Raw genomic sequence first — 72,089 nt, 5'->3', positions numbered from 1 at the left:
CCCCATCTACACAAGCAGTACAAAGAAATATGACACACCCCAATGGGGAATGAGACTAAGAGAACAGGTTGCAAGAATTTAGGTTTCGTTTATATCAAATTGGCATCCAGAGAACTCTGCTGCCTGAGAGCGCTCTGGCAAACAATACAAAGACATTGGCTTAAGAAGGGAAAAAGCATCATCACTGACATCACACTATATGGGACTACACATGCTTGGGATTGGGTAAATAACATTGTCACATGTGACTATTGGTGCTGTTTCATGCGGATTGGTTACTCCATTAGCAGGAGGGTGAGCGTCACGTGGTCCAGCTGCCAGCGTCCAGGAGGGATGAGGTTCAGGCGAGGCAGGGCAGACACTAACTAAGCTAGCATAACAAATTACCACTAGACATATAGTAAACATGATCATCAATATAGGCTTTAGTAAATCTTCTTTGAACCTATAAATTGAATGCATAAAAATCTGAGCATCATTCATCACATCAAAGCAATCATGGGGTATGCTGACATTTGTTAGTTCTAAGGTGCAATATACTATGACAGAGGTCTGATTTTAGTTGGGGGCACACTAGGGTGGGCTTCACAGCAGGGTCACACGTCTGGTACATTAAGAGAATACCTTACGAGGGCACAGGATTATAGTGGCAGAAATTTTCCAACAGCGGGGGTAAGAGGGCACAGGCAGGTTTGTGGAGATGAATGAGCTACAAGTCATGGTTCGGGCCTGTTCACACACAGGACAGTGATCTCAGATTAAGAGTGAGATGTTACATTCTTATGTCTGTTTCAATTGTCCCCGGCGCATCTGTGAGAAATGGAGCTGTGAGGCTTTCAGACACAGTGAGAAAAGGTGGGGGTCAGGAGCGCTGTGTGCGTGGCACTGCAGAGGGGAGAGAAGATTCTTTGTATTATCGCAGTGAGGCCTAGTCCAAAGATGGAGTCGAGGGTACACAAAATGGAAGCCCAAGTGTCCCGCACAACAACTCCACATCTGCCACTGTTAGCATGCATGCAAGCAATGGAGGCGTCCCCCATTATTGAACGAGCAAGTGGTTTACATTGTGCTGAATGTATGAGGGGGACCTAAACGACCCCTCACTCCCACACAATTCCTAGCTTTGTTCTGGGTGCATTAATCAGGAGGGAACTAGGTCTCATTTCCCTTTATGCAAGATACATCTGGCAAGTCATATCATTATTTAGAAAATGTTTAATAGCCTTTTCTCCAACATTGCTTATAGGTGTTTTCTCAAGTCACATGTTTAAATCTCAGGATTGTTTTGTACGAGTATGGAGATTCACAGTGCCTCAGGCTCTTGCTGATGCAGATATCGCCTTCGAAGTGGTAATTCATGATCCAACAAGAGGGAAAACTAAATTGTTCTAGCACAACTAGATCCTAACAAGAACCAAATGTCTAAATTATAATGATTTAAAAAATGATCCTTTTAATCATAAGAAAGCCAGCATGTTTGAACAGCATCTGCGTCAATCTCCATCCACGCAGCATCGGTCAGATTTCATGCGAGTGAGATAAAATGTATGAATAACCAAAGACAGTCAGGCTAGACGTAGATTGATTCAGCCGCATGAAAATACATGTCGATTCTGTAAGATTACTAATACAGAAGAACAGTTACAACATCTCCTGACAAATTGAGACACACTTTTATCAATGAGAATTCAATACTTAAAACCAGCATTAGTACAATATCACATACTAACTTCGGAAGCACTGTGGCACTTTATATTTAGCGGCCATTTAGTATCTCTCAGAATAGGCACAGAGAATGCTGCATTCGTTGAAACTAAATGAGACAACAATTAGCATTTAACTACGAGTTCCAGACTAACCCTCATGTCACCAGGTTAAGTGATCACAGGCTTGATTTTTGATCTAAAATGACTTTTTAAATTATTCTAAACATCAAATTGAGTGAATTCAAAAATGTATTTAATTGTTTTTGATTAGATGAATTTATGACTGAAAAAAATACTAAAGCTTGATTACAGAGGTAATCATAACATTAGCAATTGAAGTTGGTCTAGATCTACTAAAAAACGTTTGTATCATCTTCAGTATTGATTTTGTTAAATTTCAATTCTCTATATGCTAAAGTTCTGCTACTTGCTTATGTTTTTCCCTTTCTGCTTGTGCTTTGCTTTGTTGTTGTATCCAAATAATATTTTATTTTATCTAATGGTGAATTGTACATGTTGTATGAATTTTATGAATATTGTAATCATTATTTTAAAAATGGTCTAAAATATTATAAAGTTGATTGATTCAGCTAAACCAATACAAATAAAAAAAATACAAAGGCCTATTCAAAAGACTGTGCTGTTCATCACACATGTCGGGGGGAAATTCTGCCGGGGTCGGCCGGGCCGTCCGCAGACCTCCGGGCAGGGAGGCCCCAACTCCTCCCGTATATCCCAGATGAGATAGAGCACGAGACACACACACAAGGAGCAAGGCGACTCTGCTGTTTATTTATACAAAACGGCAGGGATGGGTCAAGGAGCGCACGCGTTCGTCCTGACACACACATAATCGTGGGGCTCGCAGGCCCTTTTTACTACATTATGACGCGCTACTTGCGTCACTTCAGAAAGTTAACAAAAAACCTATCGCCACTCTTAATTGGTTGCTCGAGTGGTAGGGTTAGTATAGTACACATATAGAGAATGATATTAGTGGTCAAGGTGTAGTCAGGTGGTATATCTGGGTTGTCCCTTCAATTAGATACATAAGAATTGTTACATGAAGACCCCTGAGGATTGGCTAATGTTACTGATGTCTGAGATAAGAGCCCCATGTTCTGATTGGTGCATCCGTGAGCTCCCCAGCCTGGGACCACCGTTGTTCCCAGCTCTCGGTGTACCTGTGTTTGCAACAATGTTTCAATATGGGTACGTGCAGACAATGTGAGGATTTATTCATAGGTGGAAGGCTGACCGCTCCTACTGTAGCAGGTGTCCATTGAGCCTTTCAAGTGTCTCGGCCTGTGTCTCGTAGTGAGGGACCCAGACGCCTTTTCTCTCCTGGGTTTTGGCATCTCGTCAGGTTCGGCTTGGTCACGTGAGGCGGGACCGTGTTTGAGGCAGAATTCTGCACAATTAATATTGCTTTTCCACTGTGTGTCTGGTTTAATTTGCAAATATGACTTTAACGTTGGTACGCGGAGTGCGAGGTTGCAACATCGTGCCTTTGATGATTTGTTCTTGGATGTGGGTTTGCAACATTGCGACCTTGGCTGGTTGTTCCACCAGGCTCATTCTGCAGGATCAGCAACCTGACTTTTGCTTTGTTAATGTCCACGGGAACTCTTGCTTGAGGCCTACTTGGGCCTGGTGCATAAGTGATCCATTTCGTGCATGGGTGCTTTAGGTTATAGTGGCATATATTTCCATGACCAGTATCGTGTTTCCATTATACCTCTCATGGTGGTAACGGATTTCAAGAGAAGCGTGAGCAAGTGTTATAGATGAGTTCATGATGCATCTTGCGGTTTTGCATTCTGAAAGCCTATGTAAAAATAATAAAGATGCACGTCCGTGAATATGCCTGTCGCCTACGTCAGAGCACTGAGTATGTTCTTCGTGTAGATTGGTGTGGAAATGTTAAGTGTGTATATTTGTACAGATGTGCTTCCCGTTGTCTAGGTCGTCATGGCATCTCTAACGACGTGTGGTTTTTAGTCTAGCTGATCCGAGCCGCAGGTGTCGGCATGGCCAGTGCGGGCTGCTGGGCAGGCAGGTGGACACATCCGTATGTTCCTGTACCAGGGTACCTGGTCGTCTGGTAACTGGACAAACTCTTCTCGCGGCGGGTGTCTGGGCCGTGACCCTCTAGGCCAAGCGCGAGAGGTGAAGGACGGGAGCCTGGTCTTCCATTCTCCCACTTCAGTCCCCCCTCTGGTCGACTTGTCGACCACAAACATATCCTTCTCGTTATCTCCTCTTACCCTCCATATCTTAGTTATCCCTCCGAGATGTCCATAATGGTTTACATGATCTTCAAATGACCAATACATGTATTCACATGTTCCTCCAGGAGTACAGTATACCCATCTTCCTACGTAGCTCCTGGGGTTCCTTGGGTTCTCGATCTTCACTGATGGTGGGTCTAGATGATTGGTGATGATTTGGGTGCGCAACTTCTCCCTTTCTTGTATTATCACACCTGTATGCTGGCCGTCATCTGCTGGCATTAAGGGGTGCATTCCCACCATTTCCAGCAACTCGTCAGTCGTGCGTGCCTTCCGGGCCTTCCAAAATCTAATTATGATCAGGGCAGCTCCAGCCAAAATAGCACATCCCACTATTATTTTCAGTCCATCTGACAGCCAAGATGGCATCCATGACCATAATAGTGAAAACCAGCTCTTATCATTGTTTACACCGTTACTTTCGTCCATCATTTTGGAGTGCATCTGGGCCAGTTGTGAAACTGCTTCTGTCAGTGTACCATTGTCAGCATCGTTGGCAGGTATGAACGTGCAGCAAGATTGTCCTATCTTTGCACAAACTCCTCCTTCCATTGCTGTGAGAAGGTCCAATACATATCTGTTCTGTAGTGCTACCATCCTTACAGCTCGCAGCTCCTCTTTAATTGCGTTAAACCCATTTACTGTTGAATTGATGGTCATCATTAGTTCCCACCTGGTTATTTGGAGCCATTTTGCGTTTGCGTATGCCTGCAGTCCCGGATGTATTATTGAGGAGAAGAACATTGCTGCTCTGCTGAATAGTCTGTGTTCTGGTGGTATTGATGTTAGTTCCGTTTCCGACCTTCCCCACAGGTAATTTCCGGTCAATGGCTCTCCTTGTCTTTTTCTCCTATTTAGGACAGTATCATTGCTGTTGGTCCTGTTTCCTTGCTCCTTCTGAAGTGGTGCAGATCTCTTTCTTCTCTTATCCCCTTCATCCATTTTAGGAAATTTCGCCACATCGACATGCTTCTTAGGTACCACTAGTGATGGTACATTGACGTGTACCATTGTGCACACACCATTCCACAGGGGAGGCAGTGTATGATATGCCTTTTCTCCACAGGCCCAATAATGGTCCATTATTACTGCTGTTCCCGCTCCCCCCTCAGGTAACTCCATCACGCTTGCACAATTGGTGTTATATCCTACGTCCACCTCTCCTTTATGCTGGTAGCATACTTTGGGCGCAGTCAATGGTAGTATAGTTATCGGGTCTTCATCTTCTTCTACCCACGTGAGCATTGGTACATATTTGATCCACGTCGTCCAACATCGATGATTGTGTGTCTCGATAGTTGAGATAGTTTCTTTTGTTACCATGTTGCTGCCAATCACTCCTATCTCCCAGCTGTTGCCCAGGTACACCTTTCCTGTTATCGTCAGTAGCGGCCTTTCCCAGCATCCTTGTTTACCCGGAACTTCAGTGGCGTACCAATCACATGGTAGATACTGCAGTGTTACCTTCTTTGTTTCTCCTTTTGCAGGGCCACTTGTTATGTACCTGAATGCTTCAGCATGTAAACTGGTCTTGTGATAACTCAGATAGGTCTTGAGGAAGTTGTTTTCATATGGGTATGAGTCTCGTGTTTTCCATGTCATGTGCACTACTGTTCCTTGAAATCTTCCTTTCGTTTGGAACAGGGCCAAATATATTATGCACTGTGCTGTTTTTTCATCTATTTCTGTGGCAACAAATTTTCGTGAAGCGCTCATGGCGTATGGTATTAACGAGCAAACATAACAGCTATCCTCAGTTGTCTGCTTACCAATGCGGGTCATGTGCTGGTACCATATGTTGTTTGTGACGTGTGCTGAATCTTGTACATAATTATCAATACCTTTATTGTCTGAGTACGTGCTGCGTTTAACTCTATTTTGCTTGGGTGCAAAATTACTATTACCACCTGACGTAACACCTGTTGCAGCAGGGGACGGGGGTATATTAAGTTTGGGTGCAGCAATAAAATCGATAGCATAGCTGTACTGCCAGACAGAGGCAGCCAAGAACCCGGTGATCATAAAAATCCCTATTATTTTTATTACATATGCTAATTTCACCGGCATTTTGCTCTTACCTTGCTGCGGTCCTGGCAGCTTATTCTTGCGACGTTACAGTTGCCCGCCTGAAAATTCTCAAAAGTGCTCGTTATTAAATGTTAGTTTTGTTTCCTTTAAGCTCTCCCTATCAAGTAGTCATTCAGTGCCCAGGCGAAGAGCTGCTCCCACGCTACTCTAAGTGATGGGTCTCTTAGGACCGACAAGTATGGGTGGAGGTGGGGCATGTGATATTCTATGGCCAGGAGGAAGGCTGTGTAGTAGACACGTACCCTTCTCCTTTTTAAGTATGTTGGCCTCTTTATTTCGTATACAAATTGGTGTGATAATTCTTCTGGGTAGTTATCGTCTGGCAGCACCATCTACACCTGCACACTGAATTTGTTAATTAGCTTTTCTTAACAATATAATATTACGCAGTTCCTGTATGTGCGAGAGAAAAAAGAGAACATTCACGTGTTTACATGTGTATTAGTGCAAGCATGTCCTTCAGTTTTAGTTACAACTGTACTTGGCAGTCAATGGGGGGGGGTTTGTGCTCAAATGGCGGAAGTATTTTTACTCTTTGAGCGAGTGATCATGGGGTGGGCAGTATGGGGATCACCCCCTTCTTCGTCAGTTATTGTCTCCGAGGGAACAATTGGGTCGTTGTCTGTGGTGGAACTTTCTTCCGCTGTCGGGGATGTTGTTGCTGTTCTTCCAATGGACCTGTCGTTGGCGCTGGGGCGGGTCTGTAGTTTGTAGATCTTTACGTCATGTAGGTGGTTCCAGGCACGCTTATCCTTTAGTTTTACTGCTCTTGTTGATACGTCCTCTACCAGATGGGGGCCAGTGAACCTCTTGTCGTTCCACTTTCTATTGAAATTGCGAAGTAGTACGTGGTCACCTTTGGCAAGTTTGCACGAGTTCTCCTTTCCCAATTCCGTACTTTCGTCTTTTTCTTGATTGCTGGTAGACCCGCCCCGTGTGCGCTCGAGCTGTTGAGACACAAACACGACACTAGTAATCAAAGAAGACACATATTGATACATTTCATCACCTAACACATTCGCTGAACTTTCGTTGTCGGTGAATGCCCTTGACGTTGGTGTTAGGGGAAGGCGCATTTGACGTCCAGTAACCACTTCGTGAGGGGTGAGGTGGTGGTCGGACCCTGGCCTGTTTCTGAGTTCAAACAATGCTAACGGAAGGCAATACAACCAACTTTTCTTTGTTGTTTGTTGTATTTTAGCAATTGCCTCCTTCAATAGGCCATTCAGGCGTTCACATACACCATTAGCCTGTGGGTGGTATGCACATGCAAATTTGTGTTTAATGTTCAGCAGGGATGTGATATGCTGGAACATTTCATTTGCGAAATGGGGGCCGTTGTCTGATCTTAACACCTCGCACACTCCCCACCTGGGGAAGACCTCCCTTACTATGAATTTGGCTGCTCTAAACGCATCAGGGTGTGAACAGGGCCCTGCTTCAATCCACCTAGAAAATGGGCATACTACTACAATCATATACCTATTGCCTTGACAGATGTTGATCATATCAACATAGTCAATGTGAAGGTGCCGAAAAGGTCCTTCTGGCCGGGGTATGGTACCTCTTATCACTTTTAGAGTATGACCTGCCGTAAACTGTTGACATGTTAGGCAATTGCTGATAAAATTTGACACATGGGAGGTTAACTCGGGACAAAACCAATCTTCTCTAATTCGTGCTGCAATTATTTCCTTGCCTGTATGGGCAGGGTGATGTAATTGGCTCAAGGCGGTATTTAACAGTGCCAACGGTATTACAACTTTCCCAGTGCCACCCTGGCGCCATAGTGCGTCGGTTGGTGACATTGTGCATCCTCTTTTCACCCATACTTCTTTTTCGGCCATTGGTGCGGCCGCTTGTAGCTCCATAATCTGTGTGGCTGGGAGATGGGTGTACCCTTCTCTTATTAACATCTCCCTCGCTATTCCCCTCCCTCTCCCTCTCTGTGAGTCTGTGGGGTTCCATATCTCACCAAAATATGCAGCATATTTCGCATGTGCGTCTGCTGCTGCATTTCCTTTTGAGACGTAGTCTTCTCCATTGGTGTGTGCGGTGCATTTTACTAGGGCTAGTTCTTGGGGGTCGTTTATTACTTCAATTAGTTCAGCCAACAAGAGGGCATGTTGTACTGGAGTGCCATCAGCTCTCCTAAACCCTCTTCTTCTCCATTTTGATAGCCCTGAGTGGACAGTGGATGTAACGTATGCACTGTCGGAATATATAGTTACTCTTTTATTAAAACTTTCCTTTAATGCCAATATTAGTGCAACGAGTTCCGCCGCTTGAGCAGAGTAATGCTGTGGTAATTGTACACACTTCATAGCCACACACACCGGCGCCTCCATCATTTTTACTACTGCTGCCCCAGTCCTTCGTATCCCATCTCCTTGATCAATAGTTGATGACCCATCAATAAACAAAAGCTCACCTCCCTCTAGTGCGTTTTCTTCAACTTTCCTAGTACATGAGTATAATTCAGTTACTTGGGTGCAGTCGTGGGCGTAATCTCCCTCTTCAATTACTTCTGCTAGGAACCTTGCAGGGTTAACCGTGCTACATCTAACAATTGCTAATTCAGCTTTAGACAAAATAATCTCATAACCTGATGCCCTCTGTGTCGTTAATGTGGACTTAGGTTTATTCAATATCGCAAATAGTGCATGTTCCACAAATAGTGTAGTTGGACACCCCATAGTTATTGCTGATGCCTTTTCTACTGCAAAAGCAGCTGCAGCGAGACCTTGCTCACAAGAGAAGTGGCCTAACATTATAGGGTCTAAGTGACCGCTGTAAAATGCTACTGGTTTATAGCCCATGCTAGTTTTTTGGGCCAACACTGCTTTCATCACTGCTGAGTCGCAATGTGAAAATATAAAGAAGCGCCGCTCATAGTCTGGGGATGCCAGTACTGGAGCAGTTGATATTGCGTCTTTTAATTCGTCAAATGCCTCCCTCATTTCCATAGTCCATCCCAACTTTTTCTCCCCTTTATTTGCTTCCTTCAAACCCTCAAGCAGGGGTCCTATGTATGAGCTGTAGTCAAATACCCATGCTCTACAGTAGTTGCACAGCCCCAGAAATTGCTGCAGTTCTCTCACAGTCTGTGGCACGGGAGTGCTTGAGATGGCCTGTGCTCTTTGTGGTGCAATCCTTCTTCCATGTTGGGATATCAGTTGGCCAATGTAAAGTACCTGTTCCTGGCAGTATTGTATCTTTTCCATGTCTACCTTGTACCCCTTTTCTGCCAGTATCGTCAACATTTTTAAGGAGTCCTCTCTACATTTACTTTCGTTTGTACTGCAAATTATTATGTCATCCACATACTGTAACACTGTGCTTTCCACCTCAACGTTACCCAAATCCATCTGTATTACTCTATTGAAAATTGAGGGCGATTCACAATACCCCTGTGGTAATCTGGTATGTTTCCACTTTGTATTTCGGTAAGTGAAGCTTGTCAAATCTTGTGAGTCTGGGTGTAATGGTATTGAGAAAAAAGCATTTTTAAGGTCAATCACTGTAAATCGTGATGCTTCTGCTGGAATGCCACACAATATTGTGGCCGGGTTTGCTGTTACTGGATACTCTGCTTCTACTATGTTGTTCAAGGGCCTGAGGTCCTGTATGAAGCGCCAAGACCCCCCTTTAGCCTTGCGCACCGGGTACACAGCTGTGTTACATGGTGATTCTGAGGGGACCAGTATGCCATTGTTTATAAGGGCCGTTATGGTTTCATATATGCCTTCATCTGCCTCTTTTGACAATGGGTACTGTTTAACTCTTGGTAGTATGGCACCTTTTTTCAATTTTATCCTTACACCCCCTATGCTTTTTATGCATCCCACGTCATAAGGGCTAATAGTCCATAATGATTTGGGCACCTTTGACATATCCTCCTTAAAAAATGGGACTGGGGTGCCTGCGGGTGCCTCAAGTGCCATTGCAATTTTCTGTGCTACTTGTTTGTGGGCCACTCTTAGCCATATTTCTACACTCATCATGAACACCATTTCATTTTCTTCCTTTTCTTCTGAGAACAGCTCTTCATCTGACACCTGGGTCAGCCTACATCCTTCTGCTAGTGCTATCACCGCCCTCCATGCTCTCCCTTCTTTATCTTGGGCGTGCACAGCAACATAATCAGCTGTTGCAATAATGCTCTCAATGTCCACTACAAACACCTTCCCTTCTAGTTCATTAACTGGTGTTTCTGGTCGGAATAGATAGGCTGCTGGTCTCCTCCATATTTTCCCTTCTATCCCTGGCATCCATGCAAATGCCATGTCTGTGCCATATTGGAATATCTCGCCATCTACTGGCTCCGCCCTAATCGCTGTCTGTCCACAGTATGCTTGCAAAATCTGTCGTGCTGCGAGCATGTTAATCCCTGGAGTAGAGCAAATTATGCCATCCTCTGTAAAGGAGATCGTCATGTTCAACCTGTTCATTATGTCCCTCCCCAGTATATTTACTGGTGAGGCACTATAATACAAAAGTGGAACTGACAGATCATAATCTCCAATAGATAAGGGAACGTTATCAGTAAATGGAACCAACCCTTTAGCCCCAGAAAATCCTTGGGTGTTCATGGCTTCGCCTGACATCTTAAATTTACCTTCCCTTATGCAAGACCGGGTTGCCCCGGTGTCAACAAGAAATGATAATTTTTTGTCACCTATCGTTACCTCTATGCGTGGTTCCTCCGCACTATTAGGTGTTACTGACAGGATGGGACACACCAAGGCCGTCTGTGGGCTGTCCTATTGAGGGTACAACGATTGACCATTTCCTGTGTAAGGATTGTGTCCCAGGACCGTCACCCCACCCAATTGTGTTCGTTCATTTTGGGGTGGTGGTTGTATTAACGCTACTTGTTGTTGTGGCGGCGGCAGGTACTGTGTTATTTGTTGTTGTGGCAGTGAATAGGTTTGTGGCTGTTGTGGTTGTTGTGGTTGGCCACTCCCTTGTTGTGACATCTGCTGTTGTTGTGTGCCCTGCTGTTCTTGTGAGGTCCTAGGTTGTGCTTGTTCATTCCATGCTGGTGTTCCTGGCCTGACCCTACATGTACGTGACAAGTGTCCTAATAGTCCGCAGCTCCAACACACGGGTGGTTCCCGGTTTTGCCATGGGAAGCTCCCTGTGTTGTCCTGGTATACGGGTTGCCCTGTGGGGTAGTTATTTCTTAGTCCCCCAGCCTGTTGTTGGGTATTATATCCATATCCTCTCCCCCTCATAAACCCTCCTCTCCCTCTGTTATAACTATAATACCCAGTCCCTTGCATTGGGTACCCTCCTCCCATGTTTGGTGCGTGTAATTGCAGAGGGGGGACTTGCTCTATTACCCCTTGTGGAGGCGCTATTTGTGCGGGATCTTGTGCAGCCACTACTTGCGTTGGGCTTTGGGCCATTGGTGTGGGCGTAGTTATTAGTGCCCCTTCCATTGTGTATTTAGTAAGTTTTTTCTGTACTAATTTGGCCTCTTCTGTTTTCCTATCCTCTTCCTTTTGTTTCAGTTTTCCTTGCCATGTTCTGCAGTGATGTACTATAGTCAGTTGTATTTCTGGCCATGGTTTTACTTCCATCCCCACTACTTTCTTTAGTTGTTTTTGAACTCCTTCTGGGAGCCCTTGTACTAGTATATGATAAAATATGGCTGGTGTTTTGTCCCATTGTTCTCTAGTTTCCATGCGCCACTTCTCTTGAATATCCTGGATATAATCAACAGGATCCTCATTTTCACCCATCTTACGGGAAGTAATGGCTCCTATGTCTGATGTGTCTGGGTACTGCACTCTCAGTGCCTGCCATAGCGCATGTCTGCAGTTTGCAAATGGTGCCCCATCATGCGATGTGTTCGTTATTGTTACCCCATGGAATCCCGCTCTTTTCCAAATGTCATCCGCTCTATCCCCTAATATTGATATTAACAGGCCCTTCACATCTCCTACTGCTAGTTTCTGTCCTGCGGTGTGTTTTTCCATTTCATATATCCACTTACCCGCACCTCCACTTAGTGATGGGAGCCTACATTTTATATTTTCCTTATCCGTATGTTTCCAAGGTACATACTGTGGTCTAACCCCTCCTCTCTCCAGCAGTGGCATTAAATTCTGTCTTGTGTCACCCTTTACGCTCCATAATGTTGAGTCTTCACACCCCTCCTCTTCCCCCATTTCTTTTACTACTTCAAATTCTTCCTTACTACCTCTGCTCCTACCTCCCTCTTCTTCCTTTCCCCTTCTTTCATCATTTCCTGTGTTCAATATGGGTATGTTTATTTGTCTGTCTTGCCTGCGACTAGGGAGGTCCCTAAGCCGACATGCATATGGTGTAAGTTCATTCATGAATGGCGCGAGCTTTATTCTGTGCAGAGAGCGCGCGGTAGTTGAACATGTAGGGCGTGACGTGGGAGGGCGCGATGGTGATGTGGGTGGCGTGGTTTCATTGGTTTGTGTTTCCCCTATTCTTTTCACTTCCTCCTTACTTCTCTCCAGCTCCTCCCATCTTCTACTCATCCAGGGCGAATCTATGTTTGTTCTAGTGAGGTATAGTTTATCTAAGCTTTCCCTTTCACTCTTCCTTCCATCCTTCTCCACTCCTTCCTCCTCACTGCAAAAATCATTCATAAATGGCACCCCCCACTCTGCCTTTTTTCCTTTTATTGTTACTGTTTTTAAGTCTATGAGGTCTCTTTCTCCCTTTCCGTTGTTACCAACTGTTCCCCTTAGTGCTGATGTTGTTGCTACCTCTCTACTTTTATATACATCTCCCCATCTTTCACTCTCCCAACCCCTCTCTTCTATACCTCCTTCACTCCTCTCCTCCATTTCCCTACTATTTTCCTCCCTTTTCCTTTTCAATTCCTCCATTACTTCATTGCTCATCTGTTCCAATATCCTTTCATCCTCTTTCTTCCTTTCCCATTTCACCCTTTCTCTTTCTACTATACTCTCTATTACCTTCCCCTCTTCATATTTCTTAGCTGCCTCTGATATTATCCTCCTCCTCCATATTTCCATTTCTTTTTCCTTTTCTTCTTCTTCCTTCTTCTTTTCTCTCAGCACTACTCTTGATACCCTATCTGCTGCTCCTTTTACCCTTTCAGCTTCTCTCTTTTGCTCCTCACTTCGTTCCCTTAATTTTTCCAATTCGTCCTTACCTTCTTTCCTTTTCCTCACTCTCTCTCTTTCCTCCCCCTCAAGTTGTTTGATCAGTTCATTCTGCTCATCCCTTAGTTCTGCTAATCTACCCTCCAGAATCTCTTCCTTCTGCCGTAGTAGCTCCTCTCCCCTCATTTCACTCTCTCTGGCACTATCCTCGTTTGTTCTCTTTACCGCCTCCCTTTCTTCTCCAGTTAGTGAGCCCCGTAATTTCAACAATATCTGTGCAGCTACCCACTCATCGTTTCCTATCTCTACAGTCTGCTCTTCTCTAATCCTCCTGTCCCCCATTGGTATCTTCCCATGAGCCACATATGGTGGAGGGCTGTATGCCGGGTTTGAGTATCCTTCAGCCGCTCTTAACTGTCCTATTTCTCCTAATTCCCTTACAGGGTACAACCCTCCTCCCTCTGTTTTCACTCCCGGTGTTATGGGTATCTCATTGCTCGGTTCCTTTTTTATGTCGTCTGATTTATTAATCTTTTCTCCTCCCTGTCTTTCGTTCCCCGTATTCTTTGTGCTTTCGCACTCCTTTTCCCCACCCGTTCCTTCTTTTTTAATCTCCTTTTCTTCCGGTGTTTCCCCCATAGTGAACATTCCATTTGGTCCTGGTCGAGACCCCTGGAACATCCTCCATAAATTAAACACCTCCACATGGTTTGTCAACTTCTTCCCCTTGTATGTATTGTGCAGATGGTTTAGTAGTGAATGTTGGGCATATGGATCGAAACTACCATTAGGCGGCCATGGTGTTAACATTTTGTTGTCTGTCCCCTGGGTCCACTCTATGCTATACTTAATTAACTTCTCCCTATGTGGTGGCAGTGTGGTGCATATGTGCTGTAGTGGGGTAGTGAGGGTGTTCCCCCACCCTCCCGACCCTCTCCCGTATGACATAATTTCACTCCCCTTTTTACCCTTCCCCTTACTTAGCAGTTTACAATATACAACCTTGTATTGCTTACCTCGCCCCGCAAGTGTGGGGACTTACGACAATCCTTTGACAAATTATGCAATAATAATAAATATGATGTTATGTTATATTCCTTCCCCTACGGCCCCCTGCGGCCGAAGCGCACGCAGCCCCCTGCGGCTGTGTACCCCTTACGAAGATCTTATACAGTCGTCCTGTTTCGCCGTTCTCCTCCCCCTTTTACACTTGCCGTGGCCGGCGTTCTCCGTGCGCAGCCACGCCCCTTTCCCCGTCTTCTTTCGATCCACTGGTTTATAGTTTATCTCCGTACCAGCTCCTTTATCATGCTTCTCTTCCCCACCATTCTCAAACCCAAAATTCCTTGTGCTCGCGATATCCTATTAAATCCCTACTGGTGACGTCACCGATTTCTTCGAGCTACTGATATATTCTTGTTATGTTATTTAAGTTCAAAATACACTTGCAATCTACCCCGCTGTCTTCCTGTCTCTCCTGGAACAAGGTAATCTCATCAATAATATAACCGGACTGCGCACACTGCGTCGCCTCGCGTGTGATACGCCCCTCAACAGGAGGGCTTAACCAGCCAATTATCTTCCGTTTTGGGCAACTATGTAACTAGCTACCGGCCACAGGGAAACGTCATCTACCTATCGAGTTTCTTGCTCGAACAATAGGGAACCTCATCTACTCATTGATCAATAAATGTCAAGTCGTAGGAAACCACACACACCCACCCTCACACTTAGTCGCAATTTAAGCCATCAGTTTCTTACGAGCGGCTGCACGTGATGTTTTCGTGCCCCGCCCCCTCTTTCGCGTAACGTTAGCTGACTGTTACGAGCGGCTGCACGTGATGTTTTCGTGCCCCGCCCCCCTCTTTCGCGTAACGTTAGCCGACTGTTCTCGCACTCGTTTCGCTACCATTCATTCCATTGACAACACTCAGTTAAACCTTCGCCGCACATCTGTACAATACCTCCCCCCTCCCTTATTTACTTCCTCCCCCTCCCACACAATTTCGCATTGCTTGTTGTGCGTGTCATGCTCACCAAGTTCTCTCGATGCAGGGCCGCTCGACTGCGTGCACCCTCCAAGCGGCTCGCCACCTCCCCTCGTCTGGACCACGTCTGGACACTCGCCGACCGCGGGCGGGATACTTCTCAACCGGCTCCCGAGGGCCAATATCCGGATTGCGCTGTCCGGTCTTCTCGCGGCTCCGCGATGGTCCTGTAGTCCTCAGAAGGGGGCAACGGCAGAGGGGGCCGCGCCGCCGGGCCTCCTCGCAACGGGAGTGCCTGGAAAAACTAAAAATAAAAGTTGATCTTAAACAGATCTCAGCAGTGCCTCCAACTTGTCGGGGGGAAATTCTGCCGGGGTCGGCCGGGCCGTCCGCAGACCTCCGGGCAGGGAGGCCCCAACTCCTCCCGTATATCCCAGATGAGATAGAGCACGAGACACACACACAAGGAGCAAGGCGACTCTGCTGTTTATTTATACAAAACGGCAGGGATGGGTCAAGGAGCGCACGCGTTCGTCCTGACACACACATAATCGTGGGGCTCGCAGGCCCTTTTTACTACATTATGACGCGCTACTTGCGTCACTTCAGAAAGTTAACAAAAAACCTATCGCCACTCTTAATTGGTTGCTCGAGTGGTAGGGTTAGTATAGTACACATATAGAGAATGATATTAGTGGTCAAGGTGTAGTCAGGTGGTATATCTGGGTTGTCCCTTCAATTAGATACATAAGAATTGTTACATGAAGACCCCTGAGGATTGGCTAATGTTACTGACGTCTGAGATAAGAGCCCCATGTTCTGATTGGTGCATCCGTGAGCTCCCCAGCCTGGGACCACCGTTGTTCCCAGCTCTCGGTGTACCTGTGTTTGCAACAATGTTTCAATATGGGTACGTGCAGACAATGTGAGGATTTATTCATAGGTGGAAGGCTGACCGCTCCTACTGTAGCAGGTGTCCATTGAGCCTTTCAAGTGTCTCGGCCTGTGTCTCGTAGTGAGGGACCCAGACGCCTTTTCTCTCCTGGGTTTTGGCATCTCGTCAGGTTCGGCTTGGTCACGTGAGGCGGGACCGTGTTTGAGGCAGAATTCTGCACAATTAATATTGCTTTTCCACTGTGTGTCTGGTTTAATTTGCAAATATGACTTTAACGTTGGTACGCGGAGTGCGAGGTTGCAACATCGTGCCTTTGATGATTTGTTCTTGGATGTGGGTTTGCAACATTGCGACCTTGGCTGGTTGTTCCACCAGGCTCATTCTGCAGGATCAGCAACCTGACTTTTGCTTTGTTAATGTCCACGGGAACTCTTGCTTGAGGCCTACTTGGGCCTGGTGCATAAGTGATCCATTTCGTGCATGGGTGCTTTAGGTTATAGTGGCATATATTTCCATGACCAGTATCGTGTTTCCATTATACCTCTCATGGTGGTAACGGATTTCAAGAGAAGCGTGAGCAAGCGTTATAGATGAGTTCATGATGCATCTTGCGGTTTTGCATTCTGAAAGCCTATGTAAAAATAATAAAGATGCACGTCCGTGAATATGCCTGTCGCCTACGTCAGAGCACTGAGTATGTTCTTCGTGTAGATTGGTGTGGAAATGTTAAGTGTGTATATTTGTACAGATGTGCTTCCCGTTGTCTAGGTCGTCATGGCATCTCTAACGACGTGTGGTTTTTAGTCTAGCTGATCCGAGCCGCAGGTGTCGGCATGGCCAGTGCGGGCTGCTGGGCAGGCAGGTGGACACATCCGTATGTTCCTGTACCAGGGTACCTGGTCGTCTGGTAACTGGACAAACTCTTCTCGCGGCGGGTGTCTGGGCCGTGACCCTCTAGGCCAAGCGCGAGAGGTGAAGGACGGGAGCCTGGTCTTCCATTCTCCCACTTCACACACATGGGATATGAAGATGAAATTAGAACATAATATTTACACCTTGTAGCTTTCAGTCACTATTTAACATCTCAATATCATCATAACTTGCTGAATATGTTGCAAGGATGCATGTTGATTTATTCAAATCATATCCAGATCGAAAAGTCATGGGTGGAAGTGGAATACTATACTTGACATGCAAAGACAATGATTGAGGGTGAGCATATTGATACGCATACAAATGAGGCTGAACCCCATTATAATATTGGCCAAGAAGGCAGATGGTCAATTGTTCTTTGTTACTTGGAAGGAGTGCTTGGTACTTTGCACGTCTGCTCCTTTGACTGTTATTTCCTCCTGAACGCAGCACTACGAGCGCTGCTCTTGCTGCCTGGCCGCTTCCTGGAGGGGGCTGGAGCCTAATCCCAACATGTGACGGATCATGTGACTATCTTCCTCCTCATATTGCCGGCGCAACCACCCTTGCGGCGTTAAGCCCTGGAGGCAGTAAGGGCTGGAGCCGCTGTTGTGCTGTTTGGCTGTGACCTGTGAGTAAATTGATCCAGGGGACCCGAGCTGTAAACTATTTATATCTTCTTCTCAAGTCCTCAGGGTTAAGGGTGGAGAGTCGGACTCTGGCAGCTCCATAAGCTGTCGGGCATTCCCTACCCTGAGACTGAGCGCTTCAACTAGCTCCTTGGATGAATGTAGTTATTTAAAAAAAAAGTCAATTCATTTCATTTCGTTGTGACAAAGAACATTGTTAATTCTAGTACATTATATATTTGTATTTACTATTTCTTTTGACTCGCATAGATCCATTTTATCTGTATTTTTAAATTTAAGGGTGCTTTTGGATAAGTCTCAAATTTGGTTGAGGTTGCCCCCCGTTTTAAGTGCAATATTTTAGATATCAGTGTCTACAATCCTATTGACTGTTTTGTATGTTATTTTTGTGTATTTCGATGCAAAAACTACTTACTGTAACTAAGTTATTTAAGTCTTAACTCCTCGCTGTCATTCCTTAAGTCTCCCTATTTCTTTCTGGGTTCTGGTTCTGTCTGAATGACACGTAAGGGACTTCAAAGTCAGACAGCTATGGAGGCTTCTCTTGCTGAGACTCCTGCTACTGGTAATCTCCCCTCTGCTTCACCAGTCACCACTGTCTTAGATGATCCTTCCCCTGCTGTCCTGGGTAATCTACATCACATTCCAGCAGATGTTCCCCATAACCCCTTTCTCCTCAAAACCCTGGCCCAGGTCCAAATTCATGTTAGCGATCGGTCTGAGGTATTCAATGCTATGGGTATCATTCCACATACCACAGCCTTCAATAGTTGTATATTTAATGGGAAACAGGATATCTCAATGGACATACAGGAAGATCGTCTAGCAGCCACGATAGCCTCCAATCTTGAGGAAGGCGTTACTTTATCAAAGGCTAAAGGTCATTTGGATCATTCTAACAACAATTTGGTCAATATTGTGCTTTCAACCCCTGCCCAATTACATCCTAGGATGCCTAAACTATCTGTCATGGCGGATGACTCTGTAGCTAATGCTTCAGAGTCATCAACGGTGATAAAAGAGGCTCTTGATTGCCTTTCCCCCCCTGTGGTTAATGGGAATGTTGCTACTCCTCCCACTAAATTCTCGCCAGAGGTTAATTCCTCAGCTAGGGGTATATATCATACTTCCTCTATCCATGTTAATCTTTCTGACAAATTGGCCAGAACTCCCTATACTCCCATAGTGAAATCCATTTTGTTCAAAACTCCACTGAATAAATCCCATAAACCCACCCCTAAAACAAAACCCAATCTGGGTATCCAAGGGAAACCGATTCAAGGGAAAAATATCTCAAAATTTTTCGGAAAGAGGACTGCAACCAGCACCCTTGTTAAACCTCTACACTCACTTCTGAAAAAAAAATGGTTGAGAGAAAGGGGTTTACTTCCAGACTCAAAAAAGGATCAAGGCAACAAATCCATTTTACATCATACTCTTAAAGAGGCGGATGACAGAATTAAACTCTCCCAACCTACTCTCTCGGCTCTGAATATGGTCCTGAGTTCCTTTGTGAGTCTGTATGATAACATATGGTCTGAGGTTAGATCACATTCTCTTCTCCTTTCTGAAATCTATTCCAGGTTAGAGGGCCTTGATAGATTCGTAGAGTTAGTTATAATTATTAAGGAAGAACACCCACTCTTGCCCACACATGGTTCTGATTCAATCTCTTCTAACCAGTTTATGGCTGAAGCCCAAATGGTACATCAAGGGCTCACTGGGACAACACCAACTATACAAGGGGTAGTTTTAAATAAGGGTTCGGGTATCACGGTCCCCCAATGCTCGGATCAGGATTTCTGTAATCAGCCTTCTATGACTCCTTCAATCATCTCTGAGGGTGTGCAAGAGGTTATTGGGTCGAAGGTAAAACACCTTACCCCTCAAACCAAACTTACTACGGAATTAATGGAGAAGAAAGTCCAAGAGGAGTCGGTGGGCCCTCCTTTCAATCTCACTGTTCCATTTCTTCCCCCTGTGGGAAGGAATTTAGAACTGGTCGATCCACTTAAGGGTGTTCATATTGCCTCTTCTGTGGACCTTATATCCACCCCGACTTTAGAGAATCCATCTGATCCTACTGAACCCACTAAAGAAATTATACATCAAAAAGTTCTGCCTTGCATTGGAAGGAAAAGAAAAACTAATCAGCAAATGAAGAAAACTAAAAATCAGAAGAACTTGAAAAATATGACTTCATATACCAACCAATTCTTTAAAAATCTTTTCTTGCCAAATAACTCAGCTTCCTCATCCCCTGCTCCCGTTCCCAAGGGGACTGGGAATTCTGCTGAACCAGCAGTTTCTGTGATCCCTACTCCTAATACAGCGGCCACTCCGGCTATAGCCGACTTACTTCCCATTACAACAGTTCTATCTTGCCTACCGGACGCTTTGGTGGATGGCCCTCCGATTATTAATATTGCCCCCCTAGTAGTGGGGCCTAACACTGAGGGGGTTGTGGACACTGCGGTTTCTAGCTCTTTGACAATAGTTCCGACTTTACCAGATCCGACTTCCACCAACGCTTCAGTTGAGTTAACCACCAATACTATTGTCAAGGCGAAGGATTCCTCCTCAGTTGTAGATCTCCTAACTATTCCATCTAACTCCATATCTGGGAAAGATCCGAGTCATTCAGAGACCACTTTACCATCGATCACAGCAAACTAAATTGATTTTGGCAGATGATCTTAACTCTGATTGCTCTATTTCCTCCGAATCCAAATATGATGACCTGGGACTGGCTATGGAGGACGACTCTCGCCTAGGCATGAAATACGCACAGGGTCGTCGTTGGAATTCCGCTTTGGATTCAGTTGGTCTCACTTGTCTTAATGGCTACTATGATGCCATTAACTTACCTTGTCCCACATGGAGCAGATCTTCATCAGCATCTATCTTAGACTATGTCTTTGTAGATTATTTCCTTACTCCGTTTTCGTCCAATGTTGAAGTCTCTTTTAATCCATGGAGTGATCATGGTATCCTCCGGGTTTCATTTCTCTGTCCTTTTCCCAATAAGTTTTTGCCCGCGGGGGGTCCTAGCCATCTCCACACTGTGGGACAAGGGACAGGGGTACGTTGGTCACCTCTCAATATCAGGGTACTCAACCGTAAACTGATTTCTTCCTTTAATTATACCTCTTTCTCTTGGAAATTAGCAGTTTTCAATACAGCCCATTTTGATAGTTTTCTTAACGCTCTTCACTGCAGTATTCATGGCCAGCTTAGGAAGGGCGTTTTCAAAATATCTCACCCTCATAGATTTGATCAAGAATTGGCTAATGCAAAGGGCCTCACTCGGAAACTTATTAGAGGTGTACAAGCCCTAGCTATTGAATGGGTTGATAAAAAAACAAAAATTAAAACCATCCGCCAAAAATATAAAAATTACTGTAAGTCAAGAAAAGCTACTATGCTACAAAACGACGCGGAGCATATGCTTGCAGTGCTAATAAAACGAGATCCGAGGGCATTCTGGGTTACCTTGTCTAGCCTAGATGATGTGGCAGAGGCTGACCTGCTGAATGCCATCCCAGAGGTTCAATGGGTGGAGCATTATACCGATTTATTTGATACAGGGGGTGAGGGATTGGATTTTTGTCTTTTGGGGAACAACCTTTCTAAGGACTCTTGGAAGCCTGCAATTGATTCTGTGATAGTACTAGGACTTATCTCTAAAGCCAAGAAATCTAGGGCTCCGGGGCCCAATGGCCTTACTAATAATACATTTAAAGCCGAGCCAGATCTCTGGGCCAACCTCCTCTCCCTGCTTTTTCAAGACGCCGTTAATTCTGGGAAAGTACCTATTAGTTGGCAAACCGCTCATATTATCCCAATTTTCAAAAGAGGTCTGCATACTTTGGTCAAAAATCGTTCCCCCCGTGTGTAATAAAATTACATCTGGTATTTTGCCACTTTCATAATAGTGAACACGTTTCTCCACTATGTATTCCCGTTTAACATCCTAATATCAATGACATTTGACCTTTACATTATGTAATAGTAGGAGAGCCAGCACTTTTGTTACATTATGTTGTAGACAGAACATCCAGGAATCAACAATGATCAACATAGTGCTTCCCTAAATTTAAAGAAAATAAATACATATATAACCTTTAACATATTTCACACACAGATGCATAAATGTATGTACAACCTCTTTTTGAGCACTTATCTGTTCTGCCTTTTTATATATAATCTGCAACAGAAACCTCTTTCAATTAAGCATTTCTAATCACCATACATACAGGAAAATCAATAATAACAAGTGCATGTGTGATGTAAATTAAATACTTGACACTACACATACGCGGATGTGAAACTTAAAGTACAAATCATTTGCTTAAAAAGAGCATGCTTAATTTACATTAGGCACATAACACTACTTATATGCAAGTTAAGGATTATGTACCTAAAATGTACAATTTAATAAGACCTCCTGCCTGGGAACAGAGGGGACCTGCTTCTTTAAACTGGATCATAGCAGCAGAACACCCATCGCTCCTTCCTCACCACATAATTTGTCACTGCATAATGTTTTTTGAGGTTGGATGAGCAAACGACCGACCAATTGAATTCTGTTCTGTTGTTCTTTTACCAAATGTAGTAGAATGTCAACCAATATTGTGCTAGATTGAAATGTATTATTTGTAGAGGGTTGACCCTAGAAGAGGTTACTAGTTGTACAAAGACCAATTATAAAAGGATTCACTTATAGATAACTATATGTGCTATTCTCTACCAATGAATCAAACACACACACAGAAGTTTGTTGTGATCGTACTAACCATGACAATTTCTTCCTATAAAAGTTATTGTTACTACCTCCATCTCATGCATCTGGAGCTACTATGTGTATTGAGTTTGTCTCTTTATTGATATATTTGGGTCTATCTTAACACTTCAATCTCCACCAGTCTTTTAAAATATGCAAAAGAAAATATTAAAAATAATAATATCCTTCTAAATACTGCTAATGTTACTTCTGAAGTTGCCTTCTGAAGTGTACAAAACCTCATCAATTTGATTCACCTTCCCAAACACCTAAACTTAATAAATTAAAAATAATGAACTTGAGTCACTCAAAATTACCTTTTTAGGAATAGAAATTTCTCCTATCCTAAGTCCAAAAGAACCTACTTTGACTATTACCACATTGCCTATTAGCACATGTAGTAAGTACTGTTTCAATACTTGAAAGCACTGTAGCAGAACAAAATGAAAAACAAAATTCACCTTGTAATGCAGCTAGTACTATTCAAAGTCCTTTAATTTTGAAACACAAATAAAAAGAAACAATCAAGCACTGCTACTATGTGTATTCCAAAAGTTCAAACTTTGGTTATAAAAACAAAGAAAATAATTAATGTGCCTATTAAACATAGTCAGAGTGAAAAAGTGTCAACTCCTCTTACCTTCAGAAAAAAAGAACTTAAAACTCCTAATATTCAAAGTAGTAGTCTTCTGAAAGTTACTACATCTGTTGTTCACAAAAAACAATACATCAAATTACCCATCACTGGTACTTCTTCTAGTACTTCTTGTAAATCTGAAAGTGCACCTACTGAAGAAGCATCAAAACAAAATGCCCCTATACTGACAGTAATACAACCATTGTATGCATTCATTTATTTGTTTCTAACACACCATAGCCCTCAGTCATTAGGGCGCACATCTACTCGAGCACCCTACATTACAAAAATTAAACACCCCATGGGACAATGCAATTTATCAACTTAAGATCTGGGATTTGGGACTAATTCAAAACTCCTCAGCCAGATGTCTGAAATCTTACTGAAGTCATCTGCACCATTTGCAAAGCTCATTTAAAAAGAGGTAACCCTCAAAAATATAATTTTGGAAATTCTGCCATGTTTTCACATATGCGTAATAAACATGAACACACATATTTGTAATGTACAAGTTATTTTATTGTTTTATTATCATCATTTATGGGTTTATTGTTCCTGAAATAAAGAATGTGCTTTTCATTTCTTTCACATATTTAAAAAATGTTTATCAAAATTAACCAAATCCAAGCACTAAAACTAAAAATCCCAATTCAACTGTAGTTAGCACAAGTAAAAAACATTGTACTAATAAAACACATGGAATGTGAAACAGTACAACAATTACATCAACCTGTACCATCCAAACTTCCCAAAAGATATCAAAATGGTTTGTATGAGGTACTTCTAACTGTATCTGACATTGATCTGCAGAATGTTAATTCTTTCTCACGCTATATGACATGTGGAAGTATAATTACAGTAGGAGAAACAAATGCTGCTACTTGTCTGCAAAAATTAAAGTACCACCAATTATGAAATACTGTCAAAAATGAATATTTGAAAAGCAATATTTTCTTTTGATAACATACTATACATATGTAAATATTTTAATTTGAATGTTTGTACTTTGGCCTCTTCATCTTTTTAAGAAAATAATATGTTGTTTCAATATCTTCTGTAACACTTTTAAATAATTGTGTTCTTTAATTCAATGTGCACTGTTTTACATCTTTCTTATGTAAAAATAACATCCATGTTGGCAATATTTTACTTTGTTACTACTTGTTTTCAAATTTAGAAATATATTTTGAAAACTTGTATTTTTATAATGTGTAATAAAGAAATGTAACTTACATATATCTGTTCCTAAATTTTTCTATAAATAACTTTATGTTCCATTATACTTTTTGAACCTCGTAACTGGAGGTAAAAAAAAAAGATTTGATTACAAATATACGTATTCAAAATGTAACTTTGAGAAATATGAGTGTAGATGTGGTCTACACAACTGCATATGTGCAAATACTAGCATATATATGATAAAGAAAGGCATGAGCATCAAGTACTTGCATTTACAGAATATCACATTTTTGGAAAATTCACAAATATGTTAATAAAATAGTGTGTATATTTAAAAAATGCCAAAGCTTACAAATATTACAAAATATTACAAAATATTTGTATACAATGTTACATTTAGTATGCAAATAAACAATTAATACAATTACATAACTGTACTTTGTATGCACGCTTAAAACAATTTCTTTTTTTTATTTTGAAGTACAAAATCAAAAAAGCAACATACATTACATTACTTACAAATGAAAGTGTGACATTACTTACCTTGATACAAGTTTATGGAATAACTTTCTAATTACGCTAAAATTATTTTTTTTTACATGAGAATATGTCATAAAACAATACATATTAGATATTCAGCGCATTATATTTTTCTTGCAACACATTTGAATAGAAGCCAATTTTGTGGTCTACTGAATATTTTAAACAGGAAATGCTTGTTTTTTTCAATTACACCATATAAAACACATACTTGTACTCTAAGGTATACATGCACCACATAAGCAATTCTGAAACAATTCTATAATGAAAATTAAAGTCACTTTAATAATTTCAGCTTCTATTATAAATATTAAAATATGTACAGCATATACAATGTCAATTAACAATGACCTAATATACAAAATTAAAGTAATATGAAACTGCAGCATGTTGCAAGATGTACACAATGTTTAGATTCAATAAATGCACTATTTACACAAACAACTCGATAACAGACAAATAAAAAAGTTATGAGTATTATAAATAAACATAAAATAAAGCAAATGTATATAAATGTTACCTATAAATGTGGCGTGCCACAAATAACTGCTCTAAAAATGTGAATGCATTTGAAATGCAGCAACTAAAACTCAGTGTATACAAACTCCTTCTTTTACAAGGCACACCTTCTAATCAACATAATTTGTTCCCAGTTCATGGAGAGAGCAGGAGCTCTCTCCACAGCACCTTCGGATCTCCAGCTAAGTGCCGTGACTCCTCAATGCTGCAGGAGCAGCTGTGTCTTCGAACACACCGCGTGTGCACCCACCTCATTAAAGCTGAGCCTGTCGTAGCAGCAAGCAGCTGCTTTTCAACAAACTACAAAATCCCTTTCATCATGATGTTCGTCCACACTACCATTTGGTATTCATATGAGGCTGATGCTGCCTGCCTCTAAGATGGCTGCCTGCCCTATAACAAAGGCCAGCGTCGTGTTGCTAGGCAACGTGGGACACCTTTAAATACTGCCATTCCCACCGGCAGGCGGAAGCCGGCCCGTGAGCGCAAAGGCCCGTGGTGAAAAGGCCATGTTTGCGCCATAGGTACCCGCATTCCTCCCAGCTCAAGGAGAGAGCAGGAGCTCTCTCTCCAGCTATGTGCCCTGACTCCTCCATGCTGCAGGAGCAGCGGTGTCTTCGAGCGCCCGGCATGCTCATCCACCTCATTAAAGGTGAGCCTGCCGTAGCAGCAAGCAGCTGCTTTTAAAAAAACTACGAAATCCCTTTCATCACCATGTTCGTCCACACTAGCATTTGTAATTCATATGAGGCTGATGCTGCCTGCCTCTAAGATGGCCGCCCACCCTATAGCAAAGGCCAGCATCGCGTTGCTAGGCAACGTGGCACACCTTTAAATACTGCCTTTTCCACCGGCAGGTGGAAGACGGCCCATGTGCGTCAAGGCCCATGGTGAAAAGGCCCTGTTTGCGCCTGTTCGCGCACTGGAGTGTGCTCTGCTGCTACTCTGGAATCAAGACATACAGGTAGACTCATTACCCTTGCTCGTCATTACATAGTCGCTCTACCCACCACTAGGACACCATAGCCCTTAAGGCTCTGCTTGCTAACACTGCAACAAGCAATGTTCTCCCGTGCTGTGCCGGGGCAACCTACCACACACTTCTTGGGTACTTTCGCATCCTCTGGCCAGTTCGATTTTGTCCATAGATCTCTGCATCAACCCACATGTATCTGGTGATTGCAGTAGTCACTTGTGCCATGATTATAAACTACTGCATCTAACCCACCTGTGTCCTGAACTCTGCACTGTGTACACCTGTGTCTTGATCTGTGCATTTTGCCCATTGTGCCTGAACACTGCGCTAATCCAATGTGCCCATAATATTCTATACTGCATTGAACACTGATTTCAATCCACTTGCACCCAGAATATTCTATATTGCATTTTGCCCATCTGTGTCTAGAACTGTGCATTTTGCCCATTGTGCCTCAACACTGCGTTAATACCCTTGTGCCCAGAATATTCTATACTGCATTTTGCCCACCTGTGTCTAGAATTATGCATTTTGCCCATTGTGCCTCAACACTGCATTAATCCACTTGTGCCCTGAAAATTCTATGCTGTATTTTGCCCACCTGTGTCTAGAACTGTGCATTTTGCTCATTGTGCCTCAATACTGCGTTAATCCACTTGTGCCCTGAATATTATATGCTGCATTTTGTCCACCTGTGTCTAGAACTGTGCATTTTGCCCATTGTGCCTCAACACTGCGTTAATACACTTGTGCCCAGAATATTCTATACTGCATTTTGCCCATCTGTGTCTAGAACTGTGCATTTTGCCCATTGTGCCTCAACATTGCATTAATCCAGTTGTGCCTTGAATAGTCTATACTGCATTTTGCCCACCTGTGTTTAGAACTGTGCATTTTGCCCATTGTGCCTCAACACTGCATTAATCCACTTGTGCCTTGAATATTCTGTACTGCATTTTGCCCACCTGTGTCTAGAACTGTGCATTTTGCCCATTGTGCCTCAACACTGCGTTGATACACTTGTTCCCAGAATATTCTATACTGCATTTTGCCCATCTGTGTCTAGATCTGTGCATTTTGCCCACTGTGCCTCAACATTGCATTAATCCACTTGTACCTTGAATATTCTATACTGCATTTTGCCCACCTGTGTTTAGAACTGTGCATTTTGCCCATTGTGCCTCAACACTGCGTTAATCCACTTGTGTCCTGAATAATCTATACTGCATTTTGCCCACCTGTGTCTAGAACTGTGCATTTTGCCCAGTGTGCCTCAACACTGCGTTAATCCACTTGTGCCCTGACTATTCTATACTGCATTTTGCGCACCTGTGTCTAGAACTGGGCACTCTGCCCTTGTGCCTATACTCTTCACGGGTCCACTTGTGCCCTAATCTCTGAATACTGCTTCCTGCCCCGTCGCGGCCATGCACACCCCACGGACCAATGTATCCAACCACACCCCACCAGCCACCCACCATGTTTACATCTCAAGTTACTCTTCTCACACCACCATCTCCCCTCCCTCTCACTGCAATACTACTAACACTAGGCACACTCTTGCAAACGGACCCAACCACATCATCCTTGTCCCACACAACCTCTCCGCTCCCTCCCCATACCAGCCCACTAGGCTAACTATCGCCACCACCATGAGCAACTTCTCCACCCCTCACACTTCTCTACAACACACACAAACCAGGAACTCAAGGCTCAGAGCATGTGCACAGCCCTCGCCTCACATCAGCCTCCCCAATTCGATGGCAATGAGAAATATCAAGCTAATCTCTCGCACCAAAACCACTTACACTCCCTCCCACATCTCCACAGCCAAACACAATCCCTGCAAGCTAATGCCAGCACACCACACCTCACCTCAGCACCCCCGCACTCAACCCACCAACGACTTAGAACCCCCACCTACCATGGTACCTCCACTGCCACACCTTCAAGAAGCCCCACCAGTGCCTTTCCTCACTCCTCCCACCCTAAAAAGGCCAGGCCTATGCACGCCCTCAAATACGCCCTACTCAAAGCTCAATCTCTCCCTGCTCATGCCCTCGAGATCAATAACCTCATTACCGCTCATGACTAGACATACTCGCCATTACAGAAACCTGGCTTAACAAGGCCTACGGCCCAGCTATCTCACTCGCTCTCCCACAGGGTTTCTCCATCCTCTGCCAGGACAGAAAGCTCTATAAATGCGGAGGTGTTGCTCTCATAACCAGGGATGAGCTCCCCGTCAGAATATGCAATCACACTTGGGAAGGCAACACTGACCTCCTCTCTGCCAAACTATCCCTATCTCCTAACTGCTCTATAAATATACACGTCAAATAAAGGCCTCACGGCACATCCCCTGACTTTCAAGGGCATCTCCTCAATGTCCTAAGCAACAATCTAAAAAACTCCACTAAATCCACCTTACTCAGTGACCTTCACCTGGTGCCGCAGTATACAGGCAGCACTACTAAACAAGATCACTCTTCTCCAAGATAAAATATAAACACAACGAAACTCACCTGCCACACCAACCACACCCACGCCGAAGCCTACCCCGTCTTTTCCTTAAGAGACGTCCCAGAATCTGAAGTCACAGCTCTCCTCCAACACCCTAACCATCAACATGCAAAGGAGACATTTGTCCACCCTACATCATCAAAGACAGCGCTGAATCCCTGGCACCCATCTTCACTGCATTCATCAATGCCTCATTCTCTTCAGGTATCGTCCCGTCCAGTCTAAAAGAGGCCTGGGTCCACCCCCTTCTCAAAAAGCCCTCCATTGACCCCTCTTCCCACAACTACCGCCCCATCACCATCGTCCCATTCCTGCACAAAGTCCTAGATAAAGCGGCCCAAAATCAGACCCAGAACTTCCTTGAGACTTCGTTGGTTTTCCACTCCTTTGGCGCTTATGCATTTAGTTGAAGATATTCCTTTTGTTCACTTGGTTGTGCATAGTAAATAAGGAATTGTATTATCATGTTGTGCTCTAGGGGCCAGTTGTCTCCGCACATTAATTCTCTTAGACCACACTTTGTGATTAAAGTATGTGCCTTTTTACTTTGTTGTGAAACCCATTTCCATTGTCTGAATTGTGTACCTTCATGCTGATACCTGCATGACAAATAAGAAAATAAGAATCTCCATTCATGCAATCCAGCAGTTATATCTGTGATGTCATCTTTGATGTCCTGGGTGTTAGCCTTAGCAGTGCACGGCGGTGGCACGAGTGGTGAATTTCAGGGTTTTTTCGGTTTTACTTGGAACCATAACGTCCCTTTAACAAAGTTTTTCACTGAATTTCTTAGGTTTTAATAGCGCAACTAAACCATAGCATCCCTTTAACAAAGTATTTTTTTACTGAATATAGATAACATAGTATGAATTTGATAGGTGTTTACTAGGATTCCCTTAGTTTATATATATATATATATATGTAACATAGAACATACTGAACCCCCAGCTAGTGATGTTGATTTCTGCAGACTGTGCGTATGTCCGCGGACGGACGCGGTCAACATCAACACTATCCAAAAACTCAGGGTTATCTTACATTGTTGTACCATGCAATATAAACACTGTACAAGTTCAAAAAGCAGCACCTAAACACATTATATGAAATAATAAATAAGAAGTGGAACCTATATATGTAAGACATCAACCGTCCATTTAAATAGCATATGTACCAGAATGGAATATACCAAAACAAAAATATATGCCTCCAACATAATTACCTCACTGAAACTGCACAGCAAAAAGCAACAGCAGACCTACACAACAGTAACAACAAAACTTAACAAAAACTAGTAAGTAAACTTCATTTTTCTTGTATATTCCTAAACCTTCTATAATAGGTACACTAAAAGTAATATATTTATTTTTACAGAAATGTCCAGTACTTTGGAGTGGCTGGTAGAAAATTTCCCACGTGATGAAATGAGTGAAGACAGTGATACTAATGGTAGACACAACAATTCTCTATATAAGCCAATTAATTAGTTTATGTTACAAAATAGAGGTGTACTAAGGACACAATAACTTTTCGTACGGTTCGGTATTAAAATGGGATTGTCCGCAGGACACAACATTTGTTCGCATGTCCGTAATTATTTAAATTAAAGTGTCCTAACAACAACCCCCTGTTCGCAATGTCCGCAACCAAAATGAATATGTCCATAGAACACTTATCCCATCTGCCTGTCCGCAATGTTATGATGCACATTCATTTTATTCGGGGTCTTCGACACTGTCCATAGAACATCTACGCACATGTGCACCACACCCATGGGTCCTACGAACATCGCGCCTGTCTGTAACTGTCCGTTGCACATGTGTTGCATGTTTAATTAGTTCGGGGACTAGAACACTGTCCGTAGAACACCCACACGCATGCGCACAACTGAACATGCACATTTGATGTCCTATGCACAGCCTTGCCATGCGCGTACGTGTCCACGACATCATCATGTGACCGCACCCCTGCTAAGCGTGTGTCCTTATTTGCGGACACTGTCTGGGTCCCCGAACATTTTTAAAGTACTTTTTTGGACAATCCAAGGTATTTTACAGTAAAGGTTCACCATTGAACATGTCCCAGACAATGTCCCTGGTGATCTACATACTTTTTGGAACTTTTTGAGCCTTTTTTTGTTGTTCGATCTGTCCGCGAAGCACGCACCAGCACCCCTATAAAAGGCCACACCCTAGAATTGCTCCACATTGTGCTTCTGGCTACCTGACAGAGCATTGCTTCTGACCTGCATTCACTGCATTGCTGCTGACTTCTGCCTGCTGTCCTCCAGATGGCGACCATGGCTGCTTCGGCTTCATCACCACCCCAGCCCCTCCACTACCACCACCTCCCCAAGGGCCTGCAGAGGGGAACACAGTGTAAGGCTGCAGAGGAGAGTTATGAAGAGGATGGTGAGGATGAGGTAGTGGAAGTCCCTACTACCAGCAATCGCCGTGAGTCTTGGGTGTGACAGTTATTTACCACTCTTGATGGAGTGCCAAAAGCTGGTGCGAATAAGGTGATCTGCAATCAGTGCAGCATGGTGTTGAGTCGTGAAAGGCCTGGATCGTATAGCATATGTATCACATCAATGAAGTGACACCTGAGGTCGTTCCACAGTGGGGCTATTCCTAAGGTTGTACCTTGCGATAAACATGGTAGGTTGAGTTCCTCTGGAGCATCCTCTGTTACTGCTCCTGCCACCACAAGAGACACTCCGTGGGACAGCGCATCCCTCCAGCTGCCTCGCAGGCCATTCATGATGCGGTTGGCCCTTATCTTTTGAGGGTCACAATATTGTGCATGGGCTGCAACGCAGTACTCTGCAGGGGGGAGAATCTTCGGAGTGCTTTCGAGACTGTGGTCAAGGATCACGAGAAGAACTGCCCACTACCTGAATAAGGTCCACCCTACATCTTCCTCTCTCCACCCGCCCTTTCTTATCCCTGTGGTTGGTGTCCTTTCCCTACCCTCCTTTCCCCTCCTTTGCTTGTGTTTAATGTTTAAAAAACCAAAACAAATATAAAAAATATAAAACAACAAAAAGAAAACAAAAAAGGAGCATTTCAAAGCCGCCTTTCACAGTTTAAAAATGTATTAATGTAATTCCAAAAACGGTTGCAATGCATTTTGTATATTTCACCGAAAAATCTGATTGCCAGCATAAGTACTACATCTCTGCGAAAAATGTATGTGATACGAAAAATTATATTTTCATTGTGAAAAGAGGACATGCCAACATCTCTTAAAAAGGCACAAACACCCTTATTGACATTGTGCCTCGCTTTCTCGATTTGTGGACCAAATGAAGAAGAACGCAGCCACATTTGTTTCTGCGCAATACTGGAAAAAATTACTTGGGAATTTGGAAACATGTCCATGACCTTCCCAAGTCCTTCTTTCATTGCAAATTGCAAAGAAATTCCAGACACATGTCCTAAACTGTTCCCTCCACAATGAATAATAATAATAATAATGTCTGGATGACACTGTGTCACCAAAGTAGCACAAAGAGGTACTCCAGCCACTTCATCCACATGAGGGAATCCAAGATGTGCAGCCACTCCACAGCGTTCTGCTTGCACCTCCAACCAATTTATCCATGAGTCTCCTGAAATCCAGATAATCTGTTTTCTGAAACACACAGCCATAGCTATCTGTTCTTCTCTCAGGAAAAAGACTTTCTGACATACTCTCTCTTTACACAACACACCCAGTAAACCTTATTGACCAATTCCTTGCTCTGCTCAGTCTCATTTGCATGCCTCTCAACCAGAAAATCCCCATATGTAATACGTGTTGTCCGCGGATAACCGCCGTGTCCACGGACAAATCGAAAAATCTGCACCTGGTGAATATAAATTTAAATAGTGTGCCCGATTTCCCCTTTGAGGTTGGCTCAGAAAATAGCCTTTTTTTGTTTTTTTGCAGATGCTTGAAAGACACCTTTTATTTTGTATTTGTATTCTCTTATTTTACTCCTAAAATCTTCACATTAGCTTTGCCAAAGCAACCCTTATGTTCCAAAACAGCATGGCATTGCCCATAAAAGATAAAGAAATGCCATCTTCTTTACAATAAACAACATTACCAGAGTTAATGTTCTCATTATTACAAAAGAACATACAAGTTCTAAGCAAGGAAGCAAACATGCCTCGGTTGATTGCACACCTAGCAATGTTTTGCTGAGGACAAAAATACTATTGTCCCATATTGCCTTAGGTACTAATCCAGAAAAATAACCTTGGAATTTGGAAGGACTTTCATTACTGCTTGAACCAAGTGTTCCAAATCTGCCAACAAAGTAGGGGCGCTGACATAGCCCAAATGTAAAGAACCACATTGCAAAACTACCACATGGGGACTCTTCACCCTACCCATATCTTCACAAACTTAAACAATTCCCTGCACATTGAAATCAGGCACAGAGCTCCACACCACCTCCACTCCTTTAACATCAAAATTGTTTTCCACATTCCTGCATTTAGCATACTGCTCCAAACCATGCACACACATATCTCCAACCACCAACACCCTGACTTTCTCCACCTCTGCCATCTTCACTACACACTGCATCTTTCAAAACAAATCCACAATCTCAACACCTGATTGGCTAATCCTTACAGTTCTATTTTGATGCCAAATATGTGCAGAAGTCCCGTATTTGGCACGTTCTGTCCATGGACAGTCACGGTGTCCGCAGAGCACGTTAATCTTGGGCAACCCTTCTCTCCTTTCCACTTCACTCTCTGTACCATTCCCTCATTGGCTACAGCTAAGTAGTGACACAACCATCCACCAATCACATCCAAGAACTCTACATCTAACTCCATCATCATAGTTCAGCACTTCAGATGTACTGTTGATCACTCTGAGTACAAGTCTCATCTCATTGGAAAGCACCTACTACAAAAACTACTGTACAAGTCTCCAAGATTTCTACCTTGCAGCTTCATGCATATCCACATGCATGAATACAAACTACAGGCATGCATATTTTCTACACAATACATGTACAGCTCTTGTATAAATGCATATAATCATGGTAACTGCCACTTAATCTGTATAACCTACAAAATTAACTTACTGTCATTTTTCCCATCTGCTATAATGAACTGTCACTTGCAAACCTGTCTTCTCTCCAAATTTTATTTACACACACAGCTATCTAAAAAAGTGTAATTTCATATTAAAAGATGGGAGAAATAACACTATAACTGTATAAAAACACTTCCTAGTCTATTATAACAATTACATACAGCCAGGATGAGTTCATGCATCTTTATACACTTTATACACTCACACAGATAGACACTATCATTAGAAAGGCTTCCATCTGAAACAACACTACTGCCTCTACATCACATCCTTCTGCTTTATTACCCACATACACAAATGCATACATTTCATGCTTTTCTATACAGTTTCTGCCATTTACCCTATAAAAATAGCAAAATAAGTATATGATTATTTCTTCTATCTCCTAACATCCAATGACACAGCCTTCAGAAGCCAAGTGAGTTTCATACACTTAGGGCCTCATTACACGGAAGGCGGTAAGGGTTAATGGTCACCGGTAATGGTACCGGTGACCGTTAACCCTTACCGCCTTACTACTAGGTCCCTTTGTGGGTTGGTACTTTAACGCCTGCTTTTTAGCAGGCGTTAAAAACCAACCCGCAAAGGGACCAGGGTTCTAATTATGGTACCGCAATTTGTGGTACGGTAATTAGCACCTTCCCCTTTTCCATTATGCCCTATGGGGCAAAAATGGGAATGGGGAAGGGCAATGGGGGAAGGGGGAATTACCGCTGCGCAAACCTTGGAATAGGGCGGTAATTCCCCTTTCCTCCAAGGCGGTGCCGGTATTTTACCGACATGGACCAAGGTGCTAATAGCTAATAGCACCTTGGTCCACTGCCTACCGTGTAATGAGGCCCTTAGTATTATACTCATTTGGAAAGAATGTTTAACTAACAGACTCTAAGGGCCTCATTACGATACTGGCGCTAAACCATGGCGCTATTAGCACCATGGTTGGTGCCGGTATCGGAACGAGTCCGCCAATGTTCAATGGGGAATTACCACCTCATTCCAAGGTTGGCGGGGCGGTAATTCCTCATTGAACATTGGCCCTTCCCATTCCCATTTTTGCCCCATAGGGCTCAATGTGACTGGGGAAGGTGCTAAGTACGGTACCGCAAATTGCGGTACCGTACTTAGCACCAAGGTCCTTTTGCGGGTCCCTACTTTAACGGCTGGTCTAGACCAGCCGTTCAGGTCGGGTCCCGCAAAGGGACCTCGTAGTAAGGTGCTAATGGGTTAACGGCGCCGCAGCCTTTTACGGCACTGTTAACCCTTTAGCGCCAGGGTCGTAATGAGGCCCTAAGTAAAATATACAGGCTGCACATAGGCAAAGGAAACTGCATGTACACACTATGGTCAGTTATCAGAAAACACTCCTACTACAAAAACATACAAATCAACATATAAATTAACAACAGTGCTATAAACACACAAATTTACTAACTTCTTTCTTTTACAATTGCAGTGAAGACCACTCTCCTGAAAAGCAGCAGCATCTGAAGTACGAACACAACTCAGAAGAAACCAACTCTTCCATACAAAAAAGTAAGTACAATTTTACCATAATGTTCTAACTGTTACTCAAACACACTTCAATGTTAGTATTGCAGAACAAAGAACTGTTTTAATTCTATATCATTAGATTTAGTATTAGTGCTTCCACTCACCACTAGCTTACTTTGTATTGTCATCTGAACCCCAGTATAGTAACACACAAATACAAGAATAGCCTTCCCAACTTGTTGTAGCTGGACTTTGCACAATCACACACCTCCACATACATCCTTACAATCATACTCAGACACTCATGTACACAGCACACATACATGGCACAACAGCCCTGCCCACACTTTCTTTTTTTTCCAACAGACCCCAAAGAATGCCTACCAAAAAGCAACTCCGTAGAAAGCAGCACAGAAGTAGAGAAATTCAAAATAAAAGTGTCCAAAATAAGCATCCATCTCTAGCAGAATTTGTACATATAGTTCAAACAAAGCAGCTAATACAGTCATTAAGCGAAACAAAACAAGCTTCCAGTACAGAAACGTTGCCTCCTCTTTCAAAATGTAAAACGAAACAGAAAGTGATTAACAAGAATTCAGCTACCACTAATGCTAACACTGCTCCTATAAATCCTGATGTAGTGGCAAATAACCATATCAAAAAAAGTATTTTACAAAAAATGTTCCCCCACAGAGTCCTTCAAAACCTTATTAAAACAGGAGAGAAATCATGCACAACCCTTAAAACCTACCGTAGAAAATTCATCTTAGAAGCTCTCATAGACAGTGCGATCCTTCTCAAAAGGAAGTTATTTATTTTGGTTTTAAACAGAATGAAACCACTAACAAAACTAACTACTAAACTATAAAAAGATTTCTCAATAAACGAAATGTCAACAAAAATAACTTCTTAAATATCTGTGGAGGTGAATGTAGTCACACCACGAGCACAGAATCCTATTTTAACAAAGAAGCATACAAACAAAAGCAAACAAACACAACTGCCATACAGAGTAGTGGACGAGAATATGAAAAACGTAATAATGCCATAATGGAACAAGAAATGCTGTTTACAAAAAAATCCCCAGAAAACTCAGTATCACCTCTCCATTCCACTGAACCAAAACGTCCAATGTACTAATGGCCGTGCACATCAATGTGTAACATTGCCAAAAAATCTTTCAGATCTTTATGCCAGTTCCTCAATCAGTATGTGAAAGGCAAAGACAAATTCAAAATGAAACTACTACAATATATGGATACCTGTCCAGTGCGCAAATACACAGGACTACAAGGACATTCATTAGCCTGCCTTTCAGGACCTATTTTCAAAAGCACCTTCCATCATATCAAAATGATATCAACACATCATTCAACTATAAGAAATCTGGTCCATAAACTGTACTATGCTAAAAGTCCTGCTTTAGCACTAGCCAATTTAAAAAACAATCTTCTACATGGTGCAGCCAAAGAACTACTTGAAGAAATAGAGCATATCCAGAGAAAATATTTTGGAAGTGAGAGCCACTTACAAAATGCAATAGCTTTACAGCAGACTAGCAACAATTGTAGAGATGGCAACCTTCTACTACAAACATGCAAAAAAACTTCAGCTGAAGTACCAAACCGTGTGTGTGTGTGATGCCGCAGAACTTTTTATATAAGTAGCACAAAAACTGTAGACATAACATACAAAATAGAAGACAATGAAGATTCCAAATGGTTTGAATTAGCTCTCTAACTTATAGCAGAAAACCAATACGAAATTACTGACCCCTTAATACTTTTCAGTTACTGCACTGCAAAACTGGACAACAACAAAACTCCTTCACGTGCTATCACAAATAACTTGGAATTATTCCCACTACCAAAACCCCTTCAATAACTCAATTTATATGAGAGCATCCTAATTCAAACTGTGCACCCATTTCAATCAATAATATGCCTTCAACCAAAAACAGCATAATTCCCTCCCTCTGAATTAGTGAAAGGCATTTGTGGCAAAGTAGTTTATTTACCATCAGATCTGAAAGAAAATGTACACACTCTGGCAGTGCAACATCCAATAGATCAATCTTTAATTGCCTTAATAAATAGTGTACCTACAAAAGAAAAAGAAAATTGCCAACAACTTGTGGACTTACATAAAGTTAGACATGCCTTGCAATATCTAAAAGACAATAATGAATACTACAAAGAAATTAATATTGAAGAAAACCTGAAAGAAACCACCGAAATAATTCAAGAGTCACCAGAAACTGGTCAATTTCAACTTCTAGATCCTGCTACAGTATCCAATATTTTAGACCATTATACAATTCATCCATTACACTCTAAAGGCACCATAGATGATGCACTGGAAATGTAACAAATGAGACAAACCAAAGGATAACCAATCAGCATATGGGAACAAAGTATAGAAGCACATACCTTTCCTCTACTCTTTTCTACTGGGGAAGGAGGAAGGTACAATGATAGACCCACTCAGATAACAGCATCAGAATACCGCTCTTTACAAATGTATTCTGAAGATCCCAGATTTAGACAAAATGTGGAATGCATATTCCACCTACTCTTTGAAAGTAAATTAGCAACTCGGAGTTGCACACACTTTGAAATCAGGTACCCATTTTCAAAATATTTCAGCAACGCAATTACTACAAAAAGTGCAAGAAAAAGATGAGGTTCTACAATCAAGCATTACAATTCTTTTAGCAAACATGCGTGGTACAAAAGAATACTGTTTCCGATGTCACAGAGATGTACGTTGTATGATAAGAAACCTTGGCCCACCCACTTGGTTTGTTACATTAAGTTGTGCAGAATATGCATGGGAAGATTTACATGATTTCCTATGCATAGCAAACAAAAACAAAACAAACATAGATATACAAACACCTGAAGAACTCTGCTCTCGAGATCCTGTTAATGTTTCAAGATATTTCCATCATTGCTTCATTGCTATGCTACACTTTATTTGTAATAAAACTGTCCCTCCCCTCAGAGAAGTGCAACACTTCTTTTGGTGAAAAGAATACCAATCCAGAGGAGCACCACATATCCACATGCTTTTATGGATTAAAGATGCTCCTAAATTTGGTCAAGACAGTGATGCCACTGTTTTACAGTTTATCGAAAAATATGTCACTTGTGAAATTCCTTCACAAACAACAAATAGTGACCTTTATGCACACATTTTACAATTTCAAAGACACAAATGTGAGAAATATTGTCTGCGCAAATATAAAAACAAAGGAAAATACTACACCAAATGCTGCTTTGGTTTCCCTAGACCAGTTACAAAAACAGGTCAAATAAACAACTTCATGTCTTCAGTTAGACATAGTGTCAAAGGTAATTCACCTAAGAACACATATTACATAAAAAGGACAGATGAAGCAAAATATATCAATGATTACAATGCAATCATTGCCCTCTTATGGAATGCAAACATAGATGTGCAGTACATTGCAGATGATTCCACTGCAGTTGCACGATATGTCAAAGCCTACTTAACCGAAGCAGACAAAACAGAGCTTCAAGACCTCTGGGATGACTTATTATCTGACAAAACACTGTCATAGAAATTGTACAGCTTAGGCATAAAAATGCTCTCTCATAGAGAATGTGGCTGCTTTGAAGCTGCAAACCGTTTAACCGGTACTGCTTTGTATGGAAAATCTGAAAATATAGTATGGCTAAGTCTTGGTCCTGCTAAATGTAGAAAAAGAGTTCTCAAAACATATGAGGACATAGAAACAATAGCCAAAAATGATCCCAACAGCCAAGACATTTTGAAAAACAATTAACTAGACACATACTACCCAAACAGGAGTACCACTATGGAAACCATGTGTCTATACCACATAGCCCAAAACTTCACATACACAAATAATATAAAATCAGATGAAAACAAAAGCAGATACAGAGTGGCACATTGTGAAGGCATCTTAATGAAACTTACCAAACAAAGCTTAATTAATCATATCGAATTGTCATTAAAAAACTCCTCAACATAAAGAACTATATTACATGTCCCTGCTACAACTTTTTTAACCATGGAGAAAAGAAGAAGAGTTAATAGATATCTATGACTCCTATGAAGACGCTTTCAAAGCAAATGATAGTACTATAACAGATGTAAACTTTACACAGTACAAAACAATGTCGCACAATGAACAGCAACACAAAGAAGAACTACAGGCCCAACTAGCTGAGGAAACTCCCGACAGTAGTCAACCTTCTGTAACAGGAAGCCACGAACCACTGGGACAGCCACTAAAAGTAAATGAGGCAGAATTAGCTATGACAGAAGTAGAAAACACCATGTGTCAGTATGAACAAGATAGAGAAGATTTCACTGTATTGAAATCAAAACTGAACAATGAGTAGCGTAGCATTTTCCAAGAAGTAACAAAACAAATTGAACATGGTGTAGAACTTGAAAATAAAAACTGTACCTGCTAAAACTACAAACCTATACTGCTACAGTGGTCAAGCTGGTTCAGGAAAAACATTCTTAATCAAAATCATCAGCAAGTTCCTTCAACAACTGACAAACAGCAAACTGTCAGCTGTTGTAACTGCCCCCACAGGTTTAGCTGCCTACAACGTAGGCAGTGTCGACTTTACACCGATTACAACTCCTTCCAGTAGAACACCAAAACAAATTAGATTATTACAAACTTTCTACAGAAGCTGCAATGGAACTACGCAGAGTTTTGATACAAATGAAAATGCTACTAATAGATGAAGTGAGCATGGTCTCCAACCTAATGTTGGCTTTGATTCACCTCAGATTACAAGAGGTACTCAAAACAGACTATGAAGAGCTCTTTGGAGGAAAACACATGATTGTTTTCATAGATCTTCTTCAATTAACACTAGTGAAAGGTGAACCTATTTTTAAAACCTTAGGGCACAAACTCTGCCGTAAAACTGTTGGCAGCATAGGAAATGTCAACCTTTGTCAACATTTCCAATACAGAGAATTAACCGAAAACATGCGCCAGTGTGCAGACATCACATACACCAACATTTTAAAAAGTATTAGAGTTGGTGTACTATCTCAAGAAGCACAATCAATATTAAAAACCCAGCACATCCATGCACTCTATGGCCATAACTCATGTGCTACTGATGTCATGGAAAAATTAGCACACACAGATGTCAATTGTATACCCTTGATGCCAACTCTTGCAAGCTGTTCAAAATTCAATGAAACAATGTTAAAAAAAGAAATGCAACCGATAATTGAAATTTGCTCCACAGACAAACTGGACACTACCCATGTATCGACAAGCCACAACAAGACTAATTACCTTAGAAAACTCTATCTCCAACACAGCTGGTTTGGAAAAAATATTATAATTATCTTTAAACTGTAGAGTAATGCTTAAACGTAAACTTGACGTGGAGCAAGGACTAGTTAATGGAGCACTTGGTACAGTTGTTGGCTTTCAAACATACCTCTGTGACAACAACATTCAGTTTGTCAATATTCTCTTTGACAAACTGTCAGAAGTTAAAAGGATAGGACGCTCAACAGCCCGATTCCTTCGTTTCAAAGACATGTATGTACGCAGAGAACAATTTTCTCTAACTCTAGCATACGCAGTCACCATTCACAATTCACAAGGTCTTACCCTAGATAAATCATTGATAGATATTGGGAACACAGTCTTTAAAGAAGGCATGAGCTATGTAGCACTATCACGCTTACGTACACTTGACGGACTATTTCTAAACAACTTTATTTTATGTATTTATTTATTTGTATTTGTAGAGCGCGCTTCAGCCCGCAAGCATCGAGGCGCTGAATTAGAGTTTAAGGAGGCTTACTTGAGGGTTTCAATGAAGCCGCCCAATAAAAGAACTTGTTCACATTAAGGAGTTACATGGTACAGCATATCACAGGTTAAAGACAGATCAGACAGAGAGGTTCGTATTGATGGCTTTACGGAAGACAGAGTGGGAGTCAATAACCCTGAGGTGGGGTGGTAGAGCATTCCAGGGGGTTGGGGCGACTGTGGGGAAGCTGGAGCAGCCCGCACAAGCTTTGCGAGTTCTGGGAACAGACAGTTGGTTTGAGTACTGGGATCTGGATGGTTTGTAGGTGGTGGGTTTGGTGAACCTTAGTGCTAGGTAGGGAGGAGCGAGGTCATGGAGACATTTGTGAGTCAGGGCCAGGGCTTTAAAGATTATCCTTTGTGTAACTGGAAGCCAGTGGACTTGTCTTGTAAATTCAGAGATGTGCTCTTTGTGTGAGAGACCCGTGGCGGCTGAGTGCGTTATTTTGAACAATTTGGAGTTTGTCAATATTCTTGAATATTCCTATGAATAGGGCATTGGAGTAATGAACCTAGAGCCAATGATGGCTCTGGCGATGGTGAGGCAGTTTTGTAGGGACAGGCAGGGTTGGATTGCGTTAATAAGTTTGGAGAAATAGGCAGACATGGAGGTTAAGGCATTAACCTGTCTATTCATGGACACGTCAGGTTCTAGAAAGACACCAAGGGTTTTGATGGAAGGTGACACAGTGATACGAATGATGTCAATTATAAAAGAGGAATATTGGTTTCTTAACTTACTCAAGGTGGAGGGTGAACCAACCAGCAGAAGCTCGGTTTTCTCACTATTGAGGCAAAGCCAGTTTTCTGCCATCCAGGTTTGGTTCGTTGAGTAAATGGAGTTCAGGTTATTCTGGTCGGATGCGTAATCTCCCGAAAGGGGGATCAGTACCTGCGTGTCATCTGCATAGTTCGTGTATGAGATGCCCAGGGAGTCAAGGATTTTAAACAGAGGCCTCATAACGAAATTGTAAAGGCTAGGGACCGTGCATGAGCCTTGCGGGACCCCGCGCTTAATGGTGCTAGGGTCAGCGCAGGAAGAGTCCAAGAAGACCTTCATAGCTCTGTCTTTTAAAAATGATTCTATCCAATTGCAGGCATTATCGGAGAAGTTGGCTACAGACGATAAATGCTGGCAAAGAGTTTTTGTGGTCGACCAAGTCAAAGGCTGTCGACAGATCGAGGAACAGGAGGAGCGCAGGTAGCCTGCGTCTCTGAGGTCATCAATTTGATTTTTGAGGTGAAGGAGAGCCGTTTCGGTCCCATGACGTGGCCAGAACCCTGATTGTCTAAGTCCAAGGAGACGGTTGTCCTCTAGGAATTTCTGAATTTGAGGATAGGCTGCTTTATCCAGAATTTTCAATAGGAAGGGGACAGTGGTGATAGGCCTGTAGTTGCTTGGGATGGCTGGGTCCAGGGAGGGCTTCTTAAGGAGTGGACGAACCCACGCTTCCTTTAGATCTAGTGGGACTTGGCCAGAGTGAAAGGAGGCATTGATGAATGCCGCTACGATTGGGGCTTGTAAGGGAGCACAGTCCTTGATGACTTGTGCTGCGCAGACATCACCCTTACAGTTTGAGGGTTTGATGGTTTGGAGAAGTGAAATGACCTCTGAAACACTCATGTCTTTGAAGTCAAACTGAGGGGAGGTGTTGGAGTGGGAAGTCAAGGTGTGGGTACTTTGACTAGTGGTGGTTTGTTTGGTGATCTCCCTTTGGTGAGCGAGGATTTTAGCCTGTAAGGTTTCAAGTTTGTTGAGCATGGCGGATTGCATAGAATTGCACCAGGAAACGTCCTTCACAATTGGTGAGGGTGGGGAGGAGGGGGTTACCAGTTCTCTAAATATGGTGAAGATTTCTCGGCTCCCAGATTTATCATTGGAGATTCTGGTATTGAATGATGTGGCTTTGGCGTTGGTAATGGCGGTTTTGCATAGCTTAGAGATGGTTTTGAAAGCGATTCGGGTGGTTTCTGTTGGTTTATTGACCCAGGTGGTGAGAGCTGCTCTTTTTTTTCCACGCATCTGCGGGAGATCCTGGTTGAACCAGGCATTACAGTGCTTGATTTTCTTTTCTTTTTTGAGGGTAAGAGGTGCTACCAGGTCAACTGCCTGGGAGAGGACTCTTTTGAAATCATTGGCAAGGATTTCTGGGTCATTGGAAAAGGGGGTAGCAGGGCGGGTACCTTGAGGTGCTGGGAGAAGTTGTTATGGGTGAGGAGTTTAGTGCTGTGCGAGAGGGCAGCTGGGAGGGGGATGGTGGGATGTTGGGGGTCCTTAGAGGTGATGATGTTGAAAGAGATACAGTGGTGATCAGTCCAGGGTAGTGGTGAAATCAGGGGGTGACTGAGGGAGCAGTTGTGGTGAGCAACCAAATCCAAGGTGCGGCCTTTCGTGTGGGTGGGGCTGGAGATGGTCTGTGAAAACCACAGGGTGGATAAGGCTTTATTGAGGGATTTGGCATGGGTGTCTTTGGGGTCATTGAGGCCCAAGTTAAAGTCACCCAGGAGCTGGATTTTGGAGGATGTCTTATGGTTGTCTGAGATGGAATGGGTCAGGGCCTTTTGGAAGTCACTGGATGGGCCTGGAGGATGATAGATGAGGTGAATGGCGATGGTGCAGTTGTGGGAGAGCTTGAGCTTAAGTAGAAGGTAGTCACAGCTCTGATCGAGGTCTTTTTGGACTTGTCCCAATTGAAAGGCAGTCATTGGCGATGACGGCCACCCAACCACCTCTGGGGGAAGAGCTGTCTCTATCTGTATATAGTGTACCTGGGAGGCATTGCTAAGGCAAGGGCGGGTCCTGATACATCTGTTAGGCCAGAAATGACCCTATATTATGTTTAGCATGTATATTATGGTGGCCGGAAACCAATCGCATCATGTGACAAACATCCCAAACACAGAACCGTCAATGTACCCACAGGGCATCCATTTTGTGAAAGTATCTGCCATTTGTTTTTTTCTTTTCTGTCAAAACCGCTTTACAAATGTATTCTATGTTTCAAACTCATACACGGTGCAAAGCCACAGCCTGCATGTTGAAAGATCAACCCAGACAGGAATGCCAAACGATACAGAAATACAACATTGAAGAGCATTGTAGAAAGCAAAATAATCCCATACAACTCAGCACAAGCCTCAGAGATAATAGCGTTAAACAGAGCATGTGAAATTTCTGCAGACCTGGATGTGAACATATATACTGACAGTCAGTACGCATTTGGGGTGGTACATATTTTGGTCGACTATGGGCTGAAAGGTGTTTCCTGACATCACATGGAACTAAGATCCAACATGGCACTTTGATAGTGAGACTGTTGTCTGCACTTGCGCTTCCCAAACGATTAGCAATAAAGAAGTGCGAAGCGCATAAAAAGGTAACCTGTAACGTTGGAAAGGGAAACGCATTTGCAGACAGAATTGCGAAATAAACTGCCACTGATTTACACACAAAAATGTACGTTGAAAAAATGAAAGAGGTACCTTGCATGGTAGAAAATGGAATTGCCACAGTTAAGGAAATACAAACAGAAGCCACTGCAGATGAAATAAAAGCATGGTCTGAGGGTCCAGCAGAATTAGACATTGAAGGTTGTTGGGTGGACAAAAAGAATAAAAGATGGATGTTGCCAAATGCCTATGTAACGGCGATGGTCACTATGGCCCATAGTCCAACACACATATGTGCTAAGAAAATGATCCAACATCTAGACACAGTATGGCAGAATCCACACATTAGAAAAACTGCTGACAGGCTAGTTCAAAATTGCATGACTTGTTTGCAGCATAACATTGGAAAAGGAACAGCAACTCCAGTAGGAAATTCTGACCCCCCCTCTATGCCATTTGAAGTAATCCATTTTGATTTTATAGAAATGGAAAGGTGCCACAACTATAGATATGTCCTTTGGGTGGTCTGTGCATTTAGCAAATGGGTAGAGGCCTATCCGCTTAAAAATTGTACAGCATTGACCACAGCTAAAGTGATGCTAAAAGAGTACTTTTCCCGTTTCGGCTTGTCCTGTGTCATATGGTCAGACAACGGTCCGCACTTTAATCCAGCCGTGATACTACAAATTTGTGCCGGCCTCCAGATTGATAAATGATTCCATTCGGCCAGGCACCCAATGAGTGCCGGTTTGGTAGAACACCAGAACGGTATTTTGAAAAACAAGATTAGTAAGATATGTGAAGGGAGTAAGTTGAGATGGCCCGACACATTGCCACTAGCTTTGTTGTGCATGACAACCTCTTTACAGGCAAGGACTGGACTCTCCCACTATGAAATAATAATAGGGAGACCAGCAAATGTTTGGAATGCTCCACAGCCAGAAAATGCTTATTACTTACTGTAAACAGTTAACTCAAAAATTGTGTTTGATTCATCAGTAGGTGCAGGAGGCTCTTCCTGTTGATATACCGGCCCAGGGCATTGTCTGCAGCCTGGCGACTGGAACCTTGTTAAGAACTTTGAGAGGAAGTCATTGCTTGCACCGCAATGGAAGGGGCCCTATCAGGTGCTCCTGGCTACATAGACTGCAGTCCGAGTGAATGGTCGCAAGTCATGGATCCACGCAACACACAAGAAAATAATTTTGTTTCCTTTGAAACAGCTGCCTGATCCTGACATCGAAAGAAATACAGCTGCACTTGATCACAAAGCTACCATCGCTAGTTCTCTGCCAGAAGTGCTTCCTAAGCCCAAGAAAGGGCCTGGGGAGATTGCAACAAAGATCGAAAGGCCAAAGGTGCCTCAATCTTGTCCAACTGCTGTCGCGTCATCACTCATTGCATCGGAAGCTGGCACTGATCCTGCATCTGGAAATAAGAGTGTATTGTTCATCGATCATAAAGTACCTGGAGCCATAAGGTACAATCTACGTCCTCAAAATCGGAAGTGAGCTGCGTGTTTATTTTGCCTTTTTTCCCAAAAATGGATGAAGTGGGAAACGGAGGACTAGGGAAATGGAGCGTATGAGCTGTATCAAGCTGCATCAAATTGAAAGCGCTGAAACACGGTTTCCCAGTGCTACCATTGGAAAGTACAGGACCAGTATGACCCGTGGGAATAAGCGAGGGGCATATGGTGCTGACACAATTGATGCTTGCTCCTGCCTTTTTGGAGCTGGTGCAAAATCACATCAGCTTGCTATCATTTATTAAGCAGGCTAGACTGAACTGGCCTGAACGCTATGCTGCTACTCGGATGTTTTGCTGTTTACATGTGTTGCTGTTGAGAACTTTTCCGCGACGAACATTGAAATCTTTTCCTGAAATAAGCATTGCAGAAAATTCCTACACTCGCCCATGCTTCCCCTCCTCCTCCTGCACCAAAACTGTTGATTTTGTAGAAATATAGACTAAGCCTGTTCCTAGAAACATTTGGTTTGGGAGAAATATGCTAATGATTATAATACCGCTTTGCATCTTGATTACAGTGATCCCAATATTTTAGTACCTGGAGACTGTGCATCCCTTTCACTCTATTTTACCTGCTATCAATGCTCCTACTACAAGCAGCCCAGTACATGTGCTCTCTTACACTCTCCCCTCACAAGAAGTGAAACATAGAAAAGGGTATGACAATAACACATTGCTTCTGATTATGAATTTGACCCATGCTATCCTGAACAGGTCCAACTGTTGGATTTGCTCCCATTTGCCCCAGCATGTTGGAAAAGGAATGGGTTGGTATGTACAGCCGCTGCCACTAAATACTGCATTTTATGCATCATTGCAAGCGTTATTTTATGGAAAATGGAACGAGTTTGAAAGGGTAGTATTGAGACCGCTGGGTTGTTCCATGTTTGAAAGAGCAAGTGAAAGTCAAATAAACAAGGTACCAACACATCCAGTAGACAGGCTCTCTATGCTCTCTGAATGCATAATCACTTTTAACATGGCTCCAGTAGGAAACAAAGATGCTGTGCCTCCCTCCTATACTATTAATCACAGTCCACGTTCTGTCCCATTTTGCTTACGGAAGAAGGGTTCCTATTCAGTAGGAACATTTGCTAGATGTATGAATACTGCCGTACTTGGGCAAGAAGAAAAATCATTATATATAGGAGGTCCTGTTTATTTTCTATGTGGAGATCAGGCCTTTCCGTGGTTACCTAGAAATTGGGAAGGGACCTGTTATTTAGGAATACTTTTTCCTGGTGTATTTCTCTCCAAAACTTTGGAAATATCAAAACTATCCAGATCTAGGCCATGGCGAGATGATACTGCAGGACTGATTGTCTAGGGTTTTAGAAAAAAACAATACATAGAACTACAGATATACTCTATAATATGACACTAGACGAGAAAGCAGTTAGATTAATGACACTTCAGAATAGAATGGTCCTTGATTTAATTCTGGCTGATCTGGGGGGTATGAAAAATCATGGGGTCAGCGTGCTGTGTATTTGTAAGTGACTCCTCCCACATGATATTTGAAGCAATCAAGAAATTTCATATTCTGAGTTCTGATATTAAATAATGGTTTTGGAAACTATTACGATCATGGGGATGGAAACTAACTGCAATTTTGGTCACGATATTGGAAATCTTCATGTTCTGTTGTTGTTGCATACAAAGCTTAACAGTGCTTACCAATCCTTTGCTCCCAAATTACAAATGAATGTATACACGCCATTAAAACAAAACCCACTCAAATATTAAATGCAGGTACCCACCATGGGAATGAAACAATCAAAGAATTCATGGCCATTAATGTTTCTGATGATGATTATAGTAGTATGGATAGATCAGAATTAGACACGTGGTCAGATGAAGATGCGATGTGTGGATGATGCTCTTGGCTTATGGCCAAAAGGAGGGTTTTTAGTCCAGAAACGACCCTATAATATGTATAGCATGCATATTATGGTGGCCGGAAACCAATCACATCATGTGACAAACATCGCAAACATAGAACTGTCATTGGAAGCAGAGGGCATTCATTTTGTGAAAGTATCCGCCATTTGCTTTTTTCTTTTCTATCAAAACCGCTTTGCAAATGTATTCTATGTTTCAAACTCATACACGGTGCAAGGCCACAGCCTGCATGTTGAAAGATCAACCCAGGCAGGAATGCCAAACGATACAGAAATACATTGGGCCTCATTCCGAGGTTTGCGGTAAGTATGGGTTTTTACCGGCATGGCGGAAAGACCGAGTCCGGTCTGGTACAACGCCGCAATTTACAGGCCATTCCGACTTCGCGGGCACGAGCTTTCCGCCATGCCGGTAAATCCCCTAGCGGCATACCGCTAAAGGGCCCGTAAAACCCCTTAGCGGCATGAAGCGAGACGGTCGTTACAACACCGCCACCGAAGCTCTGCTATCCGTTATTAGCGGTGACCGTAATTTACGGACACCGTAAATTACGGTCACCGCTAATTAACGGATACGGAAATTACATCATCGCACAGGAACGGGAAGGAGCGCGGCGGCCATCTTTAAAAACACAATCCATTGCCATCCCCTTGATACAGAACCCGGAGGAAGATTCTGAACCTGAGACTTCCCAGCATTCACCTATATCATGCCGAAAGCACTCAAAAAAGGAGCCGCACGCCTCCGCAAGGAGCGCTTTACACAGGATGAGCTACAGGTCCTGGTAGACACCCTGCATGCCAATGCAGAAGTGGTGTTCAGCACTGATATGCGCAAGGCCACCATAGCAAGAAAAAAACAAATATGGGACCTGGTTGCCCAGAGGGTGAGCGCTGTCGGCAACACCCCCCGCACAACAAGGGACTGCCGCAAAAGGTGGGACGACCTCCGTCTCAGGGTGCGGGCCATCCTATCGGCCAACAGGACCCAGGCCCTGGAGACAGGAGGAGGCCCAGCATCTCCAATCAAGATGATGCCCTGGGAGCAGACTTGTGCCGACATGATGGGCCCTGAATCCATCGAGGGGGTCGGCGAGATGGAGTGCGGTGCCCCATCATCCGCAGATGGAGGTGAGTGTCATGAGTGAAGACAGTAAATGCATTCCCAATTCAAGCCACCGCCAAGGGATGGGCAAGCAGTCATGTCACATATGCCCCCCCCCCAATCATGCCGTAACAAGTGAGACCCAGGCTGATGCCACTTGCAAGGCTACAACCCATACTGCCCATAGCACACAAAGGGCCTCATTACGACCCAGGCGGTAAGGGGTTTACGGCAGCGTTAACAGCGCCGACCCTTACCGCCTGAGTACGAGGTCCCTTAGCGCCATGGCGCTTTTAACACCTGCTTTTAACAGGTGTTAAAATCCATGGCGCTAAGGGACCATGGAGTTAATTACGCCACCGTAATTTACGGTGGCGTAATTAACGCCTTCCCCACTCCCATTATGCCCTATGGGGCAAAAATGGGAATGGGGAAGGGTAAATGGGGATTGGGGACTTACCGCCCCGCCAAGGTCGGAATGGGGCGGTAAGTCCGCCAACCACCATGGCGTAAACGTAGTTTACGCCATGGTGGTAAAGTCACGGCCCAGGCGGTAACTTACTGCCTGGGTCGTAATGAGGCCCAAAGAGGCAGTCACTGTGAGTCAGCACAGTACTCTGCCAGCTTGATTGACCCAGACACCTGCATGCATTTACCATCCTAGCCAAGATCAATGTCCCACTCACCACCCAAATGTCACCCAAACGCTGCAACACCATTCTCATACCATAGCCTTGAAGCGATGCTGACCCCCAAATCATAGCTAATGCCATCTCTCTCTTCCACCCCACAGGCAGTGGACATGAAACTGAGGGCCATGAAGCCACCCAGCCCTCCACCTCCAGGGGCACAGGCAGGGGACAGCGGAAGCCTGTAGGAAGGAGGAGGCCACAGGCAACACCATCTGCACCAGCAACCCCCATGGAGGCTGCACAACCCCCACCCACACCCCTACCCATGCCTGCACTGGGAACGGACACATACCCCACAGTCCACTCGGAGGAATCCAGTGTGGCAGGGGAGCACACTGCCATGTGCCTCATCGACGAGCCGGAGAGCCCTACATCGGTTCACCTATCTGACGTGGGGGAGACATGTGACACAGCGTACAGGCCGGAAACACCATCTCACACACAAGTCGCACTCAGCGACTCTGGGGAGAGTGACACCCCAATCCTTACAGGCCAAGGAGCACCACCTGCCTGTCCTGTATCCTCCTCCCCTGCCGAAAGCCCACAGAGCCCTGCACGGTCAACACCACGGCTGGCTACCACATCTGCCACACCATCCACGGATGGAGTGCACGGGCAGCGCATCACAGCCCTGCTGGAGGACTTCCTACGGGACAACCGTCAATCACATTCACAATGCCACAATGACCTGCAGGCCCTGGGTGAGGTAATCACTTCAAACACCAACCGCCTCTGTGAGGTGCTGGGCCGGATTGCTGATGCCCTGGAGGCAGCACACCCAAGACCACAGCCCCAGTGGGAGTACCCACCATCACAAAGTTCATCCACACAGACCAGCCCTGTCCGCCGGTCAATGCGGACACTCCGCCGCCAGAACATGAATCCCCCTGGCTCCGGAAGTGGCCAATGAACATCCTGGCACACACATTTGGGAGGGGGAGGGGGGTGAGGGTGTGTCATTGGGAGTTGGGGGGAGGGGGAGGGGGGTGAGGGTGGTGGTTTTGTTGTACACGTTCAAACTTAAACTTTTTAATACACTGGTTGTTCATTCACTAAAACAGAGTGGACATTGATCATTTTGCTTGTGTATTTTAATGTCGCACAGTACATGGTGTACATGTATCCCCACACCCCGTGCCCAATGTCCTCTCATCCTGAGACCCTCAGCTGACTTGTGAGTCAGAAATATTGTCCAATCAATGCTTGACGCACAGAACGTCCCTCCTGTGCATCGGGACCCGGCTGCTGTCCTGCCATTCCTACCTCCTCCCCCTCATCGTCATCTGGTGGTGGCATTTCCACGTCAGGGGGCAGTGGCACGTTCCGACGGATGCACATGTTGTGTAGTATTACACATGCCATGGTGATCTTGGACACCTTCTCGTGGCTGTAGATGAGTGCCCCACCTGAACGGCTGAGGCTACGAAATCGTGCCTTCAAGAGCCCGAAGGTCTGCTCTTTCACCACGTGTGTACGGGTATGGGATCTGTTGTAGTCCTCCTCGTGCCTGTTCTGTGGGTTGCGGACGGGGGTCATGAGCCACGGCTTCAGAGGGTAGCCAGCATCACCTGCATGGAAGTGGAAATGAGGTAATCGTGTGTGCCCTCATGGTGGAAAATTGTACTGGTCATGCATGGCCACAGATGATTACTGGGATGAGCATGCATCCCCCCCTTCCCGGCCAGGTAGAGTATGAACCCCCCCCCTTCCCAGGCAGGTGGAGTATGAACCCCCCCCTTCCCAGGCCGGTGGAGTATGAACCCCCTCCCCTTCCCAGAACTACTCACAGCCCCAAAGCAACGCCATGGCCCATTCAGATGACTCACCAAGCAGCCAGGCACGACGTCCGGCATGTCGCTCCATGTAGCGTGGTAGTGTTGAGTTCCGCAGAACCAAGGAGTCATGAGTTGATCCGGGGTATCGGGCATTGCAATGTGTGATGGATTTACTGGCATTACACACCATCTGGACATTGATGGAGTGGTATTGCTTGCGGTTGCGATACGGCACCTCCATGGCATGCGGGACCACCAATTCAACGTGGGTGCAGTCGAGGGCACCTATGCAATTTGGCATGCCTGCCAGTGCATGGAAGGCAGCTTTGGTGTCGTAGATCTCCTGGGGAGTCTGGGGTAGGGATATGTATTCCCTTGTGTGGGTGAGGAGGGCATCCAACACTTCTTTGAGTATCCGTGAAAATATGGGCTGAGAAATGCCATGCATTTGCCCCACTGTATGCTGGTAGGTGCCTGTGGCAAGGAAGTGGAGAACAGACACTACCTTCAGTAGAGGGGGGATGGCAGTGCGTATTTCTATGCGGCTCACGATATCATCATGTATCATGTCCACTATGCTGGTAATGGTGTCCCAGTCAAGCCGGTACAGGGTGTGGATCTGCTCTGGTGTGAGGTTGAAGGGGGTGGCTCTGATGCGGGGGATTGGGGGCTGCCGGCGTGGTAATGGTGGCTGCACCGGTAGGGCATGCTGGCCCTGTCTCACCCTCCTTCTCCTCCTGTGTATCCTCTGTGGTGGTGGCTGTGGTTGTTGTTGTTGTTGCTGTTGTAGTTGTTCTTGCCTTGCAAGCAGGGCCGCCAGCTCCAGGAATGCTGCTACAATCGGTATCATTTTGGTGTGGGAGGGGGTGTGGTGTGTGGGTGTGCTCCTTTTGTGCTGTGCCAGACTCCATTGCCTCCACCTGTGCTGATTGAGTGCACCTGTTCCTCTTGGAAACACTGCTCAGGGTCCTTTACACCTTCTCAGCGATGCCGGTATTTACTCCATGGCGGTAAGGTACTTTGCGGTCTTGTGGAGGCCGTTTTTTCCATGTCCGCTTTACTTGGGATCAGCTCCGGTTTACGCCATGCCGCTAATTACGGCATGGCGTGTCGTGCGCGTGCCACTAAACCGCTATTTACGGCATCGTACTTTACGACGCCGTAAATAACGGTGTGGTGGGTCAGAATGGGCCGTAAAGGGAAACGATGCCGGTATTCCTTTACCGGCATCATTTTTCCCTTACCACCCAACTCGGAATGAGGCCCATTGTTTTCCTCCCTCACAAAGTCCTTGGAGGGCAGCAGAAACTGCATTTAATCAGCGGCCCAGGTGCCGGCCTGTCTTACAAACGCTGAAGCAATAGGCAGTAAAAGCATGAATTATATTCTTTTAGCAGTCCTCCTTCACTGTCCTCCTTTGTGGATCTGCCTCAAAACTGTCTGACCCTTGGTTCACAAATAGAAACGGGTAGATAACGTGCTGAGGAATGTGTCTCACTTGCGAACATGATATCCTTGCTGAACAAGAGCTTTATGTTCTCCATAACAAAAAACTGTCTCTGCAACTGTTGCTACAGTAAGTATATTTAGACTGAATAGAAACTTGTCATAATGTGTCATAATTGTCATGATTGTCAGTCACCGAACCCTAGCCTGAAAGATACATTATGGGCATTTTCAATTGCCTTCAAAGATTGCATGTTTGTATATATGTTGTTGCTTGAGCGATGCTCGCTCTCTTGCGTCTCACAAGGTCTGGGCGACACACGCTGCGAGACATAAGACCCCAGTCGGGCATCTGAGCATACTTTGAAATAAACTAGATTTCTTGGAAAATTGAACCTTGTGTCTGTCGTGTCACTAGTATATGGTTATTGTGCCTCAGTTTCCATATGCGGGGTCTTTACGGCCTAGCACATCAGTCAACCAAGTTTCGCTAAGGAATAGCATGTCGGGGTTGTAGTGATTAATGAGGTCATGAACATCTGGGGCATGTGCTGGTAGGGATCTAGAGTTCACAAGGGCACATTTTAGATGGGCTACAGAAGAGGGGGGCATCAGTGGGGGCGTCCGTGCTGGGTATGGCTGGGGGCTGGGCTTGAGTGGGACTGCCAGCAGAACAGGGTGGTACTTCAATAGGAACAGGCATAGCTAAAGGCAGGGCAACAGTGGCACAAGCAGTAGTACAGGCAGTAATGCAGGGCAACACATCAATAGGTACAGGCATAGCTGAAGGCTGGGCAGCAGTGGTGCTAGCAGTGGTACAGGCAGTAATCCAGGGCAACACATCAATAGGTACAGGCATAGCTGAAGGCAGGGCAACAGTGGCGCTAGCAGTGGTACAGGCAGTAGTACAGGGCAACACATCAATAGGTACAGACCTGGTAGAAGGCACAGTGGCAGTAGTGCTAATCATGGCATTAGGTAGTATTACAGTGCAGCTAGAGGTGGGGTAAAGGGCCATGGTCTTTTCCTCTGCATTGTGAATGCGGACTTGTCATAGCCCATGGGTAGTTCATTGTGAATAGGCAGGGCTGCTTTATTGATTGTTTGGGGCTGCCGGGCGGCAGAGCGGATGCATGCTGGGGAGAGCATGCAGTGGCCATATTTAGGTAAACGCATGCTTACGGGTGTCAGGGGAAGATGAGGAGGGGATGGGCTTAGTCTGTGGTCCACGGGCAGTGCGAGCGAGCACGGATCCATTTTGTCCATGGATTGGCTCTGGAGGTGTGGGAGAGATGTTGAGGGGAGCCTTGTCCGCAGATGTAATAGCCTGAAGGTGTGGCTTGGCAGGTATGTGTGGGTGTCAACCCTTATAATGCGCATGCACAGGCGATGGTTTCGGAAATTGATGCTGGGTAGGGTGCAGGACTCGGGTGGTGGACGCCAGCAATAGTCTTGCAACTTTGATGCAAGTAAAGTAAATGCAGATATTTCTTGCATTCTAGAATACAATAGACTATGTTCACTGTACACCCTCATCTAAAAACCTATCCTGGTCCACAAAAAGCAAAACGTTGTAAAAGAAAACTACTTCAAACAGAAACAAAACAGGATCCCACTGCAAATCCTCGAAAGAGAGTTAAAGAAGCTAATACATCATCAATTACTGCAACCAAAGAAGAATCTACTGCTCAAAGTAACTAAAGTACTTATTCAAAGAAGCAACACAAACCCCGAAAAAATGACTTGGACACAGAAATATCAGGTCCATTCAAATTTTCAAATATAACTGGTGTCAATTGCTACCCAAATGTAGCAATAAATATTATTTTCCAATTGCCACCAATTATTGACAACATTTACGTACACAATACAGACCAATTGTGTTTGCAAATTTTAGTCCTTCATAGAAATGCAACCAACAATCCTGACAACACCTACAGTGTTCATGGAATAAGACAAGAATTGGACAACTGTGCTGGAATGGTCAAATTCACTATATACTCACAAGAAGAAAATGTGGAAAATGCAAACCATGGCAAATTATGTACTACCTGCAATTCAGATCATCGCTCCACCTCACAAATACAGACACATAGTAAATACGCAATACTAATGCTTTTACGTTACAAAGCAGTTGGTACCAAAACAACTGGAAGCTGACTGGATTCACACATGGTCAAGTATCACTTGGTAAGAAAACCTTCACAACAATAGGTATAATCTACCACACAGGAACCACAACCAATGCAAGCCACTACACTGCATATATAAAAAAAAGAATTGTGGAGGGTTCGAATGTAATGATAGTACCATTACTTTAAAGCAGAGCTTACCAGCAAATCTTATAAACTCTTATTTAATATTCTTAAAACCAAAATGTAATAACTAATCTGTGCATAAACATTAACAAAACTTCAATTAGAAAACTATAAACAGTTAGAATATGCCAACAGGTATCTAACTGGCCCAAGATTCTGCAACAACCAAACAGATAAATTAATACCACTAAAATATAACAAAAAATAAACAGTTAGAATACACCAACAGGTATCTAAATGCCCCAAAAATCTGCAACAACCCAACAGATAGATGAATAACTTGAAAGTATAAATAAAAAACTATAACCAGTTAGAATACGCCAACAGGTATCTAACTGCCCCAAACATCTGCAACTACCCAACAGATAGAAGATTAGCATAAAATTATAAGTAAACAATTAGAATACACCAACAAGTATCAAACTGCCCCAAAAATCTGCAACAACCCAACAGATAGAAGTTTTGCCAGAAACAACAAATAAGCACTGAAAACAAAGAAAAAACTATATTGTACCTTAACAAACAAAGTTTTTTTTTTAATCCAGCATGGATTTTCTTTTTCCCACAGACCCAATGATTTAATAAACAAACACAGAAACTGAGCAAATTGCACAGTACACTGGTTTGAAATATAGTGCTTCTAAAGTACTAAATATGAGGGTTGAAATAATAAAGAAATGTCTATTATGCAATTCAATAACTCGTTGACCTGGTGGATCACACCGTTTTATGACACCACCTAGAATCGGCTGCACATTTCTCACAACACACCATAGCGTGGATCCAATCTTTCTTGAATGAAAGAACAATGAGATCTTCTCCACGTCAGAAGCAGCCAACCCTATCCCCATTAAATGTGGTGTCCCCCAGGGCTCCTGCGTCTCCCCCACTTTGTATAACATATTCACCAGGCCCCTCTTTGAGGATCTGGGTGGTCTGGGTGTCACCTACACGAATTATGCAGATGACACTCAGATTCTCTCCCACTTACAGGGGTTTACGAACATGATCTGTCTTCGGTGAATGGGATATAACTCATCATTCAGGCATGGATGGCTACTCATGGACTATGTCTGAATGCTGAAAAAACAGAGCTCATCATCCTGGGAACCCCACTTAACATTAACAAACTCGGTCATAAATACACCACCTTCAACATAGATGGCCATACAATCAAGGTGATGAAGGAGGTAAAAATACTAGGTTTCTACCTGGACTCTGTTCACACCTTGACAAAACAAGTAAACGCCATGGCATCTGCCAGGGTTTACACGTGCAAACTAATCAGATCAGTTAAACCCTTCCTATCCACAAATAGCTGTACTACACTAGCAAGAGCACTTGTGCTATCCAGGCTGGACTATTGTAACGCTCTCTACATTGGTGCCAGTAAATATATCACCAAGATAATACAACTACTCCAAAACAACGCCTTAAGAGCGGCGTTAGGAATATCTAAAAAAGATCGCATCTCCCCAGCAAGAAGAAATAACAACTGGCTCTCCACAGTTGATCAAATCAAACTTAAAACAGCCTCCCTTACCTTCAAAGCCATTAACAATGCATCACCGCCCTATCTCACCAAAGGGTTCAACAGAAGACTGACACTCCGACCTACCAGATCAACCTACACCAACTGCTTGACAGTTCCACCATTTAAACAAGACACCAATGGGGGAAATATCTTCCCTGTCAAAGCTGCCCAACTATGGAACTCCCTGCCTCCTCACTTGAGGCAAAACCAAACATATCGACTCTTTAGGAGTAATACTATCAACTTGCTTAAATCCAATATCTAAACCTAGACTAAGGAGAGTAAGGCCTCCCACCTCTCCCGGTAACTGACGTCTCAAGACTGCCACCATTACTTTCTGTACACTTTTGCCAACTCCGACACGCCTGCAGCTGCAACATGTACGCGTTATACCCAACACAGACTATGGGCCTCATTATGCGGTAGGCAGTAAGGGATTACCGGCACCGGTAAGGGCACCGGTGCCGGTAATCCCTTACTGCCCTACTACGAGGTCCCTTAGTGGGTCCCTTCCCTAACGCCGGGGTTTTACCAGGCATTATGATAGGGACCCATTGAGGGACTTCAGAGCTAATAACGGGCCCGCTAATAGCGGGCCCGTTATTAGCTCCATCCCATTCCCATTGAGCCCTATGGGGGCTCAAATAGGAATGGGGAATGGTTCCCGGAATAGGGACTTACCGGGTTCTCCAAGGTCGGAATCACCCGGTAAGTCCCTATTCCGGGAACACGGACCTGGAATGCGGTAAGGGGGTAGCCATGGCGCTAATAGCACCATGGCTACCGCCTACCGCGTAATGAGGCCCTATGTCTTAACTCTGTAAACCTTCTACCTATCTTGTAAACTTCTACACTTATAACTTGTTAATCTGTTTTTTCTACCGGATACCTCTATGCAACCTTTGCAAATATGTATTTAACTCTGCTAGCCCTCTACATATCTTGTCTACACCTAAACTTATAATATGTAAACTTGTAATTTCCACTTTACCTTCCTATGCAAACTTTGTAAACCTTTTACCTGACATGTATATTGTAATTCTGTAATGCTCATTGTACTATATTATGTAACTTTGTAAGCTTAAAATATCCTTGTCTCTGCACTCTGATAACTCAGGGTCTGATGCACGCTATAAATAAATAAACAAACAAACAAACAAATATTATGAACTATCGACACTAGCATGTGATCTTTTCTTTTATCACAGAAATTGAAAAAGAATATCTACTCCAGTTACCCATGTCATGACAAAAATAGATCCACTCACAAAAAGTCAAACAGTAAGTTTATAATAATTCAACTCACAAATACTGTTGCATAACACAACCATTCAAGCAAACATCTAACCATACACCACAATCCAAAATGATTACTTCCATGGATATGTTATACTGCAGTGCTTGTTACCAAACTCTACAATCTTAATTGCATGGCTTAGCCAAAACTGCACATACAAACTCTACAAATCAAACAGTACACAAACTTTTGATTTGTGGATATTTGATGAATGTTTGATTCTATGGGTGTATTATGCTGCAGTGGTTGTGGCCAGGGCCTAGAGTCTCGGGTGCATGGCCGAAGGCTGTAGCCTTCGGCCATGCATCCGAGACTCTAGGCCCTAGCCATAACCACCACAGCATAACACACCCATAGAATCAAACAATTTAACTGTGGTATATGGGCTACTTATACAGGATATTAATTACAATCAACGCTTTATTAACAACCCAAAACCAATATCATACTAAAGTGAAATAGCCAGTAGTGAATTTTTTATGTCCGCGGACAGCCGTGAACACCACGGACATGACAAACACATCAGGGGCACCTGCCACCGTAACAAAAACAGCATTTGACCCATCTCTTATTCCCCCACCCTCCCCAAGCACCCTTACACACCAACACACTCACCGAAATTGTATTTTTCCCCCGGTCAACGACACGCTGTCCACAGATCCAAGATGGCGGGCACATCCAAACAATGTGACGCACCTCACACTTCACCTCAGCCAATCAGCGAACATGTCACATGTCCACAGACATGACGCAAGCCGATTAGGCAATCTGTGTCCTGTCCGCGGTTCGAACAGGGAAATGTGTCCGCAGAGCAGATATAGATATCACTAATTTTTTAGACCTACATTTTGGTCATTTAAAAAAAAAAAACTACTGGACGGATTTCCACCAAATTTACAAAAGCACGCTTTAGGGACCAAACCACTGTTCCTGCCACAAATTTGGTGCAAAACCGTCCAGCGGTTTGAGCTGTAGGCGTGAGCAAAGTTTATTCCCCATTCACTCTATGGGAAAAAAAGGAATGTTGGGACCCCCTTATAACTTTGCCCCCCCTGCACCAAACCTCACTAAACTTTGCAAAAGAATTGACAGTGGGCCATATACTTTTTTTTGCAAAGTTTGGTGAGAATGCATCCAGGGAGAGCGAAGTTGTAAGCCACCCAAAAAGTGCTCTTCTTATGGGATTAGCAACTTAACCATAACTAAATGGCCGTTACCGAAGGCCATGTAATATATACATATATTCAGTAACAAACCTTTGTTAAAGGGACGTTATGGTTAAGTTGCGCTACTAAAAACCTATGAAATTCAATAAAAAGACTTGGTAAAAGGGACGTTATGGTTCCAAGTAAAACCGAAAAACCCCTGATATTCGCTAGTTATTGGTAAGCTAAGCAACCATAACTCGCGCCACCACCGGGCACTGCTAAGACTAAAACCCAGGACATCAAAGATGACATCAAAAAGTCATTGATGACATCACTGATGACATCACATGTCAGGCTTCCCCTTTTTTCCTTTACTGACATATCTAAGCCACATGGTTTTCTTCAGTAACAGTCAGGAACTAAAAATTCAAAAGGTACTATATTTGTAGACTTATCCTTCAAGTATGATCTTACAGTACTTCCCTTAGTGTCCAGTCACATCATATGAAACATATACATAGGGGAAGTAGCAGCTTTGAAACAGAGCAATCATTTCTCTGCATAAAGATAATCAGTTAGGCTATGAACACTTTCTGCTACTACTGCTGCTGTTTTGCTTACTTCACTTTCCCTGTATATACTCATATTTGTATGTGTTGTTGTCTCTTTGTGTTTTGTCTGTAATAATGCAATTATGTAGTCAGTGGGTTTTATTAGCTACTTATTACATGTTTCACAGTACGCAAAACTGTAATAAGAAAGCAGTAATCATTTCACTATTCAACATGGCAAGATTATGAATATTGCACCTCCATCATGTGTGCTGCACACAATGCTTATGTTTATACATGAGTACATTATTATACTGTAAATAACTTCATAATAGAATGTTATTTATAACAATGCATTGCTTAATGTACTACATAGCTCATGACATCTATTTCAATGATCCTTAACACTTTTTTTGTAAACATTATAAGAATCCCTTGTACAGACTTTTCATGAAAAGTACATGCACATGTGATGTCATCAGTGATGTCATGAATGACATTTGTGATGTCATATTTGATGTCCTGGGTGTTAGTCTCAACAATGCACGTTGGTGGTGCGAGTTATGGTTGCTTAGCTTACCACAACTAGTGAATTTCAGGGGTTTTTCAGTTTTACTTTAAACCATAAAGTCTCTTTAAGAAAGTTATTTTTTACTGAATTCCATAGGTTTTTAATAGCGCAACTTAACCCTAACTTCCCTTTATCAAATTTTATTTTACTGAATATACATATTCATAGTGTGAATTTGATAGATGTTTACTAGGATTCCCTTACTTTATAAACATGTAACATAGAACATACTGAACCCCCAGCTAGTGATTTTGATGTCTGTGGACTGTGCGTGTATCCGCATACGGACGCGGACACCATCAACACTACCCAGAAACTCAGGGGGTATCTTAAATTGTTTTATCATGCCATATAAACACCGAACAAGTTCAAAAAACAGCACATAAACACATGATATGTAATAATAAATAAGAAGTGGAACATATATATGTAACACATCACCTATCCATTTAAATACCATATGTACTAAAATGGAATATACCAAAACAAAAAAGATATGATTCCAACATAATTACCTCACAGAAACTGCACATCTAGAAGCAACAACAGATCTACACAACAGTAACAACACAATTTACCAGAAACTAGTAAGTAAACTTCATTTTTCTGATATATTTTAAACATTTCTGTATTAGGTACACTAAAAGTAATATATTATTTTTTGCACAGAAATTTCCAGTACTTTGGAATGGCTTGAAGAAAATTTCCCACATGAGGAAATGACTGAAGTTAGTGATACTAATGGTAGACACTTCTCTATATAAGCAAATTAATAATTATTACTTTATGTGTACTTAACATACATACAGGGTAATTCATAGAAATTCGCACAAAAGTGGCGCATGCGACTGGCGTACAGCATGCCCGTGCGAATGTCTGCGCCAGCCGCATGCACTAAAATTGATTTCCGCGCACAGCGTATTCATGGATTTTTGCATCCAAAACCAGCCGTGGCGCAGCGTGGCACAGCGACCCTGTAGCAGCGCCAGTTACGCCCCCAAGAACGCCCTCGCGCAAGGAAAAGCCTTCAAAATCCCCAAATAATCGCAAAGGGCTGCGCTAACCCTGGACCAGTTCACAGGGCTGGCAAACAGCAAACGCCAAGCGGGGGAAGTGTATTTCAGTGGTTCGCGGGAAGTTCCACACGCGATTGTCCTGTGTACGTGTGCATCAGGGGTGCGCGGGAAGTTCCACACGCAAAATCAGCAGGGTACATGTATTTCAGGGGTGCGCGGGAAGTTCCACACGCAATTTCAGCAGGGTACGTGTATTTCAGGGGTGCGTGAGAAGTTCCACACGCGATTCCATCAGGGTACATGTATTTCAGGGGTGCGCGGGAAGTTCCACACGCGATTGTCCCCGTGCGAGCAGGGTACGTGTATTTCAGGGGTGCGCGGGAAGTTCCACACGCGATTCCATCAGGGTACGTGTATTGCAGGGGTGCGCAGGAAGTTCCACACGCGATTGGCCCCGTGCGAGCAGGGTACGTGTATTCCAGGGGTGCGCGGGAAGTTCCACACACGATTTCAGCAGGGTACGTGTATTGTAGGGGTGCGCGGGAAGTTCCACATGCGATTTCAGCAGGGTACATGTATTTCAGGGGTTCTGGGGAGTACTACACGTGAATTGGTCGTGTTGGTCCTCCCAGGTGCTCGCTCTACAACCTCCACGGCCCCTGCAGGCAGCCCACACCACGGGGGACTACCCTGCACCCCTGCTCATGTCCCGCAGGCAGCCCATCCACCATGGGCATGCCCTCCAGCCAACCCACATGTCACCTTGCACTACTGATCAACAATGAATGTCTCAAACCACCCCCACCCCCCAGCAGTGCAGGGGCAGCCTCCAACAGGCCCCCACCCATGTCTACCACCACCCCCACCCCCCAGCCACCAGGGGCAGCCTCCACCAGGCCCCCACTCATGTCTCCTACCACCCCCACCCCCACCCCCCAGCAGTGCAGGGGCAGCCTCCACCAGGCCCCCACCCATGTCTACCACCACCCCCACCCCCCAGCCACCAGGGGCAGCCTCCACCAGGCCCCCACTCATGTCTTCCACCACCCCGACCCCCCAGCAGTGCAGGGGCAGCCTCCACCAGGCCCCCACTCATGTCCCCCTGCACCCCCACCCCCCAACAGTGCAGGGGTAGCCTCCACCAGGCCCCCACCCATGTCTACCACCACCCCCACCCCCCAGCCACCAGGGGCAGCCTCCACCAGGCCCCCACTCATGTCTCCCACCACCCCCACCCCCCAGCAGTGCAGAGGCAGCCTCCACCAAGCCCCCACTCATGTCCCCCTGCACCCCCACCCCCCAGCAGTGCAGGGGCAGCCTCCACCAGGCCCCCACTCATGTCCCCCTGCACCCCCACCCCCCCCAGCAGTGCAGGGGCACCCTCCACCAGGCCCCCACCCATGTCTACCACCACCCCCACCCCCCAGCCACCAGGGGCAGCCTCCACCAGGCCCCCACTCATGTCTCCCACCACCCCCACCCCCCAGCAGTGCAGTGGCAGCCTCCACCAGGCCCCCACTCATGTCCCCCTGCACCCCCACCCCCAAGCAGTGCAGGGGCAGCCTCCACAGGCCCCCACTCATGTCCCCCTGCACCCCCACCCCCCAGCAGTGCAGGGGCAGCCTCCACCAGGCCCCCACCCATGTCTCCCACCACCCCCTACCCCCCAGCAGTCAGGGGCACCCTCCACCAGGCCCCCACCCATGTCTACCACCACCCCCACCCCCCAGCCACCAGGGGCAGCCTCCACCAGGCCCCCACTCATGTCTCCCACCACCCCCACCCCCCAGCAGTGCAGGGGCAGCCTCCACCAGGCCCCCACCCATGTCTCCCACCACCCCCTACCCCCCAGCAGTCAGGGGCACCTTCCACCAGGCCCCCAACCATGTCTACCACCACCCCCACCCCCCAGCCACCAGGGGCAGCCTCCACCAGGCCCCCACTCATGTCTCCCACCACCCCCACCCCCCGGCAGTGCAGGGGCAGCCTCCACCAGGCCCCCACTCATGTCCCCCTGCACCCCCACCCCCCAGCAGTGCAGGGGCAGCCTCCACCAGGCCCCCACTCATGTCCCACTGCACCCCCACCCCCCAGCAGTGCAGGGGAAGCCTCCACCAGGTCCCCACCCATGTCTCCCACCACCCCCTACCCCCCAGCAGTCAGGGGCACCCTCCACCAGGCCCCCACCCATGTCTACCACCACCCCCACCCCCAGCCACCAGGGGCAGCCTCCACCAGGCCCCCACTCATGTCTCCCACCACCCCCACCCCCCCAGCAGTGCAGGGGCAGCCTCCACCAGGCCCCCACTCATGTCCCCCTGCACCACCACCCCCCAGCAGTGCAGGGGCAGCCTCCACCAGGCCCCCACTCATGTCTACCACCACCCCACCCCCCAGCCACCAGGGGCAGCTCCACCAGGCCCCCACTAATGTCCCCCTGCACCCCCACCCCCCAGCAGTGCAGGGGCAGCTTCCACCAGGCCCCCACCCATGTCTCCCACCACCCTCTACCCCCCAGCAGTCAGGGGCACCCTCCACCAGACCCCCACCCATGTCTCCCACCACCCCCACCCCCCAGCAGTGCAGGGGCAGCCTCCACCAGGCCCCCACTCATGTCCCCCTGCACCCCCACCCCCAGCAGTGCAGGGGCAGCTTCCACCAGGCCCCCACCCATGTCTCCCACCACCCTCTACCCCCCAGCAGTCAGGGGCACCCTCCACCAGACCCCCACCCATGTCTCCCACCACCCCCACCCCCCAGCAGTGCAGGGGCAGCCTCCACCAGGCCCCCACTCATGTCCCCCTGCACCCCCTCCCCCAGCAGTGCAGGGGCAGCCTCCACCAGGCCCCCACTCATGTCCCCCTGCACCCCCACCCCCCAGCAGTGCAGGGGCAGCCTCCACCAGGCCCCCACCCATGTCTCCCACCACCCCCTACCCCCCAGCAGTCAGGGGCACCCTCCACCAGGCCCCCACCCATGTCTACCACCACCCCCACCCCCCAGCAGTGCAGGGGCAGCCTCCACCAGGCCCCCACCCATGTCTACCACCACCCACACCCGCCAGCCACCAGGGGCAGCCTCCACCAGGCCCCCACTCATGTCTTCCACCACCCCCACCCCCCAGCAGTGCAGGGGCAGCCTTCACCAGGCCCCCACTCATGTCCCCCTGCACCCCCACCCCCCAGCAGTGCAGGGGCAGCCTCCACCAGGCCCCCACTCATGTCCCCCTGCACCCCCACCGCCCAGCAGTGCAGGGGCAGCCTCCGCCAGGCCCCCACCCACGTCTCCCACCACCCCCACCTCCCAGCCACCAGGGGCAGCCTCCACCAGGCCCCCACTCATGTCTACAACCACCCCCACCCCCCAGCCACCAGGGGCAGCCTCCACCAGGCCCCCACTCATGTCCCCCTGCACCCCCACCCCCCAGCAGTGCAGGGGCAGCCTCCACCAGGCCCCCACCCATGTATCCCACCACCCCCTACCCCCCAGCAGTCAGGGGCACCCTCCACCAGGCCCCAACCCATGTCTACCATCACCCCCACCCCCCAGCCACCAGGGGCAGCCTCCACCAGGCCCCCACTCATGTCTCCCACCACCCCCACCCCCCAGCAGTGCAGGGGCAGCCTCCACCAGGCCCCCACTCATGTCCCCCCGCACCCCCACCCCCCAGCAGTGCAGGGGCAGCCTCCACCAGGCCCCCACCCATGTCTCCCACCACCCCCTACCCCCCAGCAGTCAGGGGCACCCTCCACCAGGCCCCCACCCATGTCTACCACCACCCCCACTCCCCAGCAGTGCAGGGGCAGCCTCCACCAGGCCCCCACCCATGTCTACCACCACCCCCACCCCCCAGCCACCAGGGGCAGCCTCCACCATGCCCCCACTCATGTCTTCCACCACCCCCACCCCCCAGCAGTGCAGGGGCATCCTCCACCAGGCCCCCACTCATGTCCCCCTGCACCCCCACCCTCCAGCAGTGCAGGGGCAGCCTCCACCAGGCCCCCACCCATGTCTACCACCACCCCCTACCCCCCAGCAGTCAGGGGCACCGTCCACCAGGCCCCCACCCATGTCTACCACCGCCCCCACCCCCCAGCAGTGCAGGGGCAGCCTCCACCAGGCCCCCACCCATGTCTACCACCACCCCCACCCCCCAGCCACCAGGGGCAGCCTCCACCAGGCCCCCACTCATGTCTTCCACCACCCCCACCCCCCAGCAGTGCAGGGGCAGCCTCCACCAGGCCCCCACTCATGTCACCCTGCACCCCCACCCCCCAGCAGTGCAGGGGCAGCCTCCACCAGGCCCCCACTCATGTCTTCCACCACCCCCACCCCCCAGCCACCAGGGGCAGCCTCCACCAGGCCCCCACTCATGTCTACCACCACCCCCGCCCCCCAGCCACCAGGAGCAGCCTCCACCAGGCCCCCACTCATGTCCCCCTGTACCCCCACCCCCCAGCAGTGCAGGGGCAGCCTCCACCAGGCCCCCACCCATGTCTCCCACCACCCCCTACCCCCCAGCAGTTAGGGGCACCCTCCACCAGGCCCCCACCCATGTCTACCACCACCCCCACCCCCCAGCCACCACGGCAGCCTCCACCAGGCCCCCACTCATGTCTCCCACCACCCCCACCCCCCAGCAGTGCAGGGGCAGCCTCCACCAGGCCCCCACTCATGTCCCCCTGCACCCCCACCCCCCAGCAGTGCAGGGGCAGCCTCCACCAGGCCCCCAACTCATGTCCCCCTGCACCCCCACCCCCCAGCAGTGCAGGGGCAGCCTCCACCTGGCCCCCACCCATGTCTCCCACCACCCCCTACCCCCCAGCAGTTAGGGGCACCCTCCACCAGGCCCCCACCCATGTCTCCCACCACCCCCTACCCCCCAGCAGTTAGGGGCACCCTCCACCAGGCCCCCACCCATGTCTACCACCACCCCCACCCCCAGCAGTGCAGGGGCAGCCTCCACCAGGCCCCCACCCATGTCTACCACCACCCCCACCCCCCAGCCACCAGGGGCAGCCTCCACCAGGCCCCCACTCATGTCTTCCACCACCCCCACCCCCCAGCAGTGCAGGGGCAGCCTCCACCAGGCCCCCACTCATGTCCCCCTGCACCCACACCCCCCAGCAGTGCAGGGGCAGCCTCCACCAGGCCCCCACTCATGTCCCCCTGCACCCCACCCCCCAGCAGTGCAGGGGCAGCCTCCACCAGGCCCCCACTCATGTCTACCACCACCCCCACCCCCCAGCCACCAGGGGCAGCCTCCACCAGGCCCCCACACATGTCCCCCTGCACCCCCACCCCCCAGCAGTGCAGGGGCAGCCTCCACCTGGCCCCCACCCATGTCTCCCACCACCCCCTACCCCCCAGCAGTCAGGGGCACCCTCCACCAGGCTCCCACCCATGTCTACCACCACCCCCACCCCCCAGGGGCAGCCTCCACCAGGCCCCCACTCATGTCTCCCACCACCCCCACCCCCCAGCAGTGCAGGGGCAGCCTCCACCAGGCCCCCACTCATGTCCCCCTGCACCCACACCCCCCAGCAGTGCAGGGGCAGCCTCCACCAGGCCCCCACTCATGTCCCCCTGCACCCCACCCCCCAGCAGTGCAGGGGCAGCCTCCACCAGGCCCCCACTCATGTCTACCACCACCCCCACCCCCCAGCCACCAGGGGCAGCCTCCACCAGGCCCCCACTCATGTCTCCCACCACCCCCACCCCCCAGCAGTGCAGGGGCAGCCTCCACCAGGCCCCCACTCATGTCTACCACCACCCCCTACCCCCCAGCAGTCAGGTGCACCCTCCACCAGGCCCCCACCCATGTCTACCACCACCCCCACCCCCCAGCAGTGCAGGGGCAGCCTCCACCAGGCCCCCACCCATGTCTCCCACCACCCCCTACCCCCCAGCAGTGCAGGGGCAGCCTCCACCAGGCCCCCACTCATGTCTCCCACCACCCCCACCCCCAGCACTGTGGGGCACCTGCCAGCAGGCCCCCACTCATGTCCAACTCATGTACCCCTGCACCCCCACCCCCCAGCACTGTGGGGCACCTGCCAGCAGGCCCCCACCCATGTCCAACTCATGTTCCCCAGCCAACATGTCATCACAATCTAGATCCCTGGTCCCTATGGTCAGCCTCCAAATGCAAAACACCCACCCGAGTATTGCATCCACCCACTCATAATTGGCAATCACATGATAGAACACCAATTGCAAGTTCTGAAATAAACACATTTCCCTCACATACACCCAATGGGTGTCAGTGAATCTCAAAAGCCATATCATGATATGCATTAAACCAATGAGATGATACTACACATTGAAGTTTGATAAAAAAAATATGTATTGAAGGAAACATAAATAGAATCAAAAATAAAGAAACAGAAATGGGAATGTACAAAAATGAAAAGAAGCATGTCCGTGAAAAAAAGCAAAACCAAAAATCAAAATACAAAGTAATGGTGTCCAAAGTCACTGTCCAGAAAACAAAATCCAATGGGAAATAAAATAGAAAGCCATTGCTCCATGGATAAAATGTGAAAGAAAAATAAAATCCAACAGTGAACTATGTACATACGAACAAGCCAGGGTCCATTATCCCAACAAAAGAAATCTATCTATCTATCTATCTAACTACACTGACTAATAAAATAAACTATATACAAAAATGTGGCAATGTCCGAAAGGTCCAAAATAAATCCTAAAAAAAATGATACCTAACACTACCTACATAACTATGTACAAGGGCAGCATGCTAGTTTGACGGCTCACTTGTGGATGTCCCGGGCCAGGGCATCATCGAACTCCTGCTCAATGTCCCGGCGGCGGTCCTCCTCCATGGCCCCGAGGGTCCGCAGGGCCGTCGACGTGCCCACCTCCAAACCCCTGCGGATTGCCTCGAGGCACTCGGCCCGCCTCAGGGCCCTCCGCATGGAGTTCTCCGCCCTGACCATTGTGAGCCGTGCCTCTTCCGCCCGCTGCAGCTCCGCATCTATGGCGTGGCCCAACCGCTGCCACACGGAAGACACTCTCTGTCCTGGGTCCTCCTGCCCTCCGGCCGATGCCTGCCCCTCCGATGTTGAAGGCCCCGAGCCTTCATGGCTCCCACCACGTTGCTGCTGCTGCTGTGCCTCTGCCCGTGCACTGCCTCCTGCTGCCTGCACATCCTCCGCCGGCTGGGGTGCAGTCATTGATGTGGCCACCCCTGCTGGACGTCCGACTCCCGACTGTGGCAGGGATGCCTCCTCCACCAGCCTGGCCGCACCGTCAGAGGCAGCTCCACAGGGCACCCAGGTGACTGATGGGTGGGAAGATGGCACAGAGGACGACTGGCGCGTAGGGGGTTCAGTTGAGGAGGGGGTCGTAGCAAGCCCCATCATACAGAGGAATCCGGCCTGGGTGACCTGTCCCAGCAGTCTGACGTGGTCAACGAGCCATTCGAGATGACGTGCAGTCTCCTCATGAAAAGACTGTAGGTCACCTTGCATGGCCCGTTGACGCAACGCCACACCACTCAGAACAGGCTCAAACTGCACCCGGATAGCCACGTCCGCAGGCAGAGGAAGGCCAGTTGTCGTGAACTCATCCCCTGGCTGAAAACGGGTCTGGACGTAGGCATCCCTGCTGGTGCAAGATGATGCAGGGACAGGATCAGGGACAGGATTGCACACAGGCACCTCCGCGGCGGCCTGTGCCTCCTCCTGTCCCATGTCCTGCACTGCACCACTAGCACCAGTGGGATCCCCACCTCCAGAACCCGTCTCTGTTGCTTGCATGGCCTCCTCCTCCACTAAACCCCCCACCAACCTAGATGACTCTGTGCCATCTTCCCCCGTTGGGCCCTGTGGGGTCCCAGCTGCCCCTTCTGCTGCCGAGGAGTCCAACTCTAACCTCCGCCTCTTGGACCTCCACCCGGCAGCTGCGGCCTGGGACGTGGCACCGGACTCCTCACTCCCCGACGAGATGACAACATGGGAGGGGAGCCGGGCCTTGCGTCTCCGGCTGGCGGTGGGATCCCCGCCGCTGTGCTTCACAGCACCTTCTCCGCCCTCTTCATCAGTTGACGCTGCAGACAGGGAGAAATAAAACACAGGCATCAGGGCACTGTACAATGGACACATACACACATGACAGTTGTACATGAGTGGCATTGGCAAACCTCAGACATGTCATCACAATCCCCAACACACATGTCATTTCAACTCGCACACATGAGCCATACCACAGCCATATCGCAACTGCCAGCACCATCCATACACATACAACAGCATGAGCAGGCAAAGGTGAGCCAGACATCACATGCAACACAGGAAGTGCACCACACATGTACACACACCACCACACTTGCATGCATGTGTAAACCTCTGCCAAGTGTCGCAGTGTTCAGATGGGCATCCATGTCACATCTGCCCATCAGGCTTCCAAATACCGCTGTCACATGCATCCATGTTGCATCACTGTTGCACCCTTGTCACATACACGCACATGCACATGTACACAGTGCTGATACATGCAGCTGAAAACAACATACATGCGTGACATCACGGACATGTCTACTTACATACACATTCATCCAAACATGTGTGCCCACACAACTGCATTTGGCATGCAAGCCTACACACACAAGCACCATCCATGTCTCACACATTCTAGCCCTCGCATGTGTTAGCCCCACGGCCCTGTACACCCCCACCCATACTCAACCCCATACAAACAGATGTGCAACCTGCACACTACTGAAAAATCACCACACGCACAGCTCACAATCAGGATGCATGTACACTTACCGCTCGATTCCAGATGGGTCTGCCTCTCAAGGACCTGGACGTGGAGCGCTGTGGATATGCGTTCCAGGACCCTCATCTGTTCTTCCGACAAGTGGCCCCGGCGCCCCTTGGCATCCGCTGCCTTCAAGAGGCGCCGGGCCTTGTTCAGGGTCCTGGACCTGAAGTCCTCCCAGCGCTTCTTGACATGTTGGAAGTCGCGGACTGCCACCCCCTCCGCGTTGATGGCAGTCACGATGTCAGTCCAGTTCCGAGTCCGTCCTTCCTTGTCGGCGCGAGAACTTCCAAAGAGGGCATCATACTGCCCCAGGACTTGCTCCACCAGGACACCAACTTCGGTGGCACTGAAGCTGGTGCCCCTCTGCCTTTCTGGCCGGGGGTTGTCAGTGGTCTCAGATGGTGTTTTCCCCGACATGACAACCCCAGAGGCAGGAGTGGGTGGGCAACTGGGTCCTGGGGCTGGGCTGTGGAGCGATGGAGTCCCAGTCGGGAGTCTTCGGTTCCAGCAGGGGTGGTCACAGCAACAGCACCCCTGGCAGATGTGCAGGCAGCAAATGGCAGGGCACATGGGCAGCAGGCAGTCAGGCAGCAGCAGATGGCAGGTGGGAGCGTGCTCGGGGCTCTGGGGGGCAGTAGTTCGGCCTTCTGGGCAGGAGCGTGGTCTTCCGTGTGCTTACGCGTGGCCAGCTTGATACGGAGTGATTTGGCACGTGAAAATCCTGCACGTCTGCATGTAAATCGAGGAAAGGCCCTTAGCGCGTATGCACGTCAGCACGCATATCCGATTTCATTGGACCAAAGGCCCTAAGCGCGTGAGCGCGTCTGTGACGTGAGGCGCGCGGGTGTTTCCCTCATTACACGTGATGACAGAGCACACGTGGATTTCCACCAATCGCATGTGGAACTTCCTGCGCACCCCAGAAATACACGTACCCAGGCCAATCGCGTGTACGCTCACTTCCCTCCGATTACACGCAATGACACTAGGACGTGCAGTTTTACCACGTGTGCTCGCATATGCGATTTCATTGGCCCAAAGGCCACTATGCGCAGCTGTGACGTCACGCGCATGGCCGTAGAGAATGGCACGTGTAAAAATGAAGAGATACACGTCCGAGAAACAAAGCGCGTAATTGGTGGTAATGGCCTCATTGCGTATGCGCGTCTGTGACGTGTGTATAAAAGGTACGTGTAGAACGCCATTTCCTTGTACATGCTTTTCGTGGAGAGCGAGAGGGTGAAATCTGTACTTCTTGTCGGTTCACACGCGATTTACTTCACGGCGTTTCCAGTTCGTACTCCTTGTTACCTTTGACAGCTTTTTCTCTTTTCCTCTTTTTCCTGGGCCTGTTTCCTCAAACAGCTTCCCTACTACTGTTGTCCTGTCTCCTCAGACAGCGTACAATTCTTCTTTTGGCGGGGGTGTTGTCAACGCGCACACGCGCATATTTTTCACGCTTTTGTTCCTGGCGGACAGTAAGTCGCGCACGTATCTAACATTTGTGCTTGCCCCGTGTGTCGCGTACCCCTTCAGAGGTCATTCTAGGCTGCGTGTGACACGCATACGTTCATTCTTGTGTTCCTGGGTGCCACAGCGTAGTGCAGGTTTATTTTTCCACGCACGTGGTCTAGGAGGGGTTGCATGCACCTTACTTCGCTTTTTTGGGGTGCCTGTGCGTTGCGTGACCTGTCATCTTTCCCCAGGGGTGACATACAGCCTTGCTAGAGCACTAGGGTACGATTACCATCTGGTACCCAACCCCTTTGACCCCCAATTGCCCAGGACAATAGTTCACA

Source organism: Ambystoma mexicanum, chromosome 2q, assembly GCF_040938575.1.
Source record: "Ambystoma mexicanum isolate Mex_15411 chromosome 2q, UKY_AmexF1_1, whole genome shotgun sequence".
In the NCBI taxonomy this organism is placed as follows: domain Eukaryota; kingdom Metazoa; phylum Chordata; class Amphibia; order Caudata; family Ambystomatidae; genus Ambystoma; species Ambystoma mexicanum.
Note: the sequence above shows the minus strand (reverse complement) of the source record.